The sequence below is a fragment of the Poecile atricapillus genome, chromosome 15, assembly GCF_030490865.1.
Source record: "Poecile atricapillus isolate bPoeAtr1 chromosome 15, bPoeAtr1.hap1, whole genome shotgun sequence".
Lineage (NCBI taxonomy): Eukaryota > Metazoa > Chordata > Aves > Passeriformes > Paridae > Poecile > Poecile atricapillus.
Genome location: NC_081263.1, coordinates 5,343,660 through 5,409,362, shown reverse-complemented (window position 1 = coordinate 5,409,362; position 65,703 = coordinate 5,343,660). Strand labels below are relative to the sequence as shown.

The following is a 65,703-nucleotide window of genomic DNA, read 5'->3' as shown; positions in this document are numbered from 1 at the left end:
TTTTTAGAGTTTTATTATAAGTCTGATTTGAGCCCGAAATTTATTCACAGGAAACATACAATAAATAGCAAATAAAGATGGAATTTTTCAAGACTGCTGGTGCTGGCTTGCAGTGAGAAAAGCACTTCTGAAAATTCTCCCCCTGGGATTTTTACCAGACTTTGTGTTATCCTGTTGTGAGACTCCGTTGTCTTTGCAAACTGGACCATCAGAATCTGTTCTGCTCAGCTCTGTGAGCTGCCTTCATTATTACAAAAGCAAAGGTTCCTGTAAGTGAAAAGGGTGAGGAAGGAGATGTAAAGTAGCTGCTGACTAAACAACAGCAACTGGTGTCAGGGGCATCACAGAGCCGAAAGTGTAACTGTGTTTAAGGAAGAATTATACAAATTCATGGGTGACACAGGCTTTAGTGGCTGTTAAACCCCATATTCTCTGTGCAAACCTCTAGTCCAGGGTGTCCCTGAGGTGCTGGTTGTCACTGGCCAGGGGAGTGAGTGTCCTGTTCTCACCCTCTTTCTAAAACAACGGCACTGCCCCACTGGGTGTGTGGGTTATTGGGAAGCTGGGTTAGGAAATCTGTTGCTCAACATGTGCAAAGTATGATGTGTTAATTTTAAAAGAGATAAGGGGGAGCTGGAGCTTCTCTTTGAAAGATTTCTGAAGGGTCTGAGCTCTTCTTCCTCAGGTCATTCCCCTTAGGTGATGTGCAGACACCACAGCCTTCCTTTCCTAAGAGAGAAACAGAAGTGAGTTCTCGCACTCCAGCTGAGTTTTATTTGAAGGAAATATGACATTAAAATTTCAAGAATGATAGCAGAGTCCAAAGACACCATCATCTGAATGGAAAACCCGCTGAAGCCGAGTGCAGCAGCTGTAGGTCTGTCCCTGCAGAGTCTGAGCAGTGCGTGGCACCCGGCAGCTCCACGTCCCCACCAAGGACCTTTCAGCCTTAAAAGGGAAATTTTCAGTGTGGTGCTGATAAACACAGTGCTTTTGTAACGTGTGATTTTTGGCAGAAAGCAGCCCAGGCTAGCAAAACCACACCACTGGTGTGTTCTGGGTGCTGTTGCCATCAACACCTCTGGTGCCTCTCAGGTTCTGGGCAGGCTGTTCTGGGCAGGCTGTCAGCAGCTCATGGGCTCCTTCCTCTGTCCCAATGTGCACAGGAGCTCCTCAGCTGCACGTGGGAGTGCTACAGAAGTGCAATCAGAAATTAATAATAACAATATTTACAATCCAGATCATTGCATGCATTGTGTTCAGCTCCAAAATTTAAATTCTTTGAGCATAACCAGCCTGACAAATTCTTATTTAGGAGGGACTATAAATTATTGCCAGTTTCCTGAGATGAGGGCTAGGACAGGGCATGTGCTGCACTTTACCTCCATGGGCTGCTAGACCCAAAGCTCCACTCCAGGATGAGGATTACCTTTTGGGGAGCTTTGGGAATCCAGTATGAGGATCACCCCTTGGGGAGTTGGGGGAATCCAGGATGAGGATCATCTCTTGGGGAGCTGGGGGAATCCAGGATGAGGATCACCCCTTGGGGATCTGTGGGAATCCAGGATGAGGATCACCTTTTGGGGAGCTTTGGGAATCCAGGATGAGGATCACCCCTTGGGGAGCTGTGGGAATCCAGGATGAGGATCACCCCTTGGGGAGCTGTGGGAATCCCCCAGCTTGGGCCCGCAGTGAGGGCAGAGATGTGCCCCAGTCCTGCTTTTCCTCTGTTCAGTTCACTGGATGGAAAAAGCTATGAAGAAAAATCAGAGAAAAACACATAAAATCAGAGCAAATACTTTGTGGCATTGTGACAGCTCAGAATTCATCACGTTCTTGTTCCAAGCAGGAGTGGAAATGGCAATGTGGGGAAAATCCCTGCACTCTGGTCTGTGCCCCTGATCCACTCACTGTGCTGTTGGCACCGTGTCCAGTGGGAATATTTATTCCAGCACGTATTTCAGTCCAGCAGCAGCACAAACTCCAGCACAGCAAGGAAGGGCACTCAGAGCTCTCACAGGGCAGCATCTGGGGGAGGGGATCCTGGCAATGCCTGCAGTGTGTGGGAAGTGTGGAGAGCACCAGCACAAGGGTTTGAACTCTGGTTCCAGCTGATCTGCCACGGTCAACACGGTGTGTTTGTGCAGCAAGAGGAGATCTGTTCATCAGAGCAACACCCTTCCTCTTTACATGTGTTTCTCAAGTGTAATCACCATCAAACTGCCCATTTAACTCTGCTTCTCTCTTGCTAGGAAACAAGAGAAGAAGGTTATTTTCAGTCACCAAAGGTTCTACTTTTTATTTTAATAAAGCCTGATGAAAAAACAACATTATAACTAAGACATGGACTTGTAATTGCTTTATTTCACACTCGTTTTTTAGGTTCCTGTTGAACTAACTCAGTCTTTCAACTCTTCTTTTGTCATGAGCTTAAAATGCTGGCACAAGCATTGCTCCAGCTCTCAGCAATGTTCTCAGCCCCATGCCCTCTGCAGATTTTGGTAAATGCTGCCACTGCAGGGCAGTGAGGTCCAGAGGTTTATTAACAGTGGTATATCTGCCCGTGGGATCTGGGGATCTGGGTCAGGAGCAGCCTGTGTTTGGGAGGAATATATTCCAGCATGATCTGTAGCATGCTTAGTTGGCTGTATTGGAAAGATTTCCAGATAGCTATCGATTTTCCAGCCCTGTAATTAGTTCAGAGATTATAAACATAGAAAATATCGCTCCAGAAATTGATTTTTTTAATTGTTCATAGCACCAAAATATGGTGTGACTGCAAAGCACATCACATGCTTCCTGCAGAGGAAGACTTTGAACTTTGGAAAAATATTATCCCTGTAAATATGGAGAAGAAATCACGAGGCTAATTCTAACACTATCTCATATAAGGTTTTGATCACTCTAGTTCTGGCTGATTTTTAAAATCCAACTCTGGATTCTCTTCTTTATTTTTTCTGGTTTGTTTTATTATTTTTTTTTCTTCTTTTTTTTTTTTTTTTTTTTCTTTTTTCACCTCTGCTTATTAACTGAAGGAAGATCTCTCTTCTTTTTAATGGAGGGGATTTTTGGTCTTCCCCTGGCAGGTAAATGAGCTGGTCACTCCATGGTGACTCAGTGGCCTCATTGCACATCCAGGGTGGGACAGCTGTTGCTTATGGGAAATAAGAGTAGATAGAGCCAGTAAAAAATCAGACTTTGTCTTCTAAAGAAGCTGTTCTTTCTGTCTAGCAGGATAATGTCAGATGTTTCCTGTGGTGGCAAAGCCAGGAGACCCCAATGGAGGCAACAAGGGTACTGCAGTTAGGGAAGTTATTAGAATTATTTCATCTCCTTGCCCAACTATACCAGGAATTAAACACATAGGATGAGTCACTTCTCTGAAGAACTTGCAAATTTAGAAGGTTGGGCAGTGGGCAAAGCCCTGCAAAAACATAATTTCCACTTTACAGGGATTACATCTTCTGGTGTAGTCACACAGACAGTCGGAAAATTTGTCTGCTGTGAGGTTTCTTGCAAAATCTGTGAAATCTCAGGAAGCAAAATGTTCCTTTTCAAAGCCCCAAACCTAACAACAAAATAAAACAAAATAAAAGTAGTCCAACTGGACACTCTGATTGGGTTGAGAAACTGCTTCTGCAGCTATATAATTCCCAAATAAACCCAGTCTCAGCAAAACCTTGAGCAGTCTCAGGAGCTGGGAAGTGCTGCAGTTAAAGCAAATTTCCTAAGACATTAATGGGCCAGGGGCTGTCCCCTCCCTCACCCACAGCAGCTCCCAGGGTGAGCTGTGTCAGACCAAGGCATGAATTCTCCTCCTGTACATGCAAACATTGCAACAGCCCAGTTTCATTTTCTGCAGGAAAATGATATCACTGGGTGGATCCTTACACAAGAATCCTACAGGAGAAAGAAAATCCTGTAGTAGGAAAGGAGGAGAAAATGATGCTTTATTTATATTTGTCTGGTGGGTGTTGGACTAGATGATCTCCAAAAGTCACTTCCAGCCCTAATTATTCTGTGATTCTATGACTTTTTAGCCTCTCCATACAATTTTTAGGGTCACCTGGATTCCTGGGATGCCGGAGGTATCCTTGGGGTATGGATGAGAGGACTGAATTGCAAGTGCTGCCCCTATCTCCCTCTGCTCTAGGACAGGTGGATTTGAGGAAAAATATGAAGTGTTTCACCCCAAGAATATATCCAATCGTTGTGTAAGTGAATCCCCCTTCCATGAGGGCAGAGTGGGATCCACAGGGCTCCTGGTATTTCGGGAAAGCACCAGGAAAGCTTTAGAGCCCCTCAACTGTGTACTTTTGGGGTTAAGCAACAACCAGACGTTTTGGGAGTTACCCGATCCCTTCCTGAGGTGGGAGGATTTGCGGGATGACTTTCGGGCATCTGTCAGTTCTCTTCTCCCCTCGGAATTCCTGCCGGGATAAGGAGGGGAGCAGCTGAGTTAGCCCAGTCTCACTCTCCCATCTAGTGGTAAAACAAGGAAAAGTGGCCCAGGCAGAAAAAAGGAAACTTTCACTTTCTGAAGCTTTTGGAGGGGGATCACTGTGGGCTCAGTTAAAGCCAAGATCCCCAGCACGCTGAGGGTTGGGAATGTCACCGAGCTGATCCAGAGGGACACACAGAAAAGTGCAAAGGTGGCTTCGAGCCTTCCCCAGGTCCACTGGGGTTTGGGGTCCTCTTTCTCTGGGGAAGAGCCATGAAGCAAAGAGGTTTGCACACTGAAGGATACAGCCCAGGGGGAGCAAAAGTAAAAGTACAAAGTTCTTGAGCAAAAAAGAACGTCCTAAACCACTCGTGGAGGGTGAAGGGTGGAAAATTTTGCAGCCACGTCATCCCACAAATAACCTCTTCTGGTCAAATAACCCCACAGCTGCTCCACTGCCTTCTCAGAAAGGCCTCTGTGGTCCCCCAAAAAGCAGGGTGGGGGCAAAACCCACAAAGGCTTGTGCACAGACAAGGTCAGGGACCCGCGGGCATCCTCTCAGGAAATGTGTTCTTGCAGGTGTGAGCTGGGGCTGCCCTGCTGAGCGTGGGGTGCAGAGCCCCACACCTCTGCAGCCTCTCCCAGGAGGGGATATGGGGAGGATGAAGCATGGACAGGTGGGTTGCTCTAGGCTGTGTTTTATTTCAGCCAGACACAGAGCTGGAGGGGAAGAGTTTCATGTCTCCCACAAAAATGTAAAAGGCTCAAGGTGATTCAAGCAAATCCCCCCCTTTTTCCATGAGGTACTGGTGCAGAACCAGCTCATAAGGGCCAACCCCATGGGGCTGTTTTCCCCCAGGATGGGGAGGTGCAGGGGCTCAGGTGCAGCAGCCCTGGGTCCAGGAGGCTGAGATTCCCACTCCAGTGTCCACACCTCAGTTCCAGAGGCCTGAGATAGAGAATGAATGAACCCTTACAGAAGATTTATGTTCTTATATCAGATAGAAGATTTGTAGTATTTCCTGGAAGGCTGGATGATGTTTCACTTTCAGCAAGTAAGGTCAAAATCACAAGGGGGGAAAAAAACTCATCTCTCATGGATCAGCAGTTTGCCAACCCCAGAGGTGCAAGAGTTTGTCTCACATCTCTGTTCATATAAAAACACTTTCCTGGAGCAATGTGCTGCTAAACGTGGCTTTCCCGAGGGTGTCACCCACACAGTCTGCAGCACAAACAGACTCAGCTGGGGAAAGATAACTCAGAGGAGTACGGGATTCACACCTACACTACCAGATTATAGAAGCGAAACAAAAAAGGAAAAAGGTACCGAGCATATTTGAACGGGCTGGGATGGGTAAAAAGCAATTCAGCAGGAGGTTCCTCAAGCAGCATCCCCATGGTGCCAGAGGGGGATGCAGGCTGGATCCAGCATCGGAGGCAGGCGGTGCTGGGCAGCTCGGGGGATGCCCGAGGCCATCTGGGTGCTGCTCTGTGCTGATGGCACAGCGCTGGGCTGGCAGCTTTTCCTCGGGCTGGGCTGGGCACGGTGCCGCGGGGAGCAGGGTGGGCGCTGCCGGGGGATGCTGGCCCGGCTCAGCCACAGCATCCCTCGGATCCCGGCGTCAGGAGAGGGCAGCCTTCGCCACAGGCAGGTGAGGGCGGCAGGATCCGCACCCCACCGGCCCAGCCCTGCCCGAGGAAAAGCTTAAAGAAGAGCGTTTAAGTGCCCAGTGTGGAAAAGGGGCTCGTTCACATGAAACGTGGAGCCACTGGTGCTGCCGGAGGTCAAGCACTGCCCGGTCAGTGTCCTTCAGGATGTCCCAGGACATCCCAGGTGATCCACATGTCTGAGTTGGGGGGATGAAAGCACACCTGGAGCAAGGCTCACTGTGACCTGCTGCTCCAAAATCCCCTCTCCGCCAGAAAGGTGGACATAAATCAGGTTTCCCTTCTTCCCTGCAGATCACCAGGCTCATTCATTTGGCTGCAACAGCAGCACATGTGCCACAGCCTGGGGACCAACCTGGGACATCCTGGCCTTGGAGCTCCAGTGACTCACCCACAAACCCTCCCTGGAAAATATGTTCCCTGCTAAAGCAAAAAAAGAAAAAAAAAAACAAACCCAAAAAAGTTAATGAAAAGACAAGCTGGAAATGTGGAAGCACAGTTAATGCTACTGCTGTGATGCTTCATTTGAGCTGCAAAGAGAAGATAAAGTTCTGCCTCTCACCAGAGATGTCACTGGGGAAAATGATTTCTTCCTTCTCTAAATGGCATCACATTGTTTCTTCTTCGCAGCTTGCTGCCAGCTTGGTGTCACAGCCTGCTTTTCCAGGACAATAATCCAGTTAACCGGCAGCTGTGGTGCCCTCCATCCAATCTCCCCGCCACCCTCCCCAGACAAGATCACTACAAAAGATATTCAAAAATAGATTCACCTAGGAAAGAAGAATAAATAAGGGTTGCTCCTCGCATGTGAATCGCTAATGAAGACCCACTTAAGCAGTCTCGGCAGACTCATCAGCCTCGGCGGCTGAGCCTTGATTGTGTGTCTGCAGCTCCTCTTCTGTGCTCATTAGACCCAGGTCAAACGAAACACACACAAACCGTGGCAGAACTGCTAAGAACCAATGGAAATGGTCATAGTGGCCACCCACTCCAGCTGGAAAATTACAGGTTAGGAATTTTTATTGCCTGTTTCATCCAGCAGCCAGGGGTAGGTCACTTCGAACCCCAGGAGTGAGATCCAGCCCATCACACTGTCCCACATCTCTCATTGGCCTGGCAGTCCTGCATGGGGAGCACTGGGGCACATTTTGGGGTTGTTCAGGATCCAGTGTGCCGGTGCTGCCCTGGGGGCAAAGGCAGCAGGGGAGGGTTGAAGGGGTGACACATCTGCTTGGCACCCATCTCCTGCGAGCAGCTCTGGAAGTGACTGCCACCCTCACCAATCACTGCACCGTTCTCCTCTGCCCAGAAAGACTCTTCCCTCTTAGCATGAGATGTTTCAACCAGTTGTAGAGTCCTGTGAAACTGTAGTGAATAACATACATAAATACATGAGGAACTCTATAAATACAGGGAATCCTCTAACAGGATTTTCTTCCTAAACACCTTGAATTCTCCTTTTCCTGAAACCAAACCTGGTCGACTCAGGCACTGCAAGGTGAAGTTAGTTTTAATATTATATTTGCTAATAACCTGGGAAAGAAGAAAAGGAACAAAGTAAGAAAGAGCAAGGCAGCCTGTTCCTGCCTCACCGTGTCTTGATTGTCTGTCACTGAATTGTGGCAGTGCATAAGATGGGAGAGGGATGCAGAGGTGTGAAGCACCATTGCCAGAGGATTCTGCTGCAGTCTGGATTATGTTGGTGTAAAATCTGCTCTGTTCTACTTGTCTGTGCTCTGAGACCTCCCTGACAGTGATTACTCACAGAACATTCCATCTTCACTCCTCTCCCTTCCTAACCTAACAAACCATCCTTTTCTCACCAGTTCTGGGTCAGAGGAAAATGTTGTTATTAGGTTACCTCTATTTTATGGTCTTTTAATTATTTCCACCTCTGTGATTACACTAATTAGCTAACTGGTTTCTAATGGCTCTACAGTAGCTTGAATTACACTTTCATTAATCACAGCCTTAGCCAGCCTAGTTAAGAGTCCCTGATTTTTTTGTGTTATGATTTGAAATTATTAAATGCAAAAGTAATCTGAAGGGGAGAAAGGAGTCAATAGGAATAGACACCACCTTCTCCAGCAGCTTGGCAAAGAGCCTCTTTGATATATTTAGAAATGTTATGATTCACAAGAACCTGCCAACCATTTACTTAGTGTCTATAAAAATAAGAAAAAAAAGGTAAGTCTGAAGTTTTCAATCACAACAGTTAAAGGCTCCTTCTCACTTTCTTTGATTTGAGGCAGTTGATTGACACATTCAAATGGGATCAAAAATAAAACAACTGACAACACATCTCCTCCATCCTGATGGCTGTGACCAAGCACTTGCTGCAGCTACACCCAGGACAAAACAGAAATGAAAATCAAAGAGGAGGTTAAGTTTTCACTGCTGGAAAAACATTACTCTGACAGCTCTCAAGACCTTCCTATAAATCCTTGCCTAGGGAAATTATTTGATGTGCTAAAGGACTTCTTAAAATAATCAAAACTAAGAACAAAGCAACTCCCACAGGCTAGCTTAAATACCTGCACAGGGGAATGTTCACCATTGGCTATGATGAAAAGCCAGAATAACAATACAAATAATAATAAAATAATATTTTTGTTCTTATTATCATCATTGACACCTACGTAACAGGAGAAGTTCAAAAGGCTGTACTAACACCAATAAATTAATTCTGCCAACCTGCTGCATATCAGGCACCCATTTCAGTGGAGTGCTTTACTGCAGCACAGTTTTAGTGAGCACTCAGTAAAATGTTTTTAGGAGGTGGGACAAGGGTGACGCTGCTCTCGCCTGCCAGGGTGTCTTTGACAAGGAGCGAGAGGCAGAGAACCTTCATTTCCTGAAAATAAGAGGCTGAAGAGGCCCCATGACAAGCAAACCATTAAATAGGAAAAGAAAGTAACAATAATACAGAGCAAAATTTTGCTTCGGGGAAAAATTTCTGCTTGATTTTAGCACAGATGTTGATATTGCACACTCAGAAATGGCTGTGTGGAAGCACATTATTAGATGGTGCACAAAAGCAGAGAGCTGGATTGGCAAAGGAGGAGCTAAAGCATTTAAAAATTAAAAGACATTTTTAAAATGCCTCCTGAAAGTCATCTTCTCTCTGAAGGAGATGTTAGGAGTTGAGAGACTTCCCCAAATCACAGAGTCTTGAAGTCAGAGCCTGTCAAGAGCTTTTCCGATGCTTTGCTTCAAGCAAAGGGAGCTCTGGTGGGAACTGTCGCCTCTGCAGATCCCCTGAGGGATCCTCTGTGTGTGGAAAGGCTGTGCCTGGGTGGGAACTCCTGCATCACCTCACCTGCAAATGTGTGTTCATGTGCTCAGGAGCTCTCCTGGAGTGGATGTGCAGAGTTGCCCATGGCACCATGGCAGATTTGCCCAGGGCCAGCCTGTCCCAGACACCCGTCCTGCCCGTGCCGGCACCTCTGCGTGTGAGCTCCACACATCTCATCCACACAGCACCCTCAGTAGTTCCCAGGAAGATCCCACAAAGCACAAGGACATGCTTTTCAATTTAATGAACATCATTTCAGAAGCCAGATCCCTCGGGAGGAGGGGATCCTGGGCCCTGTGGGCCGAGGGAGTCGCAGCCAAAGCAGAGCGGAGTGTTTTGGGCCTCGTGTGTGTGAAGGTGGCACAAAGCAAGGCTCACACACAAAGGTGATCGCTCTGCACTTTGCATATTCCCTCTGTGCACCGGGCTGGGATTTTTCATTTCATCCATAATTCATGGCTTGCTGCAGCGACTCCACAGAGGCAGCGCAGGACCTCAGCCCCGCTGACAGCAAGGGAAAGGCAGAGTGGCTTTTGTTGCCAGACCACAAACTGTAGAGCTGGGGTGCAGCCAGCTGCTCCACTGCAGCCCAGTTAACCCCAGGCAGAGGTGTGAACAGACAGGCAAATAAAGGCTTTTGCCCCTATAGATCAGTGGCTGCAAGTGGCCACTGACCCCCCATGCGGGCTGTTGGTAGCCAGGAGAGGCTGTGCCCAGCACAGGGCTGGTGCTCCTCCTTTTCTACTCGTGCACATGTGATTGCTAACCCAGCTCTGTGTTTGATGCCCTGCACTGCTAGATTTTGGGGCCAGGCTGCTTTTCTTTCTCACCTGGCCCCAGCAGTGCTGAAGGGTGACAGTCCTTGCAGTCCCCGTGCTCGGGGAGGTCACCGTGCCACTCCAGCGGTGTCACACATTCAAAGCAGCCCACGCTTCCTCCCAGGGCTATAAACCTTCCTCCTCCAGCCCCACTGCCTCTCCTCTCCATAACACACAGACCAAAAAACCCAGTTTGTCAGAAACGAAAGTGTTTGGGGAGATTAAAATGTAAATGTTGCACTTGGCTTTTCAAAGGGGGTTTGATATTTTACTTGTGACTCTGCAAGGAAATAGATTTTTGATAACTCTGCGGAACTGCTGCTGCCCAGCCACTGCTGCAAACAGCCAAGACCTTAATAAATAAATTCTCTGTCAGGCAGCTCTGAAAACCGACTTGCTGGTAGTTTGGAGAAATATTGGGAATTTCAAAGCAGTCTTGCACAAGGAGACCTGTAATTACAGCAGCCTCTCCTACACTCCCTGGGTTTGGAGGAGAGGGGGAATGCAGTGTCCTCCCTGACAGTCCTGGCAATAAACACTGTATATTATTTTTTACTACATTTATTAACTTGAAAATATGGGGAAAGGGCCATGTCAGGTGTCATGCATTGCACTAGGTATCACCCGTGGACAGAACATTAAAGAGAATGTGAAAATAATTCAGACAGAATTCCTGACTGGCTTAGCTCTGGCTTGCAATCTCATCTCCTTGGAAAATATGCAGAAAGATCTGCCTGAACCCAAAACTAGATCCCTCCCGAGGCAATTTTCCCCCTTAACTTCATGTGATGGATCCAGGTCTCTCTCTGACTCTCTGAGTCTGCAGAACCTCAGCACGCAGCACCATGCACAGCTCTGGCTCCGTGCAAACAGACACATGACACCATGGCCTGTGCATTATCCAGGCATCTTGTTGATCCAGACTGCTGTAAACAATGGGGAAATTCAGGGAAAAAGAAATTAAAAGGAGTTTTCTGACTTTCTCCTGACCACCAAAGCTCTTGTTCCCATACCAGTGCGGCCAGAGGTGAGCTGCTGGGATTTTTGCACCCCTTTCAACTATTTCAACATTGAAATAGTTGAACCTCAGTATAAGAAGTTCTTGGCACAAGGCTCTCAGTAGAAAACTCTGACCACATAAATATTCACAGTTTAAATTAACCTTTCTTCCATAATACATGTAATAACCTGAATATGACCACTGCCCAAGTCGAGCAGCATTGCTCGGAAATGATCAGCAAGGCAAGAATCACTCACAGGATTAATCTGGAAAATAATTTCAAACAATTGAGATCTATATGAAAATGAACAGACCACACATTAATAGAGCCTGAGCCTGCTCTGTAAACTTAGCTACTCACTTTTTATCCCTTAAGTAAACTGGGAAGAGTAATGTATTTATAGCCTCTTGACGTAAGTAGCCTCAGTGAAATATTGTATGTAATAAATATTCTGCCATCTCCGAGAGCCTACAGGACAAAGCGGTACCAAGGTACTGCAAAGGCAAACTGTATGTGGCTAACGAGTCTTGGTGAGCTGCCAGCCAGCTGAAAACACTGAAATGAGAGAAAGCAATGAAAATATAGACTTTATTAATATAGGAGTGAGTTTTATTAACACAACTGCAGTGCAAGGTCAGTGGGTAAGGATTTTTCCCTTTCAGCTCTGCAGGGCACCTTTAATCATTGCTTTCAACCATCACCTTGGAGTTTGGTCAGCTTTATGCCAATGTTTTGTTGTTTGTCAATCATTTTCTCCACTGTTTTTTTCCCCCCCTTTCCTTGCTGATGCAAAGATCATAAGATCTTGGCCCTTTTTCCCTACCCCGTGCTGCCAGCATTGCTTTTTATCCAATTACAAATTACACAGTGCATCTGCATTAAACCAAAATGTGTTCATCACTAATTTTAAATAAGGATGTCATTTGTAAATGCTTTATTCATAATTAATGGAATTATTACTGGGTGCAGCCACATTCTTCATCTATGTACTGTAAGATATGTTGTAAAGTGCATTAGTAAAAAGCTTTATAGATGAGGATATCACAGCCCGACTGTGAAGCACATTACGTGATGTACTGTGGCTATTGTTGTAACCATCTTTATGCAAGATTTTAAGCTATCAGTCAGCCAGGGGCTGATTGATAGTGTAAATGTTAATAATTAATAATAGGATAATGTTGATAGCTGTGATTCTATGATGAGTATGGATTTTTTTAGTTAGTATTATGCTAATATGCATTATTCACTGAATCATAAAATCACATTAGAGATGAGAAGGTCCCTCTGGCTTTCCCCATTCATATCACTGATGAGTCAATGCTGCTCCTTCCTAACATTTCCAAAGCAGCTTTTTTCCTCTGCCTTTCTGCAGGAAATCTCTAGGTTAGGAAGTGTATTTTAAAACAAATTTAGAGCCCTGAATATGCTCTTACCAGAGTGATGTGTAAAGGCATGGCCTTGAGGAGAGGAATACGATCTGACTGCTGTAGGGAGACAGAGAACATGAGGGACCTTTCTTACATGAGAAAATAGTTTAAAATGAAGGAGTTGCCACTGCAAATTCCTTTAACTTTGTCACTTGACTCCTGCAACAAGTTAAAACCATCAGGCACACGTACCTTGTGCAGTGGCTGCAGGAAGGTCCTCGGGCTGATGAGCAACAGGTAACACAGGTGGGATGTGAAGATGGAGACACAGGAGAGAGGGAAGAAGAGAGCTGTAAAGTGGCTCAATAGTGATGTCATTTTTTTTTTTTTTAAGCTGACATTATCTTTTTTTTATATCCCCTAGACAGGATGAAAACAGGCATTATGTCATGCGGGGGGAAGTGAATGTCGGTTTGCCGCCGGGCACAGACTCCTCAGAGGATGTGAAATGCCAATAGCAGCCTCCAAATCAGGATTTAGAAATGGATATGGTGTAATGGTCCTGGGGACGTGCTGGATTCCAAGGTTCCCAGCAGGGAAATCTCCCCTTCCCCACCCAGCAGGATTGTCTCCATCGCCTGTCTCATGGCCGCCCTCACAGGACCAGAGATATAATTTTGCCTTCTCCGGTTTCAAAGGCTGAGATTCAGGAGAGCTCCTTCCTGGTACTCAGCTGGTTGTAGATAACCTAAGCCAAAGGCATCAGATACGCTGAGCTCACTGGCATTTTCCTGCTGGCATGGTGTCCGACAGAGAAGGGTGTGCTCCACGCACCCCCTTAATGACATTTTAATTCCTTAAATTGTGCTAACACCCACCCAGCTCTCTGGCAATGCAGGAACACAGCTTATGGACTAGTGTGAGAGCCATGTTCAGAGAGTGAGGAAGTGCTAGTTAGTGCAGGAATTCTCTTATTAAGGAAATTATTAGTGGTAGCTTTTTCTTAGAGAGATGAGAGTGCACAGAGCTGATCACTGATTACCCTTCCCATCCCTGCTCCCTCCCCACCTCTTGGACATCGTGTTTGGCTTCTCAACGTTTTTATTTCAGACAAATCCGCAAGCACATTTCCAGGTGGATGTCACCAGGATCCACTTCCTCCCAGCCCACAGACAGTCTGTCTCTTATCTCACTTACATTAGTATCAATTATTTACAGCAGGAATGCTAAATCATGAAAACCAAGTTGCAGCAAAGCTCTGTCTTGGCTGAGTACCCCACACTGGTTGCAGCTTCCCAAGCTCCTGTGCCTTGAAGAGCAGCAGCCATGAATTCCTGCCCCTGCCAGAGCTGCAGAGCAGTGTCTGGACACCCACAGCCCACAATCTTCACAGAGGTAAAAATCGTAAGGGTGTACATTGGACAGCATGTCTGTAGGGAAAGCTTCTCCATGGTCGCTAGGTTTTGGAGGATCACAGTGCTCACCAGAAGGTTTCTTTTGCTTTTTCTTTTCCCTCTTTCCACACAAGCTTTGTGACACTTGAAAGTAACATTTTGGGGGAAGGACCATCTCCAACCCATGGTGGTGGAGCTGAGTCCCCAAAGCAGGGTGCAGCCAGCCTGCCTGGGGGCTCACCACCCCTTGGTGGCACCACACAAGTGTTATTGCCAATTTCTTCCTTCTCCTTCTCCTTCCCCCTGGGTATAATCTCCCTTCTGGGAGCCCATAATCTGGGGAGAAGAAGCTCTTTCCCTGTGAGGTTTGAATGAGGCTCCCACATGCAGTCACTGATGAGTTCCTTAAATGATTGAGTGCAAAAAGACTTTTTTTAAATTTTTGATGAATGCTATTTAAACATGACTAGCTAAAATCTCCATTAATTAAATACCTTAGGACAATGTAAATACAAGTGTCTGGGCTCTGTTCATGTCTTTACTCTTGAGATAAAGGACAACAGAAGTGTTTTACTTCTGTTGGTAAGTTCACCATTAAATGAGGTGATGCTTCCACCCTTGACCTTTGTTGAATGCCTACATTAAAGTTTCCAGTAATTCTCAATATTTTTTCAGATATATCCCTGCTTTCTCCAGAGAAGCTGTATTTTCCTAGGTTTGGTTCCTTACCCAGCACATTCCCACTTTGCTCATTACAACTCACTAAAGTGAAAAGAAACCCCTGAGGAAAAAAAATCCCAAAACCAACAAAAAACAACAAATAAATCCCAAAACCTGGTTGTAGAGAATATTCAGAAAGTGAGGAGATCTCCTGAGCACAGCAGAAGCTGGGCAAGCTGGTGTTGACCCAGTGTGTGACAGCAACGTAGTCCTGAGGCTGCAAAGCTCCAAGCCTACAACACAGACCGTTAAAGAGATCCTCCACCCACCAGTGGCCAGTTCAGCTCTGGAGCGATGATTTGGAGCACCACTGAGCCTCCCTGACTATGTGCAGTGGCTGTGGTCCCTGCTGGGGAGCTGAAGGGCAGGGCTTGCTTTGGCTGGAGTTTTCCATGGCTCAGCAGGTGCTGCTGGGCATGGAAACCTTCAGCCAAGGCAAGTCTAGTGCCCAGCCCCAAATGACCCTTGGCTGGTGCTTTGCTGTCACACAGGGGTGTGAATTTGGGCATTCACAGGGATCACTCCTGGAGGGGAGGATGGAGAAAAGGAAGGGTGTTTTAATTCCAGCCTGCCATAAGTCACTTCATTAGCCCTGACCCTGCTTGACCCTTTTACTGTTATATCAGCCTAACTGTTTATTTTCCTCATAACACTAAAACCAAATCAATTCCCTTTGTCTCAAAGCCCTTTATGTGCCTCGGTGCCCAGGAAGAGCCCTGCTTTTAGCAAGGGGCCTGATGCAAATGAAATCTTTGGGAGATAGGGACACTTTGGAGCACACACCAAGTCAACTGCCCCATCTTCCTCCTTTTTTTTCCTTATTAAGCCTCATCTATTGCATTTAAAAGAGAAACTTTATTTATTTTTAAAATAGCTGTACAATGCTATCTCTATAAATGTGTGTGGTGTGTTTTTGTTGTATGCATCTATACAATCAATAACTGTGTCTTGCTAGGGATTTAAATATTAGTCTTCAAAATCCAGGTCTAGAGCACCAGATTTATTTGTAGGAAAACATACCCTTTCCTGCTTAAGGAAGGATATTAATTATAGATGCAAACCCATAAATCTTGTGGCCTTAGGTGAGATATTTGCTGGATTATAAATATGAATTGGAGATGAAGGTCCCGCTCTTCCTATTATTACTATTATTATTATTACTTACTGGTTATTATTTTCTGTATGATCCATATCTTCAGGTGGGTCAAACGCCACTGGGGAATGGGGAGCTAGGCCTTCAAAGGGTGCACACATGTTGAATTCATTAAAAGGTTTTCTCTCCCAGCCTTGCCCTCTGCTGCATTTCCCAGCCGGGCGAGTCATTAAACACCCTGTTCAGGTGCCTTCCCCTCCTCTCCAGCCTGCTTTTGGTACCTCATTTCGCTGTGCTGCTTTTGCCTGATCATATCAAGCCCCCTAATGTTTATTAATGTCACCCTGTGCATCCTATTGAAAATGTGCTATTGTTTCCCAGGTTCTGCTTCAGCACCAATCTCGGAAAGCAGCCAAACCGGGAGCCACTGGGGACCCCAATATCATCCAGAGCTTTGTCACAGGTGACAATTTTCCTCTCTGCCATTCGTTATGGGACATCTGGGGACATCAGTAATAAGCCACAAGGGCTGGATTGCCCAAGGAGATGAGCACCCAGAATACCAAGTGGAGGATTTGCTTCAGGCAGGGTGTGAGAGCTTGGATGTGACAACTCCAGAGGCTGCTCAGCACCTTCAGGGTGGGGCTGGAGTGGCCTCACCACAGAACTGAGAGTCCCTGGTTAATTCTGTGTCTGTCGAGTCAGGGGTACATCTCAGTGCATCCCCCAGACTTCACCAAGTGCTCTGAATGCCATTTCATGAGTTCAGCTGAAGACATCACCGATGACCCCAGTGCCTGCTGATTTGCCTCTGTTTCCCTGCTGACCTCTGCTGCTCCAGCCACGCTGCTCACTCTGTGTCACATCAAGGAGCAAACCCAGCCAGCTGACAAATGCAAAAGTCTGGATGCTCACCGGCATTTGCAGAGGCAAAAGGCTCGGAGCAGGACTGGTGTGCACTGGGAGGAATTCCTAAAGGCAGCTCTGGCAGGTGCAGCCCCACAGCAGGCTGCTGACCAGGGGAGAGCATGTACTGGGATCTCAAAATAAATCCATGTAACACACTACCCTGAAATTAATAGGCCCTTGTATGCCAGGGCTGTAAAGACAGGGCTCTGTATAAGGTCTGGCTTTTTTGAATTAGACTCCTGTGCTTAAATAAATTAAGCGAGTTGTCAGTATATTAAATGATTTAATGCCTTCTTCGGTTTTGCAGAGGAATCCTAATGAAAATACTCTTCAATATAAAATGCTGAATAAATTAAATGGTGAAGTATTTAAATAAATGGTGTGTTGTTACTGTGAACCACATTAAATTAGTGTTTGCCTCTATGGTAATGATGCTGCCTTAGCTTTAAAAGAGTTTCTGCTGGTTCAGGCTTTTTTTTCTGACAAAATGTAAGTGTTGTGCTGAAGATATTCAGCTCAAAAGGATCTGCACTGTTCTTGGGCCAAAACCTGATATCAGTGAAAATCTGGCTAAGAAGGAACTGCATTAAATGGCATTAGGAGCAAAGGGCTCTGGCAGACTGAATTGAAACTACTGAAGCAATTTCTGGTGATAGCCTCTGTCCTGAGCAGGAGGCACAAAGCTGTCTCTGTGTGTGTGTGTGTGTGTGTGTGTGTGTGTGTGTGTGTGTGTGGGGAGCAGGGTTAGGCAACATCCTGCATTGATCCTTCCTCCCCACCCACTGATAATGTGAATTATCAAATGTGCCAGCAGCAGAGGTGACAGGCAGTGGGGACAGCAGCAATGGCTTGGACCACACCAGAGGTAAATTCAGCACAACTCAGGACCCACAGACATGGCCCCAGATGCTCCTTGATGAGGGCAGAAGGGAGGAGACAAGGTCCCAGCACCCCAATTTACACCTGGATTGATTCTGCAATTGAAGAACCACACTGAGATCATGAATAAGCTGTGGAGGGCCTTAAAAGTCTTTCTTTGCTGATCTCATTAGAAGATAAGATAACAAATGACCTCTCTTTTCTATCCTTTCTATAGGGTACAGACCTGCTTTTAAAGGTAAAGACCTCACCAGAAGATAAAGTCCCATATATAGAAATCAATTATGAAACAACTTAAGTTGTCCAGATTTTGGTTATCAGTTCTTATCTAATCACTTCTATAATCACAGTATTTCTTTGGAAGGAAAACTTTTTTTGTGACACCGTTTTCTGAGCTTAAAACACAGAAATAATGGCCTAGTACCCAAAGAAAAAAAAAAATATGTATGTATATATATTTATACCTGTTTGGTCCCCAAGTACATCTGGATGAACAGTGAGACATCAGCTGGGTCTTGCAGACCAGTCCCAGGAGAAGTCCATGTGTGGCTCCTGGAGTTTTCTGATTGAAGGTCTGTAGCTGGGACTTCTGCTGAATAATTTCCATGGAAGGAGAAATTTCAGCAGCTTCCAAACCAGAGAGCATGATGGACATGATGGAGCTCATGCAGAAAGTCTCCAAGGTTGCAGCACTCTCTCATTCTGTGTTTTCCTGGGTGTGGATGAGTCTGTTATGAAACTACACCTTTTCCACTCACAATTTTAGCAACTCTTAAGGAACACGGATGTGTCATTCCCCTGAAAAGTCCATCAAGCTCTGGCAGCAGACAGGGAGCAGCAGGATTTTACTGAACCACTGGAATTCAAGTTCTTCATGTACTTTGAGCTTTGAGCTGCTCTCTTTGGCACTGTACTTTGGATTCTTTTTTTTTTATAGCAGGGGGATGTAGGCCAGGTTTGTTTTATGGGGTTTTAGAGGACTTTTCCAGCCTCTCTACTGGCAAAGATGAAGTACCAATAACACTGAGGTGTCTGTGTGAGTGCCCACCAAGGCCAGAACAATAACTCTGGGAAAAGGGAATGATTCCACTCAGTACTTGAGGATGATGGCTTAAATACTCATTATTATTATTAAGAAGATTAAAACCCAAAAAAGACCCATCCCATTTGTGCAGTGAGGGTGCCTGTGTCGATTCACAGTGATCTTTGGTGGATCAAGATTATGGCTTAAAAAAACCAAAAGAAAAAAAGCCTGCATGAGTTAGAAATGGCCAATGATGATGAAACCATCTGTAGGGAAGTTGTTCTGGTGTTATTTCTCTCCAAACACCCTTCCCAGATGGAATTTAACAGCGTCAGCTTCCAGTCACCAGCTCTTTTTATCGCTCTGTCTGTTAGATTGAAGGGCTCTCCCTTTCTGCATCCCTGTACCCTGTCTGAATACATCTGGATTGTCATTAAGCCATCTCTTAACCTTCCCTTTGTTAAGCTAAGCACATTGGGGTCCTTGAGTCTGTCACTATAAGGCATGTTTTGTGACGCCTCAGTCATTCCCGTGTGCCCTCTCCCGTTCATCACCATCCTTCCGGAGTCACAGGCACCAGAAATAGCTGCAGTGTCCCATTAGGTGTTCCTCCAGAGATATTTCACTCCATTGTTTTATCAGGATTCCAGCGCTGTGTAAGAGGATCCCTCCTCCCTGCGGTGAAATCCTGGTTCCTGGGAGTGTGGCTTTGTGTTAAAGCAGCTGGAGCTCACTCACTTCCCCCTGGTTGAGGAACAGCGCAGGTCTGAGGCAGAGACCCATCCACACTGCAGCCGTGGTCCAGCTCCAAATCTCATCAGCAAACTTTGACTGTAATGAGTTTTGATTTTCTAGCGTTTGCTAAAAGTGATGAACAGAAAGGCGGCCGCTTGGGAGGCTCCTCGGGTATGTCTAAACCTATCACCAGGGTTCTCATCCGTTTAGCACGGGCCGTGTTGATTTTACTTTGTTTTAGCTTCCTAATAAATGAGACAACATTAAGTTAAATGCCTCGCTGAAGTCAAACGTAACACTGTTGATGAAATGTACTAAATCAATCAAATCTATAATCACATTCTTGAAAAATTATATCAATTTCATTTAATAAGATCTATTTTCCATTAACTCATGTTGATTGTAATTAGTTATTCTCCTTAAATTGTTATTAATCAAGTCCCTTATCAGCTCTTCCATTATTTTTTTTTTTCCCCACAAAATCAACATCAAACAATCAGATTTATAATTACGCAAGTCATCCTCCTCATCAACATTTATTCATTGGCTCAAAGTCAACACTGCTTCAGTCTTCTGGAAAACTCTGTGCCAGCCTGGGGCGCTCCTGGGACAGATTTTAAAACTCTCAGGCACTGAATATTGGGAGCTGCTAATCAAAAAAACCAAAAAAATCCTCTAGCTGTAGTAGCAGCTGTTTAACATCCTGAGTTGGAGCAGAAGATATTCCACATCATCGTATTACATGGCTATTTCACTCAGCTTTTTTTCCCTCCAAAATAGAGAAATTAAATATTTAATGTCTGCCTTTTATGTATTCTTTTTTTCATGTCTGCTATTCTGTCTAGACAACTACTTTGAGCCTCTTATATCTAAAGAGCACATCCCTGTTGCCCTCAGCTCTGCTAGCCACAGGTTTCACCTGACAGACTTCTGCTTGGGGCTGGTTTATGTTCATTATTATTCACTTTCCCTTCCTTCTTTCTGGGAGTTTACCTACTTTCACTCTCCTCCCAGCTTCATTTTTCAGCCAGAATAACTTTCTCATTCCCAGTTCTGAGAGTTTACTAGATTTCCTAGAAGCCAGAGCTTCTTTAAACAAGGAGTTGCCAAATATTATTCACATTTTCTGTTTAAAATCCTCCAGGCTCACAGCACTGAAAAGCACAGGGAGCCACTGTCAGCTCTGGCTTTCCTGTCTGTGCCCAGCACACATGATTGAAACAGGGTCACCTCTGTGCTGTCTGTAACCAGTTTTTGTGTCTCTAACCAGTCCTGCAGCTATCAGGATGATCCTGTCGAGGAACTTCTGGTTTTGGTTAAGAAACACTCTTCTAGGACATTTAGAAAATCCCCAAACCAGCACTGCGAACTGTCCAGCTCACATCATTTGAGTTGAACTTCCCCAGAACAGAGCAGGGAAATTTTCTTAAATGTTACAGATGTGTGACTAAGAAGTGAGTAATCTCTGTTTTGTAGTGAGAGTTGATGGTCTGGAGAAATGCCTTCTTTTTGTTTTTATTTATATTTGAGGTCACTTTCTCTTCAGTCTCTAATGGTTTTTGGAAGGTAGCAATGTCATTTCTGATATTATCCCTCCTATGCCTTTTTTGCCCACTCAGTTCTTCCTAAATAGGTTAAAACTATTGATTTTAATATTCCAGGCACATGGATTTTCTCCCCAAGTTTAAGTCATACTCTCCAGAAAGAATCTGTACTCATAAATTAGTCTTTCCTGGTTTTTCGTATTGCTCAGACTCTGCTGTACAGCCAATTAACGTTCTTCTCCTCACTTCCAAAGGTGTGTTCTTTATCTCTTTTCTCCACAGCTTCATTTCTTACTTGGGCAAGGGATAGGAATGGATGCTGAAACATTTCTGTGTTTCTTCACACCCCCCAGTGCCTGTCTCTGCTCATCCACTACAACAAGTTCCCTCCTTCCAGAAAGGTCACCAGCCCAAAGAGCTGGCACAGTAGAAGGGAAAACTCAGCCCAGCCACTGCCAGTGGCAGCAGAGATTCCAGGGTCACCATGGCAGTGGATGCAGGAAGACTCAAGGAACAATCTGTCACGAGTCTGCTGCTGACAGCCTCACCATTTCTTCTGCAGCCACTTCCCATGCTCAGCTCAAGCTGCTGCAACCTTTCCCCAGGCCCACAGAAGTTCTTTTACTTGGCTTGCATGGAAACATCACATTTGGGGTAGAAACTCACTTGCATTTTGGTGCCCAGAGGATTTCCAGAGGTTTTGTGAATTCCAAGCCAAGACAGAGGAAGGATTTTTCTTGGGGCACTGCACATGTGGCTGGAGATCTGAAGGTTTCCTCTCATCTCCTCATCTTCTGCCTTTGGTGTGTGGTCCAAGGTTGTGTTGGCTTGAATCCAGCTCAGGGCAAGCTGTGTTGACCCCATAGCACAGAATCCCTGAATCACAGAGCTGTAGACTCAGAGGATCAGAATTGCTCATGTTGGAAAAAACCAAACCACAGCAGTTGTCTAGATTTGGCCATAGCCATCCTCCTTGCCTGAGGATGTGCCTATTCCCACTCTTGACACCAGCCCCCTCCATCTTCTTTAATCCTTCAGAATATTTAGGGCCAAATCTGTGAGTGGAGAGGTGGTGAAGCACAGGAGAAGAGAGCAGAAGGTCTGTAAAATACAAAAAGTTACAAAAAGCCTCCTGCTTGCTCTGAAGTGCACACCCTTCCCTTTGGGAGATGTCTTTTTGTCTCCTCCTGGATACTCACCTTCATTTTCTGGATGCTTCTGCTGTGGGTTTATGGTTACATTTCCATCCCTTTCACTACATTTCCATCCCTTTCACTGTATTTTAGACAATTTTGTTGTTACCTTTTAGATTTCAGGACATGAAGAGCAAGGTCCACCCCAGCTGAGTGGTGTGGGAGTGGGAAAGGGATAAATGATCTTTAGCAGAGGTCAGTGCCTGCTCCAGGGCAAGCATCATCCCAAACCCCTCATGGTGCTTTCCCCCTGTTTGAGCCCAGGACAGATGGACAGTGTGGGGCCAGGAGCTTCACTGGGGCAAACTGGGACTGCCTGCCTCTTGCTAAAAAACCCTGGGGGCTCTTCTGGGTAAAAGCCTGAGCTACTCGTTTCCTTAATGCAGTTAGCACTCTGCTCCATTATGAATTCCATTTATAAATTGTAGCTTCCACTTTTTTCTTCCCCCACTTTATTTTTTTTTTTTTTTTTATTAAAACTCTAAATTTCATTAGTTTGCACTTACAAAAATAAGCCTGGCATCAACTAGTGAGCTCTCCTGAGATTGTGTCATCAATTTACCCTGCCACCGAAGCAGCCCCGTGTCACGCCTGGCACGGTGACAGCACCCAGCTCTAATCCTGCGGCTGCCTGCAGTCACCTGCCCTGCCTGGGAGCACAGAGGCTCTTATATGGACTTTTCTGATTAGGAACTTTGGTTTCAAGGTTTCAAGGGGATAAAAAAAAAAAAAAAAATAAGGAAAAAAGAAAAAAAGGAAGTTGATTGTAAATTTAATTCCTGCATCGTAGTCATTTCTGCACCACGGGTCATTAAGCACACATTAGTACTGCCACCCATTTTTCATAGGAGCTGCACCAGAGAGGCAGAGCGTGGCTGCTGCATCCTGGAACATCCTGCCTGCAGCCCATGGGCTCCTCAGGCTGGTGGGGGCACCCACAGCCTGGATTTTTACCTGGCAAATCCCAGAGGAGAGCCAGAATGGTGCCGACCCTGAGTGCAAGTGTGACTGATAAATGTTCTGGGAGTGGAATTCTCCGTATCTGACATTAAAACACTTCCTTGTCTTATAAAATATCATCTATATTTCTTCTCCTTTCCCAATCTCCTATTCATTTTTAACCCTTCCAGCTAGCGAAGGTCAAACAGTTCTGTGCTTCAGGCATGTGGTCAAGGACTTGCCCAGCCCTAACAGAACCAGCACTCTTTGTTGCCTGCCTAGAGTGAGGTTTCCTTTTAATAAAAAAGTTCCATGTGCCCAGCAACGTGAAAGATGAACCTGTGAGTATGTGAAAAACCTGAACCCAGACATGCTCAGCACTGGCCAGAGCTGCCTGAACACTGCCCATGTCAGTCTGTCCAGGCTTGACAAACAGCCTGAGGAAGCTGGCTCCTTTAATAGGCTTCAGGGGTTTATTTATAGCCCCTTGGAATAAGTGCAGCTGATACTTAAGATCAGCAGAATTAATGACAGCGAGCTGGCGAAAGGCCAGGTCTGCAAATAGTGCCACTAAAAGTCTTCTCCACCATAAAATTTGTTTAATGTAAGAAATCATAGCGTGCAGGGTTTTGTCTGCCATTTTTATAATTAGCAGGAGAAATCTTCAGTTCGCCTCTAAGAGCAGCCAGTGCTTTATGGGCTCTTTTGGTGGTGGTTTGGAGTTTTGTGTCCACGTTTGGAGGGACTCCTTGTGCTCTGTGTCCCACGGGAAGGGGTCCTTGCCCACTGTGGATCTCCTCTCACTTCCCCGGAGATGTGGGGAACACAGAAAAGAATCAGGACCTGTGCCAGGCCCATGTGGTGCCTGATCACAGGAGGATCACGCCCTGCATGTGCCAAACCTCAGGATCAAATCCTTGCCCAAGGAGCTGCCAGCCAGTGCAGTGACATTCCTCTGAGATTTCACAAAAAATTCATCAAACTATCCAGAAAAGCAGCTGTGGGCTGGGCAGACCAGAGTGGGGCAGTTTGTGATCTGTAGACAGGCAAAATGCATTGAAACCACCCACTTTGGTCTCACTTTGTCCATGTTTGATAACTTTGTGATACTTTTCTCTCAAGAGCCATACCAAACTTTTGCAAGTATTCCCAAGTATTTACAACCCTCTTGATCATACACAAAATCCCCAGCAAATTACCTCGAAATGAGTTATTCTATTCCCTTTTCTTTTTCCTTCCTCTAATGGAACAGAAATGAGCTTGGGTGGTTTTGCTCACTAACCACAACAAATGACTCTAATAACACATGCAGCAGCATTCCTGCTGCATGGGCTGGCATTGTCCCTGCCAGCACATTCCTGGGAGCAGCCTTTGCAGGTGAGCATCTGCCCTGGGGTGCAGAGGGACCCCAGCTGGGCTTGGGAAAGAAGGGAGATCTGTTCAGCCCAGCCCACAGCTCGTTCTGCTTCACAAAAGACTGATTTGGAGTTCTCATAGAGGTTTTCCTTCTCTGGGGGAGCATTGCCTTGAAAAAAAAACTTGTTTTTAGGATAATGAAAAGCGAGGAAAATGCTAGCCAAAATTAAAAGGTTGGAAATGCCATAATGTTTTGAGTTCAGCTGTATTTCAGGAGCTGTACACCTGTTATCTAGGTACAGTGCAATGGAAAACAGACCACCTGCTTTCTCTTCACTGTGGTCACTCATCCAGCACCCACCAGCAGCAGAAGGGATGGGAAAGAGGCTTTTTCCCATCTTGTTTCTCCTCCAGATGTGTCCTCTACCCTCACACCTCTGGATCAGCCATCACCTCTCACTGGTGCAGGCACCTCTCACCCGAGGTGCCCATGGGGCTGTGAGACAACCTGGAGAAGATGGGATTATTCTGGACATTTTATGGGAACACCTTTTCGTGCTGTTTGCACTGTAATATCATCTGGACATCCTGGCATGCACAGATTTTGGTCCAGCTCCCTCCCAGGACAAAGGTTGTCCATGGGAGAGCCCCAGCCTGCTCCACGATTTAGGTTACCCCTTTCTGTAATGGATCGAGCATTTCCCTGCCTGATATTTATAGGCACACTCAGGATCCCAGATAAAATGCTGTATCTTTAGTTAAAGATGCAAGAAATGATTAGTGTCCTTTCCATGAGATATTAAAGTCAAAGTACTTCAGGGGTGCCTTAATGCCCTGCTGACCTGAGACCTACATTTGGAGGAAGCTTTAAAACTAAAATAGGCAGAGAAAGGAAAATAATTGGGTGGATTGTGCTGAAAAAGGTGTTAGGTATAGCTGTTCACTCTGTCTTTTTTTAATTTTTAGGCTTTTCCTATCATATTTTTCCTCCAGGAGGATGAAAAATTGAAAGAGTCAGGCACACTGTGCCTCCTGTTCAGATACAGGCTAGAAGTGCACACGTGGGCATTTATTTAGTGGAAGGAGGATAACTCCATCATACAGAGATGTGGAAGTGTCTCCTGCAATTCCCTCTGCACATTCAGAGCTCAGGAAGTTGCAGGGGGAGCTGCCATCACCAGGGGGGCTCAAGCACAGGGAAAATGAAGCCCTTACAAGACCCCTCATGTCCTATTTCCAGGTGACAGCCAGGTGGCAAGGAGGCATCTTGCTGGCTGTACACAGTTTTAGAGCTGAATTTCAAACTTCCTTATTCTTAGGGGTCCCAGAAAGCTTCATTGTGCTGCGTGGGGGGGTGTGACCTTGGGAGAGGTTTGCTGGTGTTGTAGGGCTGCTGTGGGCTGTGGCTGGCAAGGTCCCTGCTGTGGCAGGATCCATGGATTCTGTGCCTTCTGGGATGCTCAGCCCACCTGCTCCAAACTGTCCAGCTGGGGAATCTCCTTTGGGAGAGGTTAATGCTGCTCAGGTGCAGCCACTCTGGGGATGGATGGTGGAGCGATGCTGTGGCACATCTGAGGAATGAGCCCTCCCCTGGCCCTGTGGCCCCAGTGGGGACAGGCAGCTTCGCTTTTCGTGGGACACCTTCCTGCCAGAGCCACGTGAGAGGGCTCTGGAGTGATGTGATTAGGCAGGCAGGCAGGCTGGCAGCTGTGTTTTGAGCTCCCAAAAAGGTCTTTCATAATCTCAAAATCCTCCAAGAGACCTGACCCTGAACAACCACCGTGCAGCAGCTCCAGCAACCCTAATTTCAGCACATTGAGTCTTTCTCCTGCTCTCACATAATGCTACAAATCCAGAGGCTTTTCACAAAAGATGCATCAATTCAAGTGAGTTCCCTGTAGAGTTCTCATCCATAATCCAAATCCAGGGATCAGGAATTGATCTTCCCACCCCGTGTACCCTGGGGTGGTGCAAACCCACCCACAATCGCTCTGTTTGGGAGCAGGAGCTCCCAAAAGGATCTCAGGATTTTTCTGTGTGCGGTGACTGACCCTGAAGCCAGGGAGGGTGATGTTCCCAGCCCCTCGGTGCTGTCCTGCAGGTGGGAGCACCCAGCAGGGATCTCTTGGTTGGGACTTGTAGACTCACAGGGTGGTTCCAGTGACTGGGGGCTGTGTATAAAAATTGAAACTATTTAATGCAGGGTACAGGGAGCAATCCAATGGAGCTGCTGCTGGATCCATCCAGGACCTCTGCCGGAGCTGATCCCTTCACAAACTCCAATGCATTCCTTGTCCTGTGCAAGGCACCTGTGCAGCCCAAGCAAGAGTGATAAACATTCACACAGGAATTAACTACACATTTGCAGAGCAAAAGTAATTTTGCTGCAGAATCCACAATTCCAAGCAGTGAAAGCTCTGGTCAGAGCACGCTGTGCTTTGCTAGCATGCCAACCACGAGCAGAAGAGGGCATTTCAGCACGTAAAGCTGCACGTTTGGAAATAACCTGGATTTTTATGTCCCAAATTGCTAATTGCAAATTATTCACCCAGTTCTCATAGAATGTCCTGTTTTTTGCTGAACTAAACCCAACTGTATAATACCCTGTTAGCCTACTGGGCTTATATCCAGAGTTCAAAGCTGTTCAACTTCCTTGTCTCTCTTTTCCCTCTCATTTATTTTCCGTATGATAAATAACAACAAGAGGAAGAAATAATCAGAGTAAGACAGAAGTTTTATTTTTTAGTGCATGGTTTGTGGGAGCATGGGGAGAAGTCTGGAGAACCTGAACTATTATCAAGAGTGTCACTCAAATTACAATATCATTGTTTGAAAAAAAAAATCTGGCAGCTAATTCTGATTGCGGTGCACATTTCTGTGCCTGTGACAAATGATTTCTAAAGTTAGACTCAAGGACACCAAGCTTCCAAGAGGTCACTCATCTCTGGTGTTTGTTTTATTTGCCATGCCCAAAGAATTTTAAAAATAGTTAAATTAAGAAGAGGGAAAAAAAAAAAATAGGGGAAAGGAAAGCCATGATGATCTGAAAAAGATTGAAGTGTTTTGTTTTAAAAGGAGCGATGTTCAGAGCCATAAAGTATGAAATACAGGAGGAGAAGCAGATTTGGGGCTAACCTGTGATATCACATTAGACTTTAAAGCTGTTCCAACAGACTAAGCATTTGAGAAAGAATCGGAGCTGTTGGTGATAAGTTGCTCCTCTTATCGGCAAACTGTCATCTGTCTTGAGTGAGAACATTTTGTCCACCCTACCAAAACAAGTCAGAAAAATTGGATAAAAACAAAAATATAAATCAGAAGGGTAGCTGGGAGCAGAACTGAAACGATGGCAATTTCCTGGCAAGGATCGCTGTACAGCTAAATGTCAGATGTGGCAGAAAGAATTATACTTTCGACTTGAGGTCAGGAATTATGTGCGAGCATGTGGTGGCCAGAGCCCAGCCAGCAGAGCCACTGCGGGCCCCGGGTGGCCTCTGGTGACAGCCGTGGTGTCCCCTCGGCATCGGGGCCCGGCGAGTCCCGGCTGCATCGCCCTGCAGTGCCACAGCTCTGTCCCTCGGGATGCTCTGCTGCACCCAGCCCAGCTCCAGTGCATGATTCCAGCAAGGGCTGCACTGCTGCATCCAGCCCAGCTCCAGTGCATGATTCCAGCAAGGGCTGCACTGCTGCATCCAGCCCAGCTCCAGTGCATGATTCCAGCAAGGGCTGCACTGCTGCATCCAGCCCAGCTCCAGTGCATGATTCCAGCAAGGGCTGCACTGCTGCATCCAGCCCAGCTCCAGTGCATGATTCCAGCAAGGGCTGCACTGCTGGATCAGCCCCTTCCCGAGCAGCCCTCTGGGGCCTGCAGCTGCTGAGGGTCCCTGGGCAATCTTTAGAGCTGAATTTCAAACTTCCTTAGTCTTTGGGGTCCCAGGAAGCTTCACTGTGCTGCGTGGGGGGGTGTGACCTTGGGAGAGGTTTGCTGGTGTTGTAGGGCTGCTGTGGGCTGTGGCTGGCAAGGTCCCTGCTGTGGCAGGATCCATGGATTCTGTGCCTTCTGGGATGCTCAGCCCCACCTGCTCCAAGCCCTCCAGCTGGGGAATCTCCTTTGGGAGAGGTTCCTGGTAACTGGAGCTAAAAGTTGCCAGAACCATCCTGCCCTGTGCCTGGCTCCCCACGGACGCTTCTCCATGGAAGGAGTGCTTGCAGATACCAAGAAATTAAGAGCTTCTCAGGGTCTTTAATAGATTATTTCTTTTTAATTTAAATATTCAATTTAAATATTAATTTACTTTTTAAACCGTAATTCCATCGAATTTGCAAAGAACACCTGGAGCTATGGTGTGGGACGGGGAATGGAGGTGCACGATCTCCCAAGGGATGTTGGTGTGTGCAGCTGTACCCCAGGTGCTGGGCTCCCCCTCTCCTCTGGGTCTCCTGCAGGCAGACCCTGCTCAGCTCAGGGGGAAACATCGGGATACAGCCCATTCCTTGGATCACCGCCCTGTCTGCCCTGCCCTGCTCACAGACATTTACCTGCACCCCAAAATCTCAGTGCTCCGCGTCCTCAGGCCGAGGGGGCAGTGCACGGGAGGTCACAGGGGCACGGCTGCCTCCGGAGCACGGAGAAATATCGGGGACATTGGCTCAGTGCCACGGCAGCAGCTCGGCATTTGAGCTGTCGGTGTGGGTGACAGCCCCGGGGTGAGCCGTGCTCCCGGCCCGGGCTCAGGCTCGGCAGGGCAGGCATTGCTCCGTGCTCAGGGCACACACCGAGTTTAGGCAGAGCAGGCTGGAGGGGAGCCGAGGTGCTGCCTGCCAGCCGTGCCCGCACTGCACCTGATGCTCCCAAGTGTTCTTCACTTCAGCACATTTAACACAGTGTTCCCATTGCAGCAGCCAAACTGATATCACTGGAGGCAAGACCTGAATCAGATCCTGAAAAAATCAGCTATTTAAATGCACCATAGCTGCTGCGCTCTCGGCAGCAGCGAGACCGCAAGACACACAATTTGGAAGCGGAGGAACAATGAGGGAAGTTTGGTGGTTTTACAAAATCACCGAATGGGAAAAGAGAGCTGTTGGGTGCAAATGAGGCGTGCGGTCCCTCAGGTCTCGACTGGTGAAGACACGACAATGTCAAAGGCTTGTGCAGCCTGGGACACGGAGCAGGGCAGGGATGAGGCTGTTCTCTGCTCCAGGAAAGGAGCAGATGAAGGGGAGGGACTGGAAAACCCCCCAAAACCCCTTGGGGCAGGGCAAATCCTACAGCCCCAAGCACTGCTCCCTGCCCAGACTGTCCCAAGGTCACTGCACCCCTGTACCTGCAAATCCCTTCCCCAGCCCCTGGAGCTGCAGGAGTGGAGTATCCAACACCACGGGGTTCTTGGGCCTGTGCTGTCATGAGCTTCTCTGCTGCAATTTGGCTTTTAATTATTTTATTATTATTAATAATAATTTTGCAACAGTTTGGTTTCAGGACACTGCAAGTTCTTCTGTAAATCTGGGTGAAGGAGCTGAGCTTTTTCTTCAACCCATCTGGGAGAAAAACACCCCAGGAAGGTTGGATTGCAGGGACTGCAGAGCCCTGGTGCCAGCAGCCAGTGCCTGTCTCTGAAAGACTGAGCAGTTTGTGACAGGGGTCCAGGGTAAGGGACAAGTCATTCCTTGTTGGAAATATCCAGCTGTAGCTGCTGCCCTTTAGGCAGAAGCTGATGAGAGGGTGGTGCAAACTCACCTCCTGAGAACACCATTAATGCCCATTTTGTTTCAAGAGGAGGGTGACCCAGGCAAGGGTTAATCGAGGCTGTGCTGTGCACCTGGCACACTTTCACTGCAGCACAGTGGGTGCAGATATATCTATATATATCTTATAGAGAGATATTTATTTATCTATGGCATGCGGGCTGGGGAGCAGACAGGCTCTCCTCTCACCATGGTGGGGTGTGGAATGCCACACGAATTCTCTCTGTCATTGCTCTGGAAATCCTGGCAAGCCCAGGGGAGCCTGCAGCCCATCAGCTCTGTATCACTGTGTACCACCGAGGGAGATCTCTGCAGTGTTTTGGGACACCCTGGAGCAGCCATCACCCACACAGTCACATCTTCCCCCACACCCCAGGGACGGCTGAGCACTCAGCACCTCCTGGGCTTCACCTGCTGGATCCTGGGCTTGCTGTGAGACCTTTCAGTTCCATTTAGAAGAGCTTTATTGGCTTTTTCTTTTTGAATTGTAATGCCCCAACATCCTGGTTTGAAAGAAAGAACTGGAGGATCAGCCAGGTCACAGCCATCAGAGACACAGGGCTGAACTTCTGCTTTGGCTGCTTTTGGCTGTGTTGTTTGTTTGCTTGCATGGATTATCATCTTTCCTGCCTGTATTGTACCACTGACAATAAATTCAAAGCAACCAGGGGCCAAATTTTTGAAGAGGTTTCCCTAAGGGAATGTCAATTGCCTTTCCCTTCCAGCACTGCAAATGTCCTCTGGCACTTAAAAATCACAGCTTTATTGTGAGAAATGCAGCAACTTGCTCTAATTATTCGTGCTGCACTCTAAGGCAAGCAAAAAGGTAATAAAAGTATTTAGTAGGTAAACTTGAAAAGGCAAGGGGTTGGTGTCTCTGGGCATGGAGAAGTACAACCCCAAACAAAAACAGTCTATGCAATGGTTTGTGTATGAAAATGTGGAAGGAGTGGAAGAGCATTGTACGCTAATTCTGGAGGTCTCATTTTGGGTGGAATTTCCACTGGAGGCAGCTTGTATTGCTTTTGCTGCTGGGAATCTGGTTAGACAAAATGCTGATGGAACTGGGTGGGTATTTCTGCCCCTGCCCAGCACATCTGAGGCCACTGAGACCCCTGTGCTTCCCTGTGCTGGTGGAAGTGACACCACTGGCTTTGGAAGGAGAAACTCAAGACCCTTTGGGTTCTGCAGAGGATGGAGAAGAGCCTTCCCTCCCCTGATCTGACATCACAGGGACCAGGAGATCACCCTGATGCTGGAAAATCTGGGAATCCTTCATGGAGGAACTGTCCTACTCTACCTTTGGGGAGTATGTTCCCTTCCTAGCACTTGTCCTCTGGGTGCTTTGTCTCGCTCCATCCCCACTCCTTCCTTCCCCCAGATTTTTCCTCATGGGCTGCCTGGCTCCTTCCACATTTAGATGCCAGTCTGTCCTTGCTCATTGTTATTCTCCACCCATCTCCTTAGCTCAGCCTAGTTTCAAACTGCTTTGTCAAGGTGCCAGGATCCCCTGGTGGAGGTGAAGGTTGTCACATCAATGCCACAAATGCATCCCAGAGGATGAGCATCTCTGCACATCTTGTGCCTGGAGAGAGGGACCAGGGGCTCAGAGGTGCTGAGGACCCTCCCTGCAGCAGCACTTCCAGATTTGCAGCCCCGCCTCAGCTGCCAGCTTTACTCCAGCCCTTGGCTTTCCCCTGGGCTCACCAGCCCAGCTATGAGTGCTGTAGTGTTTGGGGAACCAGCAGGCTTAATTATCTTTTAAACCTCATTATGCTCTTTCCTATGATCTCCTCTTTGTTCTTCCTTCCAACCCTCTGTGTCTGCGGGCGGTGGAGAGCTCTGCCTCTCCCTACAGTTCCTCACAGCACCACCACGTTCCCAGACAATGTGCGCATGGAATTTTCATCTAAATCACCCCAAAAGCAGTGGCAAAATCCAAGGTTCATCATGCTGAATCACAACCAGACCACAAGCAGTGGCAGCAGCTCAAGAAGATGCAAATGCCTTTGTAGAAATGCCAGGAACATGCCCCGTTGCTGACAAGGGCTTCCCAGGGATTTCCAGCCTCATCCCATGGGAGAAAAATGTGCTATCCTCTTGGGACAGAGTCTGTCTTTGTGTTACATATCATTTGTAAGCACAATAACCCTGTTTGTCCTAGACCAGCTTGTTCTGGAGGCTCCAAAATTAGGTGTCATTACCAGGTGTTATTACTCTGCGGGCATAAAGTTGTACCTAGCGAGCAGCCCAGCGAGCTGCAGAAAGATGAGGAGGATAATTTGATTCCATCTTTGGAAATGTCAGACTTTATGGGTGAATAAAATACATTCCATTTTCTTCTGTTTATCAATATTGGGCGAAAACAGACTAGAAATTGCTTATAAATGGGGAGGGTTGAGAATAAGGCAATCTATTTGTTACCCCTTGCAGATGCACAGCACTGCCACAGCCACTTCTGTGCTGAGTGAAAGACCCACATAAAGCAACAAATCAAGGCACAGATGGAAGGAAGAGTAACCCTTGCTGCCTTTCCATTTACAGCACTCATGGCACAAGCAGGTCCAGGTCCTGCAGCTGACAATCGTGGTCACACAAAATAAAATGTTCACAAAGCCACTGCAAATTCTTGGCTTTGAAGGGGAATTTGAAGAACCCTGTAAGGATATGCTCACCTGAGCTCTGAGCCAAAGGCAAAGCAGAGACCTGGGGCTGGATAAATGGAGCTCTGTGCCCTGAAGAGCAGATGAGCCCAAGGCCAAAGCAAGAGGGACCAGATGGGGCTGGTCCAGGGAAACACCAGGACCTGGTTCGTTGTGTGCTTGAATTACCCAAACCAGGTCAAAATCTGGGCACACAGAAAAGATCCAGCCCCTGAGAGCACCGTAATGGTAAAGGGAGGGGTTTCAGGAGAGAGAATAGAACAGCATTGAATGAACTTTTCAGACAAATTATACCTAAAGAGGAATGAAACATTATAGTTTCAATTACCGCTGTGCCCAGCCACGCAGGTAGTAATTCAAACAAGAAACAATTGCTGGATTGTCACCCTCAAATCAGACACATACCATTTAATTCCATTTACTGAAGGTTCACTGACTGTATTTTGAATCAAATACAGCCATTAATGTGCAAAGATCTGAAAAATGCATGTGTCCCTTTTACAAATGTGACAGCGAGACTGTAATTCCTGTAAAATCTGTTTTCTTCAGGTTGGGCTGCTCCTACTGCCGTTAGTTATGCAGATATTATTTATTAAAAGTTTCACTATGCCAAGCTACATCTTTCTGAACTGGCTTGCACCTTTTTGTTCAGGGCACGTGAAAAGCACAGTCAAATCCAGCCTTGTATTCCATCACCCAAACTTAGCAAATTGATTCTATTGCAGAAAAAGCCACTTTCATTAAAACAATTAAACCCTTACTATTATTGCCGTTCCAGCACAAATATAAATCATGGGTTACGGGAACTAAAAGCTTTCAGATGGAATTGCTCTAACACCTGCCTCATGCAGCAGGCACAGGAAGGGGGATGTGTGCCTGGCTTCTTGGGGGCAGCACTGCTGCCTAAATAAACCCCTCTCATATCCAGAAAGTGAATTTTATTGTGCTGCCCTGCTGAGCTCTGGCAGAGAGGCAGCACCTGACTGTGAGCAAGCTGAGCAGCAGCTCCCAGCGCTTGGGATGGGATTTTGGAGCTGGCACCTCTCCCCAGGTGATGCCCTGTCCCCAGCAGGGCTGTCACAGGGTGCATGTGTCCCTGGCTGGGTTTTGCATCATCCAAACCCTGCCCGATGGCTGAGGTGATGCCTCCCTCATCCAAGAAACAATTCCATGAATGGAAGTGTCCTGTTGAGTGTGATACAGGGGAATGGGCTTGACACAAAGCTTGGGGGCTGTCTGGAGTCCTTTTCCCTTTTGAAATAATACCTGCACATATTCCCCATGTCAGCACTATCACACATTCTCCGTGGGGTCACAGAGTGTGTTGCCTAATAAAACCAGACCTTTCCATTAAACTGAACTCGCCCTTCTGCTCTGGCAGAGGATGCATCAAAGGGCAGATCGTTTAAATATTTCACTGGTTACTGTGTGGGTCATCAGAACTGGATACATGTAATTTCAAAGGCTTTTCTACTCCTGCTCCTCACATCATTCCAGGTCACACTTCCCTACAGGTGCTCGCTGTTGACTCAAGGACACTTCCAGGCAGCAGAATATCAATGGGGCAGGGATGGACAGGCCAGCTCATCCTACACATTTTAAATTGCTTAAAAAGGCACAGAAGCCTTCTCGCAAAGAGAGTCTGTGGCAGGGACTGAAGTCAGTGCTCAGCATGTGGCTTAGACAAACAGAGTGGTCATTAGTGACTGTTCTCATTGTCACACCGGTGCAGACTGTTAATTCAGCACAAGAGTCATTAAAAGCAAGCCTCAGTGGAGAGAGAGGTTTTTGCAAATGCCAGATGACTTGGCAAAAAGTGAAGAAGACCCTCAATATCCTGCACTGCTCTGTTTGTAAATTCAGAGCAAAAACTCCCAGGAATTTGCTGGCGACAGGATTGGACAGTAATTATTTTCTTATGCTGAAAGCTGTTAATGCCCAACCCAGCTTTCCCTCATCCCATAACCAAGATAAGCTCACTGGTCATTCCATGGGTCCCTCTCTTCCAGAGGAGTGTCACTGCTTCCAAAGCTCTCCCCCTGACTTTGTTTCTGTGTTGAGAGGGTGGGATCAGCCTTGCACTGACCGATGGCTTTGGCACAAGGTTTGGGGATCATCCATGGGCACTATCCCAGCCTGTCCCCAGCCCTGCTCCAGCCCCAGGGCTTTCATTGCCTCTGAGCTCACGATTGAGGAGCAGCATCCACTCTGCTGAACGGGTGTCCCTCCCTGAGAGTTCCTCCTACCAGGTGCTTTTAATTTATTTGTATTTCCAGCAGCAATAATTAAGTTATCCATTTTGTGCTCTTTTGGGCCAGAAGCAGATATCAGAGAGCTATTTTATACACCTAATTATGGATTATTTCCCATAGCTATAAAACCACGGAGAGACAGATCCAGAAAATATGTTGTGAGGTGATCTGTGTCCTCTTCACCTCTACTGGCTTCTCCCTATTGCTTCCTTAAACTCCAGGCTGAATGCCCTCCAGATAAAACAGTTGTCAAAAGCAAGGGATACCTATTTCCCCACAGGACAAAATCTCTTCCCACCCCAGTAGAGAGCTGCTTAAAATTAAATTCAGCTTTTACTGAAATGATCTGTTTAAACCTTTAGCACCTCGTTGAGTCAGGCTGAGATTTATCCCATTTCTGTGCAATTTGGCTATAATCTGACTCATAATGGTGACCCAGGGTCCTGCTGAGGAGTGAAGAATTTGATTTTCTTTCCCACTAATGGTTTTTTTGGGCACGTTGAACGGGATGATGCTTAAGGTCCTTTCCAACCCATTCTGTGATTCTATGAGTTGGATGTGGCCCTTCACATCCCCCCTTAGCTCCCCACTCCCCTGGTCCAGGATTTTTTGCCGCAGAGCCTCCCTCCATCCCAGGCAGGTCTGAGCTGCCTGGAGCACGCTGCAGTGCAGAGCCAGTGCTAAAGTCCAGCAGATCCTATTTTATATTTACAGAAAGAGACGGGAATCATCTGTGAGTCGGGATTAGGTTTCTGGTGGTGACATGAAGAGGCCATCCAAGATGTATGACCCAGCAAATGTACTGTAATGCACACATCACATTTGTTCTCCGAGTAAGTAGATATTGTCTAGGGTATATTACAGCTGTGCTTTGGTGTTTAATTTAATGTGAGTGAACTGCCTTAATTTCTCTAAATTGTAGTAATAAACATAATGCTAACAGTGATATTGCTAATAATTTATTTTGCAAGTGATTAATCAACAATGAACTATTTTAATTACCTGTTCGGAAATGCCAAATTCTAAATTAATTATGTGTCATTATATGAATTCACATGTATAAATATATACACTTATATATGAATTCCAAGGCTGATTAAAATGAATAAACCATCAGATTTGGTGAATTCATAGAGCTGAGAGAGGATGTGCTCTCCCCTGCTCTTCTGCCTTTTTGCATTTCATCCTCAGCACAAAGAGAATCTCATTCCAGTGCTTTATGCAAGTCGTTTGTGGTCCTAAAAAAGATATTACCTGGAGAAAGTAGCAAATCCCCTGGATCCCACACTGGAAAGAGCAGTGTCGAGGCCAGGGGTGTGGGAAGTGGGAACAGGGGTGGGGGCTGCTGCATTTCTGTCTGTGGGAAATGCAGTGTGATCTCTGCCAGACCTTGGAACTCCCTGGAAATAAACCCCAGAGGGAACTGGAATGGGGGAGAAGGAGGTGATTCCCTGCCCTCAGTTGTTACCAACAATTTTGGAGGGAGGTCAGGGATTCAGTTGAGAGATTGGGGGCACAACCAAAGAGTTTTCCTTTTCACCTGGGAGGGGGCTGCATCTAGAGATGCTGCACAGCACAAAGCTGGATATGTGGGGTATTTAGCAGTGGAAACTCCCCCAGGGGCCCCAGAATGAGGCTGGGCAGAAAGGGGACACCATCCCTTTGCAGTAAGACTCAAGCCCACAGCTCATGGCCAAGAGACCCCCAGGCATCCTGCACTGGCCCAGCAGCAGCAGCAGTGGTCCCCAGGGCGTTGGTGGCCCCTGTGGCACAGAGGGACAGAGGAGGGAATCTCTAATTTAGAGGTGGGAGGCGAGGCAGTTCTAATGGTTTGTAGCACAGGCTTGAAAACCAGAATGATTAACGAGAGCAATGCATGGAGGAACCAGAATCTAAGTAATGAGACCTTTATTTGATACATAATACCACTGGGACCTTCTATAAAGAGAATACCAGGAGTAGGGCTAAGTTTTGCTGGCTTGGGAATGCATCAGGAAGGGGGAGAGTATTGCTGACTCTGCAGTCAAATGCTGGGGCTGTGCACAACGGGGCTGCAGTGCTGTTCAGCATGAGCCTGGCACATGTTAATTCAGTCATATATTTTCAGATGCTGGAAAGACACCCTGACTTAGTGTGCTGCGTGGATCTATGCAGAGTTGTGGGTGTAAAATGCAGTGTCCAGAGCCTGATTCCATCACCTCGTGGTTGAACTGAAGCCGAGAGATGAAGAAGCCATTAGATATATATCAAGAACTTCCAGCCAAAAAATTACTTATGGTTTCAATTGAAGGAGAAGAAGTTGTAGAGAGTTTAGGTATGGATGTCAGAAACACAGCAGTTAACAGCAGAGATGTATGAGAGATTGGGAGGTGATAACTTAGATAAATTGGTGTCTCATCCATATTAAGGAGACAGCTCATCCTCAGTTGCTGCCGGATGACATGAACAGTGGAGCGTATATGGATACTAAAATACATTGGTCTTAAAGTTAAATCCCCAAGAACCATCAGAAATAAGTCTCAGAGGCCAAAGTGAGATTTGATGCACACTGCAAAAATATGCACTCTGTCAGAGCATGTTGCTCTCTCCATATAACTTCCACCATTTGTGGGACAATTATAGGGAAAACAATACTGTGATCTGTAAAGCAGTTCCTGGAGTGGTTTTATTCACTAACTCAATGCTATGCATAATCATTGCCAGCAACATCTCCAGAGGTGTGTGCATAATAGAGAGACATCAAGTCAATGAGTCAAAACATCAGAAAATAAAATTCAGATGAACCTCACATTCAAAAATTATATTATCTGTCATTTAACACTGTCTGAAGACCTTCTTATTGAAATAATTCATCTAAACCAAAAACTACCCCAGGCAGTAATACCATGTTGTGCTGCTGTGTTTAGGAGATACCAGGAACTGGGGTTTTCTGCACCTTGAGCTGGCTGCCAAAGAAGGGGAGCTGGGGTTATAAGAGCTGTGGGATCTTCAAGCTGAAGCATCCAAATGACTCCTAGAGGGGAAACAGAGGGCACTGGGAGGGTCTGCTCCTCTCCTGTACCCACGTCAAAGCTTGCTGACATGAGGAGTGGCCCCCCAGCACCACCCATTTCCTTTGCTGTGTAGATGTGTACAATAATTTTCCTTTCAACAGCCAAATTTGCCTCTAAAAGAGAGTTCGTATCCAAATGCAAACTTAATTTGTCCTCTCTGACATTACACTTCACTGGATTAGATCCTTCATGCCTCCTGTTCCGAAACACCCATCGAGATAAGAAGTTATCCTTTTTGAAAAGCAGCCCTGGAAGACCTTTAACTCCCCTAACTAAATTCTTATCGTGCTATTTTCCCAAAGCACCATGTACAGCATTGTCTCTGCACTGCAGCTTGAAAGGAACAATTCCCTGCAGATGCAGGCGCCCGCAGCCAGGAATATCTGCTCCAGGATGCTTTGGCAGGGATATCACAGCATGGGCCATAAGGCAAGGATGGATACATGCATATAGAAAATGGATATGTCCGTGTATGAGCTCACAGGTGCAGGAGGGAAGCGCCAGTGCTGGATAATGAGTCCGAGCTGCTCCAGGGTGTGAGAATGAGCAATGAGCATCTCTGCTGGAAGCAAAATCAGGAACTTGGGTGAGCTTTGCTACTTAGACAACAAATCACTGGGTGTGCTCAAGGGTTCATTTTTCATTGGGAAACACCAGTGAAACGAGTACTTTGCTGCTTATCTCTTTATTGCTTATCAGTGCTTCTTTGCCCTTCATTTGTTGGAAAAGGCCTGGTGCTTAAACGGGTTGAAGGGTGGATGCTGTGACAGAACTAAGCCACCTCTTTAATCCCAGAGGCTTCATCAAGGATTCATTGTGCTCTCTGGGAAAACCTCTCTCTTCCCACATCCCTTGCCTCCCTCTCTCCGCCATCCGTCTGGGTTGCTCTGTCTGTATCTGAAGTCATGCTTGCCATCCTTTGAAGAGGTAGTCTCCTTTAAAAAATCAATAGTTAACATTGTCTTTAAATAGTCTGACATTTACCTTTACTGCAGTTTTCATTTCTTTCTGGGATTGCTCAGACATTAGTATTACCCATGTACATTCCTTATTTCTCTGCCTGTAGCCATGGACCAGGAGCTTTGCAGGGATGGCAATCCTGGTGGGGTAGCTCCCAGCCACAAAAAAGGAGACTTTTGCAAGATAATTGAGAGGACTGGAGCTTGCTAATACAAGCCTCTTTAATTTATGGAAGACATCAACTGAGAATAATTACAAGCAAAAGGGTATCGTAAATCCCTGAAGAAAATACATGCTGAATGCAGTTTTCCCAACAAGCAAATTTGAATGCTAGCCCAAAGGTCAAAATAAAAGACTGTGAGCTTTAACCTCCTGAGCCATCCACCTTTCCTATGGCTCTTGTCAGGAGCTTGTCTGGGGGTTCATTTAGAGAGCTGCCTGTTCAGAGCAGGGCCATTTGCAATCTGGGAAAGTTAAGCAAATTAGCAGAATTATTAGGTAAGAGGCAATTCTCCACAGCCTGCAAAGCAACTGCTTGTTAAATTAGCTCACACGGGAGAATTGCACTGATCGAATGATGGTTGCAGTGTTTGCAGAGGGAAGGCTGTGCAGGCATTTCCTTTGAAATCATGCTGCTGTACTCCAGCTAAAGAATAAAAAAGGAGAGTTTGTGCACATTCCCTAGGCAGGCTCCCTGCACAAATACACTGGAAGATGTCTTTGTCTTTTAAACACATTTCTTCTACCCAGTTCCTTCTGCAACAAAAATAATAATATAAAAAACTAATAAAAAAGAAAAACCCAACCCCCTCAAACTATCTACTTCTAAAAATAGGGAGGGTTACAGGAGAACTGATGCCACCAGACCCCTGGAAGCAGGTGGCTCCATGCTCTCAGTCCCCTCTGGGACTTGCAAGGACACCTGGGGTTTTGCAGCCTTGCTGTCCTGGGAAGAATGTGGGAATGTGGTTTTCAGCAGCAAAAGCAGAGTCCCCCAAGGAGACAAGGAGAGGATGTCTCACCAATGGTTTCTGATCTGTCAGTCTCATTTTTATATACTCTTTGGTTATTGATTTGGTATTTTTATGCCTTATATAGTGCACTTAGTACAGGAAAAAATGGATTCACCAAGTAAATGTGCTTTATTAGCAGGTCTCTGATGGAAAATTATGTCAGTTTTCCATTTAAAAGATGCATCAGATTAATTCACTCATGAATCAATCTGTCTATGCTTGAAAATCTACTCACACCCCACATTAAATCGTCTGGTGTGACACTGCAGGCTGGAGATCACAATGGAAGTTTTTAAATGATGAAAAGGTATTATTGTGAAGTTTTTAGCACTTCCAAGGCAGCTGGGAATGAAATGCTCATCCCCAAAATGAAGTGAGGATGTTACACCAGGCTTAGCTCCAGCTTCCCTCTCAGGAGATGAAGATACATCAGTTAAAGTCATTTGGTATTTTTCTCTTTTTTTTCTTTCTTTCTTTTCCTGCTTCTTTCTGTGACTGACGGATGTCCCAGCTCAAAGGGTTGTCCCAGGTTTTGTCCTTCACAGGCTTTTTTTGGCTCACAGGGCCATGATCCTCGCCATGGAAAGATGGATTATGCCTGTACTTTCCAGGTGATCCACAAAAGGGGGACAGAAATTAATTCCTTTCCCTGTGCTGAGTAGAGGCTCAGGATCATTCATTATTTGTTCCTGAGTGAGTGTTGCACAGGGCCACATCTTACTCCTGGCAGGATATCAGCTCATGCCTGGACACTGGAATATTTGGGAAACAGTTTCAAATCTCTCCCTCTCTCACTCTTTCCCCACTCCTGTCCCTCTACACAGGAGAAAGCAGAAATCATCTGTCAAGCATTGCACAAAATGATTTATAAGATGGGAGGGCAGAAGGAGCTGGAGGCAGATTTTATCAGAGATGCTAAGAGATGCGAAATAACCATCCCACATGGAATTGGGAAAGAAGCCCTTGGTGTTGAGTTTCTTCAAGAGAAAGACTGGCCATGCTGTGCCCCATCACTCTCTTACTCAGCCCCCTGTAGCAGATGCTGCTTCTCCTCAGCCCCAGCTCTGTGGTGCAATCCCACCTTTCTGCCCCAGGGCTACATGAAGCATCTCAGTGCTTATTTCTGGTTTTGTAGAATAAAAGACAAGTGCTTAGAGCCAGCTGAGATCCCTGGGTGCACATCGGTATCACAAGCATAAGGCAAGAGCAGTTGAACATTAAAATAGAGAATCTCTCTTGGAATCATTCAGGTTGGAAAAGACCCCTAAGATCATCAAGTCCAACCATTAAATATCCAATATCCAATATCCATATCCAATCCAGACACGCCAATTGCATAATATCATTTACATGGAGCAGCCACAAGCTGTTTTCTGTTGTCCCTCTGCTTGCTGAATACCCCAAAATGAGGGATTTTGTTCCTTGTGAGGGAAAGGAGGAGGTATCCACACCCCGGGCTGGGTGCTACTACAGCTCAGCACTGCTGCAGGAGCTGAGGTAATGCATGAAGCCGCCAGGCTGCTACGCCCGGCCACGCTCCTGCTGTCTGGCCACGTCAGACACAAAGGGAAGGACGTCTGCTCCAACCTCAGCCAAAAAAGGGCACGTGGATATGGTTCATCTCCTGGCTGCAAACAGCTCAGGCCGTGCAGGCAGTCACCGTCGTTCAGCTCGGTGGGAAGGGCGGTGAAGGAGCAGCCCGCGCGTAGGAGCTGAGGGATCCTTCCTCTGCTCTCGCTTGGGTGTGCAGGAGATCCCACCATCCAAACCTTTCTTCCTTTGGAAAACATGTGCAGCACATCCCGCTGTTTGTGTTTCATCCAAACCAATGTCCTACGGCTATGATACGCGTGATTATGGCAGTCATTTTTAATTAGGGGTTGTGTCAATGTATTGACATTTTTATCGCTGATGGGGGAAGTAGAGGATATTTTCCTGCAGGTGAACTGCTCTCTTCGTGGTTCTCTGTCCCTCCAGCTGCACTGCTTGCTTATTGAAAAATGCAATGTTATTAAGCCCATTCTCTGTGCAAATTAATTAAGCAACTTGCACAACACCAAATCCAAGGAATGCAGAACTCAAATTCCCTCCATCCTATGGCAAGATTTATAATCTTATCCTGAGTGCAATATTTATCATTAACAAAAGCCCTGGCAGGATATGAGAAATAGTGTGATGAAGAGAATGCATTCAATGTCTTGCTGGGAAGTGGAGTTAGACAGGAATGGCTCAAGCCACTCATTGCCCGCAGTGATAAACACCCTGCAGAAGATATTGTTCACCCAGAAAGAAAAGGGAAAGCAGATCATTACATTTATTGGTCATAGCTTTTCAAGAGTCAATAAAGACCTACTGGAAAAGACATGGTTAGCAGCAGGAATATATATTTTTTAGTCTATCTCAGAAATACCTTTGGCTCAACAACTTTATATAACACCAATAGAAGATCTGACTTTTGCCTGATATGTCAGGATGAATCTTCCTCCTAGGTGATGGTCCTGGTGTAGATGGTGCTCACATTGTACAGTTTTTAATGTCTTTAACCATCTTTAGCTTTGTATCCTGATAGCCCCTTCAGGCTATATGTCAATGCCATCTGGGAGGAAAGGAAGAGACTTCTGCTCACTCGCCGCTGTAACGCAGATCTCTTGACTAAAATTGTGCTTCCATCACTTGACAAACTGTCAGCACAGAACAATTATCTGCCTGTTGGCTTGCTTGTCCTTTCTTTTCTCCCCTCTCAGAAATAAATAAATAAATAAATAAATAAAAGAAAAAGAGGTGAAAGAAAAGGATGCGCAGAAAAAAATTCCATGGACAGAATCCAGCTGATCTGATCACAGCACCTGAGACACTGGAAAATGTGACAAAGGCAGAAGTGGGTCCCCTCTTTGCCACTTCTTTTGCCACCTCCTCTTCCTATCCTTGACTGGTGAATGCTCTCAGGTCTTTGGGACAGAGAACGTGCCTGGTTTTGTCTGTCTTTAAGTCCTGTACAAATACGGATATTAGAGTATTAGTGTATTTAGGCTGATGTGTTCAGCAGCTCTAGATTATGAATTGCTCCTCAAAATAACGTTTGCATTCGCCGACAAAGGTCCTTATTACAGAAGAGGGTCAAGCAAAAAGGATTATTCTTGCTAATTATTCGCTGTTATTTAATATTTGCACAAAAGGTTTGCAGGACTGAGTCCTCAGGATTGCCTTGTTTGAGAAGCTAATAGGGTTTCCAGGAAACCAGCAGTGTCTGGTGAGCCATCAGAGCAGCCTCTTAGAGGATATGGGGAACAATTAGATTTGATGTAGTTAAGGATGGTTGGCTAAAGGTTTCTAATGACTTAGCCAGGACCTGATCCTGGGATTTTCAAAGTCAGTGGTAAGATTTCCTCTCTTCCTGTGCTTTATGGGAAATCGACTGCAGCACATCCAATTTTCATACCATGGACAGGTTCAGGATCCGGGCACCTCCCGGCTGCAAAGGGCAGATATCAGCGAGCTCCAAATCCTGCTGTTGCCACAGGAAGGATTTGGAGAGCAGGGATGAAACAAAAATTGTTGAGAAGGATATTTACAATGTTTTGGCCTATGCCTTATATTTGTTCCTACACATTATCAGTCCCTGGAGAGCTCCCCTGAAGTCTACCTGCTGCCTTCTTCTTAGGCATGATATTACCTTGACTAGACCATAATTGGCTGTATTGTTATAGAAATTCCATGCTAAGTGAACTGAATTTCTCATTCCATAAAGATATAATTAGGCAATAAAAACACAGCCAGAAATCTTCAAGCATGGGTGCCTGAAGGTGGGATCCACATTTAGGCATTTAAATGCATGGCCCAACTTTTGGGACCCCTGTGTATTCATATGTCCTCTTGCTTCCAGAGAAGTGGAAGCTTCACTGCAATTCAAGGTGGTTTTGGGGGCACCAAACTTCTTTAAGGAAAGAAAATTTTAATTTACATTCCCTAGTTCTGTTCGAGTTGCAATGCTGCCAGCTTCCCCATTTGACATTTTTTAGTAACTTAATTATCATTACCAAAGAAGAATGTTAATAATGGTGTTGTTTACACTGGATGCAGCCCTGGGGAACAAGAGAAAATAACCCAGATTGTGGGAGCAGGTGGGAGGAGCATGGTATTTTGGAAACCCAGGCCACAACCTGCTGGAAGCATCTGTTTCTACTCAACCTTTTCCTCTGGAGTCCCAACATCATTCACAGCCCTGCCAGCAATTAGGGACTTGTGCTGAGGATTTCCCTTCCCTTGTGCTTTCATCCCAAGGATGTTCAGGAATCTCAGGACTGGCAGTGGCAGCGTTGAGGTGGTTTGTGTGGACAGTGGTTTCTGCCTCAGCAGATGCCTTTGCTTCATTCTTCTGAGATGGGAGTTAGGGATTGGGATTGAGTAGTGAACAGAAACCAGCATGGGTAACTACAAAGCAATGAGGGCAGATCATGTGTCAAGAGGTGACTCGGAGTTACAGAAGTGGTGGCCACTTGGCTGTTTTGCCAAGGGCAGAGCTGTGCTGTGAGGCTTCAACTGGAAAGCAACGAGCGCCCAAACTACCCATGGCTACAAACTGGCTCCACGCTAATACAGGGCTTGGTTGGAGCTGCTCCTTCTCCTGTGTTTGCAGGCAAAAACGTCAACAAATGCATTTTGCATTCACTCAAGTCTTCTATCAGGCCAGGTCAGAGCCCTTTTTGGGTGCATTATTAGGTGCTTAGAAAGATGCCACAGTTGTGAAGATAAATAAATAAATTTAATTAATTAATTAAAATACAGTCTGTAATTTCTTTTACATGTGCCAAAAAAAAAATCAGTTGGTGGCAAGAAGGAAAATGTGCCTGATCTGACTGAAGTATATGGGGAAAAAAAACACATGTAGACTTCAGTAGGATATCGACATGGATGTTTAGGCACTGTTAAAGTGCAGAAAAATGAGCCAGCAGGATCGAGTAAGCACTATTTTCCTTTTAGCTGAGGAAAGGCAGTCCTGCAGTAACATTGCTCCTCATGTCTTTGCCTTTTAAATACCCAGTGATATAAATATTAGATGCATGTTAAGCCTCAGATCCATCAAACGACTCCTTATCTTGAAGCACATGAATACTTTTGGCCCTAGTAAGAACACTTAAACGGTACCTAAAGGACCAGGGATGTGAAATGAAGTAAACCTAATTTCTAGCATGTGAAAAGAGACAAATCTCTGCACACCCTCATGCCAGGGGTTAACTTGGGCCAGGTGTTGCTAAGAAGTAAAGACATGAAAAATCTCCCATCAGACTTTTGCATCCAAATGGCTCATTAAGGCTGCAATATTCATAGCTGGTGAGAGTCCTATAGATTTACGATGGCTAGGAAAGGATGACGCCCAGCTTACTTTCCCACCAATCATTATTACACGGGAAAGTGAGCGATTTTCTTTAACTCCATTAGCATAACATTAGTGCTTATAAGAACCAGACTGGGGTAGGGACTTTACAAGTCTTTTAGGTCAACAAAGTGAAACAGGGAACTCTTTTTTAGGAGCACAGCTTTTATCTCATTAACAAAGAAACATTTGTTGGCTAGTGGATATTTGCAGTTTGGGCCAGTGAGGAAGCAGTTGTTATTCCCAACTCCTTCCCAGCTCTGGTAGCCCTCTAACAGTAATTTCTTCACTAAAGCTGCTGAAGGAGCATCTCGGCGCGTGGTACAAAACACAAGGAGGGAACTTCAGATCAAAACCTTTATTCTTCCTTGCAGCAGACGAAACACTGAGGCACAGGGCTCCGGGGTGGGCGTGAGCAAACACATATGAAAATGCACAGCATTTGCAGTGGGGATACACTGGGTTACAGCTGAGATCAATGGAGGAGGGTGATAGGAATTATCAATCTTGAGCGGTCTCCGTTAGGCAGAATTGACTGGCAACCACATAATGACTCAGGCTCAGCCCACCAGTTTAGAGCCCGAGTGATAGATCTGTAGATGCCAATCATCATCATTTCCTTATCAGCAGTGTTCAAATGGCCATTTGTCTTCTACCTGAGCCGCCCTGGTCAGGTCCAAGTGTTTCATCCTCCAAGGTGCGTCTGAGAGATCAATGCACAGCTACAGCTGGTTGAAGGGGACCAAATCCATTGAACAGTTGATTTGGTTCCATTTTACCAGCTTTAGCAAAGCATTTGGCCTCATGGGCTGTGGCAGCAGAGAAGAGAATTCCTCAGGGTCCTTTCTTTCCCAGCTGCCTGGACCTCTTCTGAACTTGCTGCCTGATGCCGCACTGGTTCAAATGGCTTCACTTTCAGGCAGTCAGGATTTATTTAAGCTTCTTAGAGGCTACGGCTGAAGAGCGGGTCTGAATTAAAGAGGCAGGTTGAACAGCAGTGGAATAGTCTGCAGCAGGAACCATCAGCCTGAAGCATTTTTAAACTTGATATTTGGCTCTGTCTGTTTTGAGAGCCACGTTGCTATTATTGTGTGGCATAAGTAAAGGCTATTGTTTTCATCCAGGTGCTTTAATTATCACCTCCTGTCTCCTTTCCTTTCAGCATTTTATGGTGTGCTGTCCTCCTCCATGCCCTGTGTTTCGGTATCTGAAGTGACACCTAACACTCAGCAGCAGAGGTGTTGTCTGCTGCAACCAGCCCAGACCACAGCCAAGGAACTCAGGCTGCAGAACTCTTCTCCCCTCAGGGCTCTCCTTGAAAAATGGGAGGGAAAAGGTTCGAACACCTGCAATCTTTTTTTAGAGGTTAGCAAACTTTGCTTCCCTACTGTGAAGCCTCCTGTGTTTTCTCATCTGGCATTAAAATCAGCATTTTCAGGAGGTTTAAGACCTGCTCAAGCAATGGTTGTATTTGCCATCACCAGAAACCAACAGGAAAGTGGTGGAAAGGAAACAAAAGGGAGGAATGAATGGGGGGAATAAAAAAAAAATGCTTTTCTTTCTTGCACTCTCATAATCTGGCAATTTGTCCCCAAAGGGGGAAAGCAAGTCCCTGCTGTCCAAGTCACTCCTGTGATGGTTCACATCCCAGCACTGGGGTGTTGATTTCTCCTGGAGAGCCCTGCAGCATGAACACCCCACTGCTAAAAATAACCCAGTAAATCAAATTTAAAAATCACAGCAGCTCCGATCATTTCTGCAGTGGGAGCCAATAAAGTCAGGCCTTTCCTTCTTAACCCGGAGCCACGCGCAGATATTGCACATTGCCATGTGCATAACCTATTTAAAGAATTTATATGCGTCATAAGGCAAAGGTGACTTTTCCCCCCTCTCCCTCGCAGCCCACCATGCTGCAAGATGATACCAGGGAAAAGCACCTGTGCTTGGAACCTCTGCACGCAGAAATATTGCAAGTGGGCCAGCATTTTATCTCCTGAAGAATTACAGGCTTCGCATTGTCACGGTAAGCACTGCAGATCACTTAACTGCCCAAACCCGTTACTCTAAGCTGCCTATAAATAAATGGAGAGAGAGATGGAGAGAGAATAGTTTGTTTTTTTAAAAAGAGCTCTATAATTAATTTAATCGAGTTATCTCGAGGTATCTTTTCAAGAGACAATCAAGACAAGAAACTAAATGGAAACTTAGACAGTGAAGGCCTGGAAGTATCAAATTCATCCTTTGGTAACTTACTGGAGGCAAGGGAAAGTAATTATTTACTGGTGATTGGGTACAGGTGGAAGTGCCATTAGCCACCGAGGCTGTACAGAGCTAAACCCTGATGGGCACACGGATTTTGGGACAGAGTGCATCAAACTGCCTGAGCATCACCACCTCAAACACAATCCACTCCCCAGGCATGTCTGCACTGTCCCAGTCCTCTTGATTTGGGGTCAGTCCTTTGAAAGCAGCACTGTGGGAGAGAAGTGGGGTTACACTGAGCATCTTCTGCTGGGGACCAGAGCTGTCCCCACTCCCCCCTGCTTTGCTTCAGGGAGTGCCTTGGAACATATTTGAAATCAATGTGAGTCGGCGTGGATGTTCTATAACATTTTGTTTAAATTCTCTGCAGTGAGTTATGGGTAAGGTTTTCCTTTTTAGAAAATTAGGTTTTCTCTTCTAGATGCCATTAATCAAAACTAATGCTGTCTCTCTGGTGGTGAGGCTTTCCCAGCAGCTGAGAAAGAGCAGCCCACATTATAAAGCTGGAGAGGGCTGCAACCTACGAGGACTTGTAGCCTGCCAGCAGGGAGGGCCCAGGTCTGTGCCAGGCTGGGCTCTGGGGCTGTACCAGCCACTCTAACAAGATGGATTACAGATGTGGTCAGAGGTCTGAGCTGTGCTGAAGCCCCTGATCTCTCCAGTGAGGCAATACTCATTTCCAAATGCCTGTGGGCCCCCTCCACTATGAAACAGGAGGGACAGGGTTCACCTCTCCCTGCTGGGCGCTGCCAGATTCAACAGGCAGGATCTGGCAGCAGAGTTTGCCAATCCTGACAGCCAGGCAGGGATCAGTGCTGCTCTCCCCTCCTGCCTGTGCCAATGCTGCAAGTGCAGCCTGCAACAGCACCCCAAACCAGGCCCAAAACCTCAGCCTCCAGCACGGTCAGGTTTGTGTCCAAAGCAAAGTCAGGTCTAATCACCTTCTTATTAAATTGGGTCTTGCATTGGAAAGGTGTGGAAGGAGCAGGTGCTGGTGCCTCCCTGCACATGGCCCTGCTCCTGCCGCTGCCATCCCGAGCTGGGCACAGCCTACAGGAGCTGTGGGATGGCACTGGAGAGCCATGGGCAGCTGAGTGAGAGCCAGGGGCTAGAGGTGAATCAAAGCCCAAATAGCAGAACAAACACACAGCTGGCTTCTCCCCCTCTGGTGTGGTGCCTGTGCCTGGCTGCAGGCTGTGCTGCCCATGATTATATCCAGGAAAATGGGCAAAAGCCCCCAGTGCTGTGCCAAGAAGGATCAGTAGTACCCAACACGAGAATCTCCTCTATTGCAGATCTTTCCACTTCAGCCTCAATATTCTAATAAAGATGTGTTATAGACAGTAGAGAAAAGCCGAAGAATTTATCAGCATTTGTCGATATTCCTAATGAAGCAGAAGATTCAACATGCAATAGAATTAGCCTACAACGAACCCTTGCATGGGGCCCATCCTTCTGAGTCCAGAAATCTCCTGCCTATTCCAGTCCAATACACTTTTGAGAAATGAGGAGCCCTCCAATCCATTATCATTATAAGCTAAAAGGCCAAATGAGACAAAGTACTGTTGCTCTTCATCTGAATAAACAAATCATTTTTAGATCAAATGCATGAACAATTTATCATTCTAAAATCCAATCAAAAGGAAAAAACAACAATACAGAACATTGATTTCCTACAGCTTTATCTTAATGAAGTGCACATTCCCTTTGTAATTAGCTTTGGAAGGTTTTTTTTTTCCCCTTTCCCAAAGCTAATGTGTTATTTGATTTCCATCCAAACATTACTAAATTGGAGGAAATTTCCTCAAAATGAAGTGGCTTTTGATAATACAGGAAAATGTCTACTCTCTCACATTGCTATTTTTTCCCCCAAACAGCCATACTTATACTGCAGATGATTCAACTTTATTGCATGGTGTCTTTGCAAGGATGTTTAAATCAATGCCACAGTTGCAGGATTCTGCCCAATGTGCCATTTGTAAACCAGAAAATACAAGCTCGCTGCTTTTATCCTTTTCCTTACAGACATCAAATATTAATTGAACTGATATTATTGCAGGGAAAAAGTAGACTGTGTTTTATTAACATTTCTAAAATTAAAGATGTTCAACCCAAAAAGTAGACTCCAGACAAGGCTCAAGAGCCTTCTGCTTGGATTTTATTTGACTTAATTAAAAAGCATTCAGTTCCTTTGTGCACTAAAGCAGTTGCTGACATTGCAGTAGCCACTCAGTCTTTCAAACCCAAACTATTACCTGAACTTAATAAAGTGTCTATTTAATTTATACACCCTCATGAACTCACCTGTCTCCAACAAACACAACGTGGTTCTTGCTAATGAGCAGCAAAGGCAGCAACTTGACAGCAAACTCACCAGCACCCCGGGGTAACTCAGCTGCCCCAAAACATTATTTCCATCTCCTTTTATCTGCCTTCTCCACCACTATTGCTGTTATCCAATATCCCTGAGCCAGCGATCCCCATGCATTGCTGGAAACGCTCTTTGCCAGGCCACCTCTCCCTTCCTCCCCTAAATCTCTCCTTTAAATCTTCTCTTCTTTAAATGGTGCTGACCAGAGGACTGTTGCTTTCACCCTGCTTCAATGAGTAATTGCTGAAATGAAATGGCTAATTTGATAGTCTGGTTTTATTTGGGTGTATTGCCAAGGTACCTGGCAATACCTGTGACAGGGAATAACATCCCAAACCTTATCGCCTTATCACTTATCATAAGTTATCACCTTATTCCTTGGTTATACAGAGCATCTTAAGTGACCTTATCTCTGTCTTAACCCAAATTTTGGTCCTAGGCCTGCTGTAAAAAAGTCAGGGATGGACCTGCTCTGTTCCAACAATGCAGAGCATCATTACCTGGAGGGAGCTGGCTCCGTGTGGGATCAAGATGGTCCCTCCAAAGCTCTTTTCCCGAAGCACAAGGCTCTGAGCAGGTCTCTGGGAGCTGCACCTCCTGAAACTGGCTGTGGAAATAGTCATGGAGTTGGATTTTTTTGTTTTGCTACTCACACTTTCAAAAGAGAACAAAGCCTAATACAGTTTGTGCATTTTATGGACCTAACAATTAAACAGGTTTTAAAACATGTGCTGACTCCATAATCCCATACAGGGGAGTGCACTCAGCGTTTTTAAACAGCAACTGATACAAGATACCACTTAATAGTACAAAACACCAGCAGTCCCGTTAAAATCAATAGAAAATTAGATTCTATGAAAGTGCAATATGTGTCCAATTAGTTATAATTGGAGCAAATGGTGATGCAGATAAACTCCTGGAGGCAGAGGGATTTGTCCGGAACGCTCCCCGCCGGCCGCGGGCGCGGCGCAGGATGGGCCCTGGCGGGCTGTGCCATGCCCTGGGCAGGAGGGATGAGCCTCCTCATACAGGAATGTTAACTCTTGTCTAATTATGGAGCTGCTCCGAGCCGGCAGGACGGCTCTGGTGCACCACTGTGCCTGGTGAAAAACGATCAGCTGTCACACGGAAACCTCCCTGTTGGACTTGACAAATTATGCCAGCAAACCTGTTTGAGAACTAAAAAATCCTTGGACACGGTGACAGGCAGAGAAAGATGCTGTGTTATTTATTTATTTGCCCAGCAGACTTTAAGAATTGTGGCTTAGTCCCCCAGTGCTCACTTTTTCCCCCCCGCCTGACTGTTGTTATATCAGTTTAAACTCCTTCCCACCAATTATTTCTCAGGCTTCTTTCAACTCCGAAAAACTCAGCTGCACGGCAAAATGGGAACTAGGTTATGCAATTCTAACGCTTTATTTTTAACATCTTTGGTGCAACATATTGCCCTCCTCTTTGTTTCATCTTATGACTAAAGAAAAAGAGTGAAGATCCCCTATTGCAGCGGCGCAAAGGGACATCCCCAACCAAACATTGCTCCAACCCCTTCCTGCCCTCACACTGGATGAAAACACATCACTTGCAGTACAACAATTATTAATTTGCAGCAAATTTTTTTAATATACACACTATCAAGTAACAGTTATTTCACCAAAAAGTATTGGTTCAGAGCTAAGCAGCAACAACTTTCTCCAGGGTTCATATTTTCTTATTTTAAATTAGTTATTCAAATTATTAAAGACTTACGGGCACAGAGAGAAACAAAAACCCTCATGTTTACCCAGACCTGAAACCTTTTTTGCATTACTGGACACAGTTACTTACACTGTTAAAAGAACTGTCTCTCAAGAAAGGGAAAAAAAAAAAAGAAGTGGCAGCTTTTATTTGTTACGCTGACTCAGCCAAATGGTGGAACAAGAAACATTAAGCCCCAATCCATAACTTTTGTGGCCGCTCAAAGGACGTATTCTTCCTCGACACTGATAAAAGTTTAATATGTAGTTGCCCAGGTTTTTAATAAACTTGTCAACAAAAGAGCAAGGCAAATTGATGGGGACCTTCCCAGGAATAAATTCAGTTTCAAATAGGCCAAATGAGCGTGGAGGACAGGGAGGGGATGGTGCACGGGTGACTTTTGCTGGGCTTTGCAAAAATGGCACAATAGATTTCAGCGGGTGCATCTTATTGTCTCAAAGACAAGGCTTTTGGACAAAGCTGGCTTAATTTAAAGAAGCCAAAGTGGTGCAGCACAGCCCTGACACCGTGAGGGACAGAAGGGGCAAAGGCTGGACATAAATACCCATCTCACCCTGCACATTCCAGTCCCCATCCCGCTGCAGACCTGCTCAGGGACAAGCTGCAGTGTTGCTCCACGATTTTATCCCCAGTCTCCCACTGCACACATTTCAGGACATCCTGCAGGTATCACCTGCACAACAACCTCCTCTGTCTGGCCAAACCTTTCCCACTCCCTGCTCCATCTTTTCTCTTCAAATACTCTGAGCTCAATTCAAGCACAACACAGTTTTCCTCTGCTCTTTCAGAAGCTGTTTCACTTTTCTGCAGTCCTCACTTTCAGGGACCAGTTACCCTGCATCCCCATGGCCACGAGCTCCAGGCACTGCCCACCTCCTGTCAGGTTGGGAGTGAAATGACCACATGAGATTCATTACTTTCTGCTAGCTTCAATCAAGTTGGTGTCTTAAATTATTAAGACTTGGGGGTTTTTTGTTAATTTGTTTACCCGAGGTAAACACAAATATTAAATCAGAGCTTCCAATAGTCTCGCTGCCAGGAAATTAACAAGCAAATTAACCCGCAGCCTCCCAGAAGGGAACACCAGTCTTTTCATCTCAGCAGCTCTTTGTGGCACTTTGCTTCCCGTGCCACCATCTCTCTCCTGACACCTTCCTTTGCTTGCACCAAACAGCTTGAAAAGCCAAAAGCCAAGTCCTGTCTCCAATGCCAGGTCACAGCTCAGATTGGAAGCGCTGTCCCGGCCATTGCGGTGAACTTTATTCTCAATTGCTCTTAGGTCACTGGATTCCTGCTCCTGTGGCTTTATCCGACTCCCCAAATGCCAGGGTTGACTTGTCTATGTAAGGTCTTTGCAGGGATGGCTCCTGTCCTTACAGCTGCTGGGTGACTTCTGCGGGTGGTGGTCACGAGTCCCACGCCTCCTGGCTGCCCAGATGCCACCTAATCCTGTCCCCCCAGAAGGGCAGCTGAGAATGAGCACTATTTATAGCAGTTGTTCCCCAGTTCCCCCAGGCTCATCAGTCTGCCCAGGGCTTTTTTAGATAGCGGCACAGGTCCCAGCACAGGCCATATCTGGGCATGGTGAGGCATTTACAGGCACGGCTCTGTGCTTCAGGAGAAAAAAGGAAAAGGAAAAAAAAGGAAAACCCTGCATCTGTTGGAGATGTCAGTCGCCTGCTTCCCTTGAGCCTCCTGAGCACCACCAGCAACTGTTCCAACTGCTAAAACCTTTGACTATCAAATCCTGCTTTAGTCAAGACATATCTGTGTCTGAAAGCCTTCGCCTTGCACACAAGGGGGTCATCCACCAGCGCTGCTCCTCCGTACAGACCGCTCTGGAAAAATACAGACTAACCCAGGGATGCTCGCTGGTGCTGCTTACACAGTGCAGGCAAAAACACCTCAACAGCATCACGGGGTGCTGCAGTGCTCAGGAGACAGCAGCCCACAGGGACACTGCTCCGCCTGTAGGTGCCCACCACGGTGCTCAGGGCTGGGCACATACGGCTGGTTAAGGCTGGCATAGCCCAATATCGGCAGAGTCACCCAGCAGCGCAGGATCACGGCCACGCTGGTGAGCAGCAAGCCAGCCCGCAGTGCTGGGGCACCCCACAGACCCCATCATCCCTCATCCTACTGGGATACCCCCCCAGGCATCCATGGCTCCATGGGCTCACAGCTGAGGTCCAGCCTCCACACCTGACACCTTGCACCTGTTCCAAGGTGTGGGGAGCACAGATGAGCCTCAGCGTGACAGCACGACGGCAGAGGGGCACAGTCCAGGCAGGCAGTGCCATCTCCCCACATACACACCAGGCAGAACTCTGCAAGCCAATGCCAACCAAACCAGAACAATCTTGGCCTCACGTCATTGCCTTCACTCACCTTGGCCACCTCCTCCTTCAGCCTCACAGCACAAACACAGTTTCAACAACTCCTCGGCAAGAACTTACTTTGCCTTGGAGGGAAACTGAGGCAGGCGAGCTACACAACTTGTCTGCAGCCCCAGCGAGCCAGCAGGGGAGTCCATGCTCCCTCTTGGCTCCCATCCTTGGAGCGCTGGGCTGCTCTCAGCGTGACCCCCCGCATCCCAGTGGGAAGGCAGCTCTCAGCATCGCTGCCCGCTTGGCTGAGGTCAAGAGCAACTTCAGCATCACGCGGCAAACGTTTAACCCAGCGTCTTCTCTGGGAGGCAGCCACCAGTGCGGCACTGAAATCAGCCCTGGGCTTTCCAGGGAGGGATCCGAGCTGAGGAACAAGGATATTTCTCTTGCTAGGAACACACCACCCCCTCGCCCACAGTCACTGCTAAGTGCAAGATGTGGTGAAAGTCTTTAAAAATAGATATATTCCCAAGCAATTCATGCCGCTTGCATCTGGCAGGGCAAACCTAGCATGGAAGCTCTTTCTTACTGACTAAAAAGGATTGTTAGCAGCTCGAGGCTCGTGCAACCTTGACTCTCTCCTCCTCTCTTCAGGGCCTTCTCTTGTTCTTGGCCTAAACCAGTCCTGGGAAACACAAGGGAAGCCCTGCCCAGCTAGGCTGGTGTCAAAGGCAGGGAAAGATACTGCAGTGCAGTGCTGATCTCTTCTGCAATCGGACGTGCAGACTAGCCCGAGTGCTGAGTCAGCACAATTTCTTTTTTGATTGGTTGATCTGAGTAACATATTTTCAATGTATGCTAAAGGGGCAGCAATTAATACCTTTTCCCCCTTTCCCCACATTCCCAAACTGCTTCGAATCGAATGCACAAATCTCACCCCCAAAGTCACACTCTGGTCCTAAATATTCTGAGGCTCTTTCATTTTTAATTTAGGGCATTAAAAAAAAAAATTTGCAATCTAAGCGATGCTCACTTTGATCGACTTGTGCTGCTGCAGCTAAAATATCTGTCCTGCAGGTCAATCTAATCATGCTTAATAGCAGTTTATTCTTCAATGCAACATTTTTCACGTTGGGTCGACAGTTTTAAATGAGATTGCTGATGCACCCCTTTACTAATGCTTTTACCAGGGCCAGCACATCCCTTGAAATACTTGTGCAATAAAATGCTTTATTGCTCTTGATGAATGCACTATTAAACTTGAATTGCAAACATGCCCCCCCTTTTTAAAAAAATAAAAAAAATAGAGGGTGCTAGAATTTATGGGACCACCTGTCTCCCAACATTAAGTAATAGTAACAACTGTAATAATGGATCATCAATGTAACAAACACTCAGAAGTACAGAAAAAAGAAAAACCCGCCAGGGAAAACCGCATGGCACAAATTTGTCCCTGTGCTCTCATGTGCACGTGCGAAATATCCATCTTATACCTGCCTGTAGTTCCGCTTACATGCGGGGAATTCATCTCCAGAACGGCTGGATTTTGTGAGGCATAGAATAGAAAAATTTAACTAATTTGGTCCACTGGATTTATGGCTTTTACAATTCTCAGAGCTCCTGTTTCTGCGCCTGGCGCTGCACAGTCCTCGGCTGGCAGGATGGATGGGCGCACCTGAGCGTCCCAGCGCTGCAGGTCCAGCACGGGTGCTGCTCATATCACACCCACCACAGCACTCAAGGCCAGGAGATGCTCACCAGTTTATAAAAAGTTTAAGAGAAGCAGTTTTAATTTAGCTGTAAAAGAGAGCGGGCCAGTGCAATGCAACAGCCGCGGGTTTAATCCAAAGAGGTGTAAATGGGATGAAGAACAGAAGAACGGCGCAAAGTGGTTGGCAAAGGCCTGTGGCCATCACCTGCTTCCATTGGTGTCAACAGCAAGGCTGCCATGGCTCTTGGGGGCCCACATCCACCCCATTTCATTTTTAACATCACCCAAGCCCAGGCGACACCATCCATGGCAAAGCCTCCCCTGCCACCTCCGCTGCCACGCTGCGAGACAGCGCTCAGAATTATACCTTTGAAAATATTTACATAAAAAATAAATCTGAGCACTTAGCGACTTCCTAAAGTTAGCAATTCCATGTGATTAACAAGCGTATTAATTCAGAGAGGCGGGGGGAAGGAGATAAAAATTGCATTACAAATGCAGGTATCTGCTGTAAATCAAACCATGAACACCTTTGCAAGAGCAACGTGCAGTGGCACAGGGGTTTTAGTATAACCTGTGCTGAGAAGGGGAAGAAAACAGAGAAGGAGGGAAGAAAAAAGAAAATAATAATAATAAAAAGAGAAAATACAAAAAAGAAGACAGGAAAAAAGGAAAAAAAAAAAGGAACAAAGGAAGGAGAAGGGAAATGAGGAGTGGGACAAAGGGCCAGCAAAGAAAGGAGGGGAATTTCATATATAAATTATATATTAGATATAATGTTGTGTGATATTCAGAATGGTGAGAATTGTCCTCATTTTTCATCCAGAGACTCAAGGTAACATTGCTGATTTACAAAGGAGCAGAACTGCAGTCCTGCATGGTACCAGGTGCCTTCTGCCTGGGTTCAGCTCCCAGCATCCACCAGTTTTGTATTTAAGTCTGACCCCAAAATGGGTCTGGACACTCACAGGACTGATCCTTGTGGGGTCATGGGAGCCAAGGATTGTCCCCAGGCAGGGTGGCTGATGCTCAGGCTGAGCCCAGGGGATGCTGCATCCCTGCAGCCGGGTCCTAAGGGACTGTGCTGCTGCCAGCCAGCAACACCCCAGCTTTTCAGGGCCCAGCACAGCCAGAGAATCAGAAAAAGCCAACAGGATAATGTGCAAACCATCCATCCTCCAGTGCAAACCCAGCCTTCCCAAAGACACCTGGCAAAAAAAGCAAAGGCTCCTCCTCTGCTGGGAAGGGGCTCAGCACTGCCCACACCTCCATCAGCCATGGCATTTAATTTAAACAACAATAACAACAACAAGAAGCACCACAATAAACCCCACAAATCCTACAGGTAGGAAATCTCCCCAACAGCCCAACCTGCCTTTCCTCACCCACTACTCACGAGCACCTGCTTGCAGTTCAATCCACCTTGGTGTACCTGGAACAAGTGATGGCGGTGCTCACCATGAACAGAGACAGATAAAGACTCCCCAAAATCCAAACTTAGAACCTCACCTGTTCCTCATGCCGGGAGGAGGATGCTGCCATGGTAAAGACTTGATTAACCTCTGCATGACATGTCCTGGCACCACACCAACCAAATGATGAGGAACCCGTGAGCAAGACGAAGATGGGGTTGTGATTGCAGGGAAATCACTCAAAAGCAAAGTGCTGCCCTCAGCGGCCCCACAGAGATGGAAACCGGAGTTTGGGAAACTGGGGAGCGGCTTTTTTGAGGAGTTCAGCTTTGCACATCACTGCAACTTCACAGAAACATGAGGAAATTTGGGGCTGAAAGCTTTAAACCCTCACATGTGACTCCCGCCTAGGTAGAACATTAAACATGTCTTTAAACCAAATTCCTTTTATCTTGCCACGTTATTGTAGGATCCTGGAAAAATAGCTAACTATTTTACATTGGAAAATGTCACAAAGGAAAAGGCTTCCAGAATTAAAGGGTCTAACTTTCTTATTTTCCTTTGGGAAAATAAGACCCCTATATTCAGGGCACTCCTCTGGCTTTAGCTATGATCCCCTGACTCGATGGCTCACACACTGAAAGGGAAGGTCTCCTTCTCACCAGTTCTAAACATAAAAAGTTTTAATGCGGGAAAGATTCAAAAAGCGGAATTTGCAGACTAAAGCTAAAACACTGCACACCCAAGTCACAACTGTTGTCTCCTTTTCCTCTCTCTTCTTCTCCCCCCACCCTCCATCTCCTTTTGTTATTCCTAGATTCAAAGATCAGCCAGCTCTGTTTGCTATCCAGCCTTATTTTTGGGGTAAAAAGGGTCGATGGGGAAGCAGGAAAAGGGAGCGATTGGCCTGCATCCCTGCTAAAACCCAGGAGCGGACAGCCAGCTTTCCTCTGGCATCGCCTTTCAAAGCCCATGCCGCAGTCAGCATATTGAATATTTAATGTCCTGATGAGCATTTCCACCTGCTGACACAGGCAAAGTGACAGAACAATACACGCGCTGGAACAAGATCATCAATTGACTCCCCAGTCAGTCTGCCGGGTCAGGCAGTTAAAAAAAATAATAATATAAAATAATCTGTCTGTCTTTCTCCCCCGCCTTGCCCGGGGTCACACATTGCTCCTCTGAGAAGGATTCCCACCTGAAATACATACTTCTTTACATTCCATAGCTTGCCAGGTTCATATGGGCATATAAAGAAGTATGTCTCTCAAGCAGGTAGTTTCAATATGCGCATTTATATGGTCACAGGAGGAAAAATAACGCTGATTTACAATTTACATCCTGAGAGTGAGTTACGGCTCAGTTCAAACCAGCAGACTTTCCTCCTGCCCAGCCCATGTGCAGACAGACACACAGCCCAGCTCCCGATCCTCGCCGGTAATGCTGGGCTGAGACCTCGGCAGGTGATGGATTTTGGGTCCTGGGAAGGGGAACTGCATCATTCGCTGGACACAAAGCAGCAGTGGTCCAGTGGCTGCCCTGGCAGGGGCTCTTTGAAACCTAAACGGCACAGAGTAAAAGCCAGCTTCCCACTCCACCTAAAAAGTAGGTGTTTCATTCTAAATCATAAACTTCTAGCATTTAAAAAAGACCAAAATGTGGTTTAGAGGAAAGCCTTTGCTATATATGCACACAGGTTTCATTTCAGACAAAGCCATGTGGGAGAAAGTTAAATATGTATCAATTCCCAATTGCCTCCATCCTACAATTTGGAAACAAAAAGCCAATTTGTTTTCAGAAAGCCAAGAATCGAATGGCCAGCTACTGATCTACAAACCACGACCGGGAAGGGCTGCTCCATTCGCCAGAGTAAGAGAACTCATCAGCCCCAGACACGCGATTGCTTTATCAGTAAATAGAGATTAAAGCATAGGAAGAAGAAAGCATCTTACCTAGTGAATCCAATGATTTTTCCTCTCCTGGTCACTGGGAGCGAGACACTACCCCGCAGACAAGCAACCCCCAAAAGATAGCACATGCCTTTTGGTGCGTTCAGGGCATTAAAAATAAAAAAAAAAAAAAAAATAATGAAAAATTGCTTCTAATAACTCATCCGGTTGAGCTCCACGCCAGCTAAGGGGCTTTGGGAAGACCTGCAGACATAAAAGGCAGCCAAAGCGAGGTGCTGGGAGCTCGGGCCAAAGCCTTGCCGAGTTCTCCCCGCAGCCCTGCGCGCCCTGGCCGGAGCCGCGCCGTGCCCCGTGAGGCTCGGTCCCGCACGCATCCCTATCCCTGTCCCTGCCTCTGCCCCTCTCCCTCGCCTCCCTCGCAGCCGTGCTGAGCTTTAAAGCTCCCTGAACAATGTGGGCCGAGTGGCAGGGCTGCGCTGGCCGGCCGGGCTGAATGGGAGACTATAATGGGCAGGATTTAGGCAGGAGCGCGGCGGAGGTCACGGCGGGCGCTGCCTGCTCGCTCAGCAGGGCGGGCACGGTGCCTCCTCACCTGCGCCCGCCGCGGACAGAGATCGATACCAATTTACAGGCAAATGTGCGATGGCTGCCTCCGTGTTAATGAATTTTACCGTTCCTCACAGTCTTCTAATGAACCCTTTAAAGAGGGTTTAAGTAAACTTAGCAAGTGGCAAACTAAGCACTTTGGAATACCTAATTGCATCGATGCTTCTCGCTGCTTTTTAAAATATCACTGCCAGCTGGGGAGCAAATATTTCCCTGCGCCCCATCGACTTCCAGCATCACTGGAAAGCAAAGGCCGCATGGAGCCCGGGTGTAAATCCGCTGTGCTCAGCCCCAGCCCCCAAAACCGCTTCACACCCCTCACATGCCTCGCTCCTGGCTCTGTGCAGCTTCCCTCTCATTGCCTCAGTTTGTTGGCCCTTTTAACCATCATAATTTGTCTCATTTGAAGGCAAATTTCAACCTTTGGTTTGGATTAAGGAGAAAAGAGATGGAGCTGTGGCACTGGTGTAATGCATGACTGCAGTGAAATTAAAGCAAAGGGAGAGCTGAAAAGTGTGAGGGAAAGTCTGAGTGATTCAGATTTAAAAAAAAGCAAACAACCAAACAAACAACAAAAAGTGTTAGTGGTGGGGTGTCGCACAGCCAAGCACTCCATGGTATTGAATTTCCTTCAGACTGACAGCAGAAGGACATCTACTAGACTTCTTGGGCTGTTAAACATCTGCACCTTGTACCCAGTTTGATTTCCTCAAATGCATTTGACATGGGCTGTCCTAAACAGTCCCCAAATTCTGCAGACCAGTGGGACAGCAGCTGCCAGCCACCTAAAGCGAGCCCTGTGTAAGAGCTCTTAAAAAACGACCTTTTAAATCCTTACTAGAACTGAAGACAATGACACAACCACAGCAGCAGAGTTCATCGTGGCGATTTAAATTTGCTTTGAGGATCTGGGTGGAATCTTATGCTTTTCAGGGTTGTGCCTTTTGGTGGAGGAACAGACAAATGGCCATGATGGTGCCGTTAATGTAACATCAGAGGCACCCTGTGGATCCCATCCTCCAGCCACCACCAGGAGTAGAGTGATGGTGGGTGAACATCAGCCACTATCCTCAACCCACTTGGTCTCGCTGAGCTCCTACGCTTGCTCTTGGCAAAAAAAAACATGCGCAATAAAACTGTGGCTGTTCTGGAGAGAAAAACGGATGGAGACCTGGATCATGTAGAGGCCAAGGGGCAAATAAAAGGGGAGGGAAGAGCCTGAGGTATTGCCTGAAGGCAAAAGGGGAAGGAGCGGGGTGAGAGAGATGGAAAGCAACATGCTGTATATTATCTCCCAGCTCTGCCCCAGGCTCAAGGTGCTGCTCAGGTCCAAGTGGCTAAGTCAAACTGAAGCTGTGCAGCACAAACCTTTGGGGACTTTGAAGTCAGCCCCTGTGCAGGGCTGGGCACTGGAGAAGTGAGACACCAGCAGGGCCGAGGTGGAGGCAGGCACTTGTCCCAGCACAGCCCATGGCAGAGAGACTGGGCTCAGACCTTGGGAGCCACAGACACAACCATCTGCTCGAGAGGAACCCAGCAATTAAACTGACAGCACAAATCACAGATTTCTGCCTATACAATTACACAGTCCACACTCCCTCTGGCACAGGCACACATATACCTGTATCCACACTCCCCACACAGCCTGGAGATGGGCTGTGTCTGGGTGATACATTACACCTGCTTGGATATAGCATTTATATACCTGTGCATAAAGATGCTTATAAAATATCCATATGCATGCTATAAAACATACCTAAATCTGCCTGAGTGTGTGTGCACCACAGTATCCACCTCACCAAACTGGTGCCTGTATATTCATGTGATAGGTACCACCACTATCATATAAAATATAATGACCACAGTCAACTCTGAGTTGCAGAAGCAATAACAGTCAATTGATGCTACACTTCATGTAACCTGAATTCCAAACCTTTGCAGGGAAACCTAACTTCTCCTCCTCCCCATATTCCCTTTCCGATCGTCCACAAACCATGCGCCTGTAATTAATACTCATTTCTCAGCATTTTAAGAGTTAATCACCACAGCATTGAGATCATTGCAAGTTAGGCTAAGTTTAACCACATTTCACCCTTTTGCTCTGCCTGATATCAGCTCATAGCACTAGTTTGTTGCAAATAAATAAATAAAGCCCCAATCCCCCCAGGTGTCATTAGCCAGCCTGTGTCTGAATTAGGCATTTAAAGGCCGGTTTAACCTTGCAGAACGGTTGCATGTCAAAGTTCTAACATTTCAGTTCAGATTATTCTAGTGCACTGCTTGCTCTGCAGTTTGTTAGTTTTTGTTGTTTTTTTGTTTTTTTGTTTTTTTCTAAAATGCGGAGTATGCCACGGCAGAACAAAAAAAAAGAGGGGGGTGAGGTTTCCTAAGCGATCCACAGATTAAACACACATCCAGCACATCCCCACACAGACACACACACACACATACATTTGTCGGATGCAGAAGCCCACATTTAAGTCCCCGGGTAAGTTGGATGGGCACTCAGTCCTGCATTGGCCAGGAAAAGTGTTTAAACCAAGCTGAGCTGGTAGCGGTTAAAGGCAAGACAGAGAGCAGAAGAGAGGGGAAAAAAAAAAAAAAAAAAAAAGAAGACATACCAGTTAGGAGCTTCTGTTGCAGCAGAGGACTCACCAGAGCACTAGCTGAAAGCTGAATCAGCTTTCGAGAGTTAGGGATGCATAGAGGAGGGTCATGGAATCACAAGGTAATAATGCGCTTCATGCTGCAGCCGTCAGCCTTCTCCTTATAGCCAATCTCTAATGCAGGAAGGGAACAGAGAGCAGGCCCAGGGATGGGATTAGTCCTCACTTGGAGAGAAAAAAAAAAAAAAAAATTAAAAAAAAAAAAAAATCCACCAGGCAAACCCTCCCCTCCCACCCACCCTTACCTCGCCCCCGCCGCCCAGCACCGCCACAAGTCCATCCCTCGGTGGCCGCGGCTGCAGCGCATCGCGGCGCGGTGCCGCGGGGTGCGGGGAGGCAGCGCGGTGCCGCGGGGGCTGCGCGGGGCGGGCGGGGAGCGCGCTCGGGCAGCGCCGCGGCCAAACGGGGGTTAAGGAGCAGCCACCGTGCCCGCCCGGATTGCAGCACACCTTGATGCGAGAGGCTGCGCCGGCACAAGTGCCTGCGCCCCCCCTCCCTTCCCTCCTCCTCCTCCTCCTTGTCACCCCCCCCTCCATCTCCCGGGGGTCAGCCCGGGCTGGGGGTCAGGCTGCGGGGGGATGCACACGGCTGGGGGGGCTGGCGGAGGGAAGGGGGGAGCTCTGGTCAGGACGCGAGTCCACCTTTCCAGTGCTTATATACCCAACGAAGCATCCCAAACACGCACCCCCGGGCGCTCGGCCCCTGCTCCTGCTCTTCCCTCCCTGACCATATTTAGTCAACCACGGCAAAAAATAGCCCGTCAGCTGGAGCCTGCCGAGCAGGGCTTGGAGTTCAATCGCTCCTCGCAGCCCATTGACTACTGGTCCTGCAGGGTCCTGACTCTGCCTTTTTTTTCCCCTCTGCTATTTTTAGCTAGGCCAAATAAAGAGGGAGCTCATCTTACTACTCTGTGCCGGCCCGAGGTTTCGCGGGGCCCTGGCTATGTTTGGTAAGTGCCAGCGTTGGGAGACACAGCGCGGAGACCTTGTCCATGCCGGAAAACCTTTGACTGTCTCCCGCTTTGGTTCTTTTCTTCTCCTTTTCCTTCTTTCATTTGTATTTCTTCCTCCATGGTAGAAAGGTTTCCAGGCGAGAAGGTGGGGAAGAAGCTCAAAAGATCCTGATTTTCACCTTACAGAAGGAAGAACTGCTTTTCAAAAACCTCATGCTGGGGCTGAGTCCTTCACCACAATGTCCTGGGCACCTCATTGTCTGGCCACGTCTGTCCTGTGTCTCCAGAGGTGCTGAAGGCTGGGAAGGTGTTGGACTTTCTGCCCTGCATGGAGAGCTTTGGGGAGCCTCATTGCCAGGCAGGGAAACCCCCCTGTCAGGGTGGGTTAATGTGGATCACCAGCACAGCGGTGTTTCCTGGCTTATGAGGCCACAGGATCTTTCCAACCCGCAAAGTTTCATCCAGCAGTACAGCAAGGAGGGGAGATTCTGGCAGCGCAGGCACTGCCCTTGGCTTGTGCCTGGAGAAGCAAGCAAACATCTCTAGAGACACGAGTTAGACCCAGATTCCAAGAGAAGATGTCCAGGGCCCTGGGGAGAGCAAATAAATGATGACAGACCTTGCAAAGGCTGCACTCAGCCAACCTGTCCTGCTTGCTTGCAGCAGCCCTGCATTCTGGAGCCCCTCCCCAATCCCATGTCCCTCCCTGCCAAGCTCTCTCCAGGTCTCTGAGGCTCCCCAGCAGGACCACGACATCTCAGAACCCAGGGGCACCTCATGCTGCTGACAGACCAGCACTGTGGGTGGGTTCTGGGGGATCAGGGCTGGGGGAACCAGCACCTGGTGATGGATGCTTGGGTGGTGGTGGCTGGATTTGGATCTGGGTTGGGAAGTTTGTATGTGCCCAGCACCATCTGCTCCTATCAGCAATCCATGGATGTGGAGCGGTGTGTGACAGGGACAGCCACCCACAGAGAGCCAGACTGTGACCCCAACAGACACCCCCACTTAGGACATCTGTGAGAGACATCAGGCAACACACATCTGAGGCTGTTAGACTGGCTGGGAGCTGATAGCCAGACATCTGAGGATAGGAAATGCCTGCAGGAACCACCCCATAGTGCCACGAGGTGGGAAAGGTTCCCAGGAGCTCCCAGAGGTGTTTCCCTGTGCTCCCGGAGGTCCCCAGCTCTGAGGACAATGCCAGAAATAGCCACTCCCAGTGACGTGTCTGCTTCTCTGTCCTGGGCTGCTTTGGCTTTTTCTCTGTCTCAGCCTGAGCCTGTGCTGGGAACTGGATTCCCCTCTGCTGCCCCCCACTCCCAAGGACAGGCTGCTCCACACTGTCTCTGTTCAGACAGCCCAGGACAGGTGTGTGGCAGCAAAACCACAAAGTCTGGTGTCCCTGTGGTGCCAGAGCCATCTCTGCAGTGACCACAACACAGAGCAGCCCTCAGGCAGCTCTGTCTCACCCCAGGAAACAAACCTGCCACCCCTCAGGGTCTGGCACTGGGGACAGAAATTGTAGGAAAGCCTCTCCCCCATCCCCACTCCTCTGCCCCAACACGGTCCTTGTGACCACCGCTGTCCCCTCTGCACCCTCAGCTCATTTTCCCATGGAACAGCTGGGAATTTCTCCACAATGACATACACCACTGCTGGGTTTTTCTCCTCCCTTTTTCCATTGTTGCAGGGATGTCCAAGCTGTTCCTCCCTGGACATCACTCAGGACTGTCAGTGCTTTCCCAGCCCATGCCTTTTCAATAACTGAAGCCATGGAAGCCCTTCTCCACCCTGACTCACCTCAGGATCATCCCAGGAAGGCCTTACCCAAAATACCAGCCCAGCCAGCACAAGGGAACATTGCCCTGTACTCCCTGGGAAGCACTGGAGGCTTTTGAGAACCCGAGTGCCAGGAGCAACAGGTTCTCACACTGTTTTGGGGAGCATCCAAAATCACAAAGTGCCCAGGGTGTGTGGCTCCCTGTGCCCCAGCAGGACCCTGCCCTGGCCACCCGGGAGCTCTCAAGAGCCACTCACTGTTAGAGGCACAACCATGCCCTTCTTTGGATTGAGAGAGTTGTTATCACATCCCTGACAGGTTCCCCGGGATTGAGAATCCATCCCGACACCGAGATATGTTGGGAACAGGAGCAAACTATAAAGGGATCTGAACCAACAGCAAATGTCTGAGATGTGAATCAAGAGATTGTTTAAAACCCAAACCTGGGTTTTGCACGCAGATTTCTTCTCTTCACTAATTGCTTTACAAACCACACTGACCCTTGA

The 65,703-nt window shown here is 46.9% G+C and overlaps 2 long non-coding RNA genes across 7 annotated transcripts; both read right to left on the bottom strand.

Moving 5' to 3' along the window:
• Positions 1-8,747: 8,747 nt before the first annotated feature.
• LOC131584820 (uncharacterized) lies at positions 8,748-21,776 on the bottom strand. Its single transcript, XR_009278810.1, has 4 exons — positions 20,466-21,776; positions 18,050-19,589; positions 12,843-12,873; positions 8,748-11,148 (listed from the first exon to the last, which is right to left on the bottom strand). It is a non-coding gene; the product is annotated as an uncharacterized LOC131584820 (long non-coding RNA).
• Positions 21,777-36,266: 14,490 nt separating this feature from the next.
• LOC131584819 (uncharacterized) lies at positions 36,267-63,275 on the bottom strand. Of its 6 annotated transcripts, XR_009278806.1 has the most exons (5): positions 62,708-63,063; positions 62,418-62,627; positions 59,233-59,320; positions 50,573-50,679; positions 36,267-39,027 (listed from the first exon to the last, which is right to left on the bottom strand). It is a non-coding gene; the product is annotated as an uncharacterized LOC131584819 (long non-coding RNA). The 6 variants fall into 6 exon arrangements; XR_009278809.1 differs by lacking the exons at positions 50,573-50,679; positions 62,708-63,063 and adding an exon at positions 63,148-63,275 and having other exon boundaries at positions 36,268-39,027; XR_009278804.1 differs by lacking the exon at positions 50,573-50,679 and having other exon boundaries at positions 36,268-39,027.
• Between the last annotated feature and the right edge of the window lie 2,428 nt (positions 63,276-65,703).